Source organism: Neomonachus schauinslandi, chromosome 4 (assembly GCF_002201575.2).
Source record: "Neomonachus schauinslandi chromosome 4, ASM220157v2, whole genome shotgun sequence".
Lineage (NCBI taxonomy): Eukaryota > Metazoa > Chordata > Mammalia > Carnivora > Phocidae > Neomonachus > Neomonachus schauinslandi.
In genome coordinates, this window is record NC_058406.1 from 29,241,055 (window position 1) to 29,298,781 (window position 57,727).

The window sequence follows — 57,727 nt, forward strand, 5'->3', positions numbered from 1 at the left end:
TCCACTTGGGGGGGGGGGGTTTTTTTACGAAAAAAACCCCAAAAAAATACATGCAAATTACAGTGAATGCCTTAAAAAAAAAAAAAATACAGATTTTTTTTTTTTTTTTTTTTTTTTACTGCCAGTATGGAGACCATGAAAGTTCTAAGAGCTTCCATCGGCCCTAAGGATGGCAGGGGAATGATCCTGCAATCAGCCTTTAGTGTCCTAAATATTTTACGACATATATGTAAATAATGAGCTTTTAAAGACTTAATAATTCAAGCAATATGCATCTGCAGCTGTCCATAGTAGCTGTCCTGATGTCTGATCTGGCTGGGGAAGGGGAAGGTCACTGAGTCCCAGCAGGTGGAGGTGCAGATCGCAGAGACCCTCCATCCAGCCCAACCCACTGAAGCAGCAGAGATGGCCTCACTTTCAGCTTCCTCCCCGGACTAAGCAGGAGGTGCACAAGAACCTCCTAGAGCCTCAGAGGCACCTAGAGAAGCTTCACAGTGACCTACAAATCTTACACCTCCCAGCAGGAGACCTGGAGTAGCCCCACCCAGCCCTCTAGCAGCTACCTGCAAATGCTCCTTGCATACTTTGTTTTTAATGAGTGTCCGTCCCACACTTCCTTTTACATGATTTCCTGAGAAATGGTGACTCTCTGGTCAACGCTGACCTTTCTCAGGTCCTTTTGAATGTAAATCACAAATGTACTAAGGATGATCAAGGTTCCTGCCTCCACCATTAAGCTGGCTTTTTTGCATTTGGGGGAATCTCCATGAGACTCTCATGAAATTGTTCCTTCATCACTGGTCACTTAAGTCCATATTGAGGAAATCCAGACTTCCTGCAGAGGGCTGTTCTGAATGACCTTCATTCTTTCGTTCACTGGACAAATGTTTATTGATCTCCTGCTAGGGACTGACTCTTTACTGGGCCTTGGGGAAATAAGACCCATAAAATAGCTCCTACCCCCAGGGGGCTCACAGTCTAGGTTAAGCACCTCCTTTGCAAAGCAAGGAATTCTGGGGTTCCCTCCCCTGCCCAGCAGTGTGGAAATCTGGACCCCCAGCACAATCCTGTGTCCCTTACAGTAGTTGATGTTTTGAGGGAATTCATGAAACAAGTCCCTAAAGCTATAAAAAGAGATTGGTATTTGGTCAGGGCAACCAGAACCAAAATTAAAAAATAAAATAAAGAACAACCTCTTTGGGGCACCCTTGTCCCAAAACCCACCCCCTGGACTGAACTATATCAAAAATCACCCTTTATTTCACAGGGCGGAGCTCCAGTGGTTTCTTTAAAATAATTGTCATGGGAAAAAAATTACTAGTCATAAAAATGAATAAAATTCAGCTACAGGCAACAACACGGTGAATCTCTAATGTCGAATCAAAGAAACAAGACACAAAGAGCATATGCATAAAGGATGATTCCATTGGTACAAAGTTTAAAAGGAGGCAGCAAGAAGCTATTTCGGTAGAAAATTTATGAAGGAAAGCTAGTAAGTGGTCATCCCAATAGTCGGGATAGGGATGACTTCTAGGAGGGAGGGGCACACAGTGGGCTTTTGGGGGGCTGGCAATACTCTATTTCTTGACCCCCGTGGTGTTTGCAAAGATATTTCCTTTATAAATTATTTGTCAGATTGTATCTGTGTTTCATGAACTTTTCTATATATGTGTGATAGCTTCCACTAAAAATATGCTCAAGAAAAAGGAAGAAAAGTATTATCCAGCCTATTTTTTAAATATAATTTTTTCAAACTGAGTTCTTCAGTTTGGGGATCTACATCCTGCCTGAATTCTCTAGAACCACGTGTATCAACCCCTCGAGTCTTTCATGCAGCTGCAACAGATTCCTGACTCAGTGTTACAGAAACAGGGAAGGCAAAGAGCTTGGCCCAGGAGACTTGAATTCTGGTTCTACAGCATTTCCAATTCACTGTGCGACCTTGGGCCAGTCTTTTCCCTCCCTGGGCCCGTTTCTTCTACTGCACATTGAGGGGCTTAGGGAGATTCCCCAGGCCTGTCGTTATGTGGGAGGTGTGTGGTATGTTGGGTGAGGTTTTCTTTGTTCGAGAAACCCCTTCCCATCTCTTGCAGAACCCACCCCTGGAGTCCAGCAAATCCTGCAGTGAGGTCAAACTGCAGAGCAAACAAACATCCCCAAAGCAAGGCCAACAAACACCCAAGGTTGTCTAAAACTACAGCAAAGGTTGTTCCTGGGCGGTGAGCACCCCACCTCTCACCACCTCCCAGAACCCGCACACAGAATCAGCTCCATCCGTTCTCAGATTCCTCCCCTCTGCAGAGGCAAGAGCTGTCTTTGGGCCTGATGTCCCTTGGGGACGTGAGCACTGCTAAAATCCCATTGATTAATCTGGTCCCACCCTTGGATCAATGGCTGGCATTAGGCGAGCTTAGCGCAGTTTTATTAGTCTGGCTGCCCTCTTGCAGATGTTATAGATGAAGAAATAAAACGAGGAGGAGAGGGAAAAAGGACAAAATCATTAGTCTGAAAGGAGCAAAAGAGCATCTTCTCTATTTTGTATTCAGATTCAGAGCTGCGCTGAGAGCACACACAACAATCCATTTTTATGCTGTTTCCAGAAGTTCAGCTCAGCCTCCTGATTTCCCATTTTGCCTGATATCTTAGATCCCAGGAGCATTTGGTCACAAGCATCCGCCAGCCAGGCCTCTGAAGCCATTTTCCAGGACCCCGAAAACACCTGAGGTCCCACTCGTTCGTTCATCCATTTCTCACCAGAGCAGGAGGCTTCTGCCTGATGCAGGGAAACAGGCTGGACTATCCCCCAGATAATCCATCTTGCAAGTGTCATATTTGCTCTAAGGAGACTGGCCCTTCACAGGGCCTGCAGAGCAGCCTGCCCCGCGGTCCCCACCTTGCCAAAGCTTTGGTTCCAACCGAGGAAACCCACAGCCTCTTCTCCCTGAAGCCCTCCAGAGAGGAGCTTTGAATTAAGACCAGAAATGCTTTTAAAAGACTTCAGTCCCTGGCCTTCTAATGATGACCTCTTCCTTAATTTTGTGATGGCTTCATCTGCCTCCTTCGATCATCGAGGTAGCTATAAAAAGCTAAACACCTCCTACTAACCCCATTAGGATGAAAGCGGAGGATTTTATTATTCATTTTTAATAGGAAGAAGCTCAAACTCCCCCAGGAAGTGTAAAAGGTAGGGTTTTGATGTATCTGGTATGGAGAGGTGGCAACAAAGCAGACCCCCCGAGAATGGCAAAGCCAAATGGGAAAAACTTAGGGTGATGGGCCTCTGCAGAAAGGAAATGATCTCAGGCAGCCCTGACCCGCTCCTCCAAGGTGCCTGAGCTCTGCAGCGCACACTGATTTCAGGCCCTTCCCCGGGAATCCAGGAATAACCCAAATCCCCTGGAACACCGTCTCCTGATAATTGTCTGTTAAACATTTGCAACTCACACACAAAGGTAACTAAATGGAATGGTTCCCTCCAGGACCACACCGTTCATAACAGTAATAAAGCCCCTGCCACAGACAGCGTCATTATCCAAACGCCATTAACATCAATATTCGTATCAAATGCCATCTGGCAAACCGAAGCCCCTCCTACTCCGGGACTTCGCAGCCTGGTGGGGAGGGGATGGCTGTGGCCCACTCAGCTCCTGCTTGGGGCGTGCGGGGCCGGGCCTGCCTGGGAGCGCAGGGCCAGGCCCGTGGGCTGGTCCCCAGAGCGTACCAAGGTATACCCGGAAGGGAAGGACAGGGAGGGCGACAACCCTCCAAGTCTAATTTATTCCCTGTCATTGACTTCTTTTCTCCAAGTCTTAATTATGAAGACGCAACCACCCACTCCTTCACATTGTCATAATAAGAAACTGATGGAGTATTTATATACATCCTCCGAGGGATCATTGTTTTGAAGAGAAACAGAACTTAACCTCCCGCCAGTCCTCAGGGCCGCCTTGCAGACAGCGTCACATGCACAACCCTATACTTAAGTTGAAAGAGATTTCTGCGGGGAGTAATTACCTGACCCCAGAACACTGGTTCTTCCTTGCAGAGAGAGGCTGGGTGTGTGCGGCACAGCCCCGCTCCTCCTCTGGGCTGGATCCCGCTGCCCCAGCCATGCCTCCATGCCACCCAGGCAGCCCCTGAAGACCAGAGGCCACCCAGGCGTGGAGCCCCGTGTCCCTGCGTCTGGGCACGTGAAAGGAAGAAAGAAGACAGGAGCCTTATGGGGTTGGGGTTTGACAAAGTGATGCTGGGCCCAGGCAGAGAAATACAGGAGACAGGAGCAGGCTCCCGGGAGATTCTAACAAACCATGTCCAACCTCGGCTTCCCCTCTGTCAGTTTCAGCTGTTATGATTATGAATATCCATAAATAAATACCTGCCACATGGGCTTATGGTGAGGTTCAAATGAAGTCACAGTAATGATAGTAATAATAATAATGGCCACCACTTACTGAGTTCGGTGTGTGCCAGGTATGAGCCTGAGGGTTTCACATTTTATCTCATGCCGTGCTCACCAGGACCATGTGAAGTTAAAAAGCATTTATCCCCATTTCATACAAGATGAAACAGAGGTTCAGAGAAGTTAGGTAACCTACCCGGGCCAAATAAACTCATACGTGGGCGCTGGAGTTTGAACCCAAATCTACCCCACCCCCGGCTGCCCAAGCTCTTGGCCATCTTGTAAGCTCTGATAGGCTGAGTGCGGGGTCTGGAGGCAGAAGGCCAGGGTTCTGGTCCTGGCTCCACCGCCTCCCAGCTGTGTGGCCGTGGGTTAGTCACTTGGCCTCTCTGGGGCTCAGTGTATCTGGCTGCCTCACCAAGAGGCAGTGGTGCTCTTAAGAGAAGGCTGAGCCTGACTGCCCTTCCTAGTGGGCTAGTGGGTAAAGCCCTGCTCGGCTGCAACGAGCTTCCCTCTGAGGAGCAGGTGACTCAGCCATAAACAGCAGGAGGCGGCTGCAGCAAAGAAGAGTGGCTTTGGAGAAACCCCAGGGCAGGAGGTTCTGTGTGAGCTCAGGGCCCAGGGCAGCCGGAGAGCAGAGGGACCATTTCCAGAGAGTAACCAAGGACCAGAGAAGGTGCTGCTTGGGCCACAGGCTAAGGACAGGTCCCTGGCCCCACACAAGCCTACCTCGGGGACAATCACACCGACAGAACCAGGGACCTGGGCAGCAGTAAGAGGATCATCATTACCCTTCACAGCAGCTGCAGCATCCTGCATCCTGAGACGTGACCGTGACCGGCTGCCGTGGGCGGTGCTCAGAACGGCTCCGACGTGCGCTGTCCCGGTGAACGTGAGGGTGGGATGAGGCAGGAAGCTCTTCTCCCCCCCCCCCCGCCCCCACCACTGTAAATCCTTTCGGGAAAGAGACAGGACTCAGTACATTAAAATAATTTTTTTCAAAGTGAGCTGCCCAACATCGGAAGCATCCACACATAGCTGGTCAAGGATGTCCCAGGAGGAATTCCCACACAGAGAGAGAGGCCTTTCAGTGCTAGAACTTTGGATCTATGGCAGCCCTTTGTACTCACCCAGCACAAAGCCTCCTCACAGGAGACGGTGACGTGCTTGGAGAGGGGACAATGCTATTCTCCGGGAGAATGGAAGCCTTTGACTCCAGGGCAGCACCATCCACACTCTCTGTGTCCCCTGTGATAAGTCCAATGGTTCCCGCCCTGCCTCTCACTCCCTGTATGCCCCCAGGAGCTGATGTGGTGGACCCTCACCACGGGGCTAGAACAGGGAAGGGTCAGAAGCCAAGACAGAGCTGGGGTTCCCTGGTGTGGGAAAGCAGAAGGGGGCAAAGTCAGAATGTAGCTCAAAGAGTCCAGAGTGAAGAGATGAGGTCCAGCATGGCCGGCCAGGATCTAATGGGAAATCTACATAATTGCATTAAATGGCAGCCAGCATTTTGAGCTCGCCTCTACGGCCAGTGAGGACGTGACTCAAGGCTTGGTCCGCCCTGTTCAAAAATGGCCTGGGGAGGGTGGGTGCTTGGAGTGACTAAGAGGAGCTCCAGCCACCCAGTACCCTAGACTGCCCACAGAACCCTCTGAAAACCTCTGGCACATCTCTGACTCCAGTCTACTAATATCACAACCCTGACAGAGGGAACTTTTCCCTTTTCTACTTTTCCCTAATGCATTCAGGCAGAAGGGCCATTAATACTTAACAAAGAATGAAAAATCAAAGGAGGAAGACAATTTCTTACTGTATTTTTTAAACATTTGGGTAAGAAAAGTCAGATGTCAAAAAAAAAAATCCCCATTTACATCTTTTAAAATGTGAGCAATTAATATTTTCCGTGGAGGTTCACGCTCCCTCTCTTCATTCTGTTTGCAGGGTATTGTTAAGCCATGCTTTGTAATTTGTTGCATGTTTAAATATTCAGTCTGTATTTCATTTGGGCTACACATTTAATTCAGCCAACATGTTCATTTTAAGATCAATACTGTCATAACTATGTTGAAAAATTAAATTATTGTAACTTTATTTACATTTCTTAAAAGTACTGTGAAAATTATTCTTAACCAGGACCTAATCAATGTTAGAGTCTAAAAATATGCCACTCTGCATGAAGCTATAAAAAGATTAATGTACATTTTTTTACAAGAAATTAGTAGCTTAATGAAGTGGATAAAAACGCTGTCACAATTTTTATTGGATCTAAATTGCATAGTAGTAGAGGTACAGTAAGTGCCTTCCACATAATGACATAATGAGTCATGACTGGTGCTGGAAGGCTAATTTGCCCTTAACTGACACAAAACCAGGGAATTAACATCCCAGTCGCTCTACGCCAATAGCAGATGCATTATTTCATTGCACAGCAGGGTTTTTAACTAAACTCTTAACTGTAGAAATATTGATCTATTCTTCTGTGAAATGATGAAATTGAAATTTTTTTAAAAGGACGTCTTAAATTATGGCTGCTGCAGTGACATTTGCTTTCCCAGTACCATGCCTGTCGACAGAGCAGCTGCTACGGGAGGAATTTGGGGAGGCTCATACCTGGCTTTTAGAGTCTTTCATCAGAGCAGCAAGGAAGGGGGAATTTTGTAGGAGAGCAAATGCTGGTGTTTGAGAAACTGATAGACCGTCTACAGGTGCCCAGGTTCTGAAGTGAATGCTCTGGAACATTGTCCTAGCCCCTAAGTTGGTTCGCTTTGAAGATGATCTAGGGCTCGCAAGTTGTTTTGAGCAACACACTTACCAAAACAGTGATATTCACCTTAAGTTCCAAAGACAAATTTAGTGGTGAAAAGTAGGATAGGGGAGGAGCTAGAAACCCTTCGAAGGGACAAGTATGAAGAGACACTGTACTGCCCTGGCTTCAGTTTTGTCACTCATTCATTCAGCCATTCACTCATTCATTCATTCATCTTAAATTTATTGGGCACCTACCAAGTGCCAGAGATGGATAAATACAATAACCACCCTTTGGTGGCTAATGGTTGCTTCTGTCAATAATGCAATGCAACATACTTCTTTGTTTAACCAAATGAATCAAAATTCATCTTGCTTTGAAATTTTCACAATATACCTGGAACTAGAGGCGCCTGGGTGGCTCAGTCAGTTAAGCATCTGCCTTCGGCTCAGGTCACGATCCCAGGGTCCTGGGACCGAGCCCCGCATCAGGCTCCCTGCTCCGCAGGGAGTCTGCTTCTCCCTCTACCTCTGCCGCTCCCCCTGCTTGCGATCTCTCTCTCTGCCAAATAAATAAATAAAATCTTAAAAAAAAAAACCCACATACACAATAATTTATTAAAAAAAAAAAAAACCTGGAACTAACTGCGGGTGTTTTGAGCTATTACAACCCAGGAATTTAGATTTAAAAAGAACGGTGTGCTGGGGCACCTGGGTGGCTCAGTTGGTTAAGCATCTGTCTTCGGCTCAGGTCATGATCCTGGAGTCCCGGGATTGAGTCCTGCATGGGGCTCCCTGCTCGGCAGGGAGTCTGCTTCTCCCTCTGCCCCTCCCCCCCTCATGTGCTCTCTTTCTCTCTCTCTCTCAAGTAAATAAATAAAATCTTAAAAAAAAAACAACAACAGTATGCTGACTCACATAGAGATCTGACACCTCTTATGCGACTCTATTTGATACCTTGGTTACTATCCAAAAAAAAAAAACACAGAAGCAGCAAAATCAGAATTCTTTATGCTGGAAGGCCTGGGAAACCAAACTTATTTAACTCAATTCAACAAGCCTATATTCTATCACATGACCTAGACCCAGGCACACAAAATAACTAGATGTACGCCTATAGGCGCCTGGTTCTCAACAACACTAACATTAAGTCACAGACAGCCTTAGTTAAGTGGTTTGGGATGGACCTGGTATCACTATTTTTCAAATCACTCCAAGTGGTTCTGGAGTGCAGCTGGGGTTGCAAATCACCTCTATAAAGGCACTCAACACAGCAACCCTAGAAACTGCACAGACCACGCTCAGGGAATTGCAGGACTTGGTGACCAGCCTCTGCCCAGGAGCTGCAAGGCAGGGAGCCACAGACGGGCCACATGAGGACACACAAAAGAAGGGCAATCGGATACATTGGAAACTGCAGGCGATGAATTTGCTCCCCTACTCTGAGGCTAGGACCATGCTCTGCTGCATGTAAAAAACCAATAAAATCTCCTCCTCATCTTCTCTTCAATATTTATAGAATTTTTTAAAATGCATATATGTATATTGTTAATTATAGAAAAGGATACATATTCATTGTGGAAAAAAATTGGAAAACACTGTTAGAAAGGTAGAAAAAAAAAGAGGCTTTTCAAATCCCTGTTATTTTAAAGAGGTAGAGGAATCCATCAGTTTGGAAACATCCTCAAATTGATTGCTAAAGCAGGAATGAAAGATCCTGTTCTTGTATCCCCATCAACACTGAGTATCATCCCTTAAAGAAATGCCCATTTGATAAAGAGAAAGGGAAGCCCACTGCTATTTTAACATGCATTTCTTCTCTTCCTTGCGAGGTTTTATCGTTTTTCATGTTTCTGGCTTCTTTGTGTGTACGTGTCACATACTAATATCTTCTCCTCACTTTCTTTTGGACTGTGTTTCTTACTGATTTATAAAACCGTATTAAGAATGTTAACTTTGGGGGCACCTGGCTGGCTCAGGACTCTTGATCTCAGGGTCGTGAATTCGAGCCCCACGTTGGGTGTAGAGATTATTTAAATAAATGCATAAATAAATAAACTGGAAAAAAAAAGAATGTTAACTTTGTGTATTACGTGTTAACAAACATTTTTTCCTACTTTCTCCTGTTTTGTGTATAGTAGTATGTTTTGACATAAAGAAGTTTCTCATTCCTATGTAAAAAAGAAAAAGAACAATAAACAGAACTCTTTTGTAAATTGCCTCTGATATCTTTCATTTCTCTCTTCCCTTACCCCCTGCTATGTTGACAAGCCCCTGGGACTTGGAGTCCGAAGATCAACACTCTCCCCCCAGCTGTGTGATTTAGGGCACGCCCTTCACTTCTCTGAGCCTCTACTTTCCTCCCCCGTCTGCATCCTAACTTTTGTCAGGATGAAATTCAGTCAGCCCTCTCATGCGGAGAACTTTGCCATCTTATTCACTGATACATCCCCAGAACCTAGGACGGAGCCTCGTACCCCACAGGCATTCAATAAATATTTGTCGATTGAATGAATAAGTATCTGGCTTGGACCCTCGCCCAGAGCAGGCAATCAGTAAATGTCGGCCCCCAACAACAATCCCAGGCTGCACTGTTCCTAAGAGGTCTTTAAGGGTCAGAAGTTGTATCTCCCAGTCCTGCTGTTTGTGTTTTTCCTCTTACGCCCCACCACAGTAAAGTACGGACGGAGTGTGTCGTGTGAGGCCAGGCCTCTCCTGAGCACCCCTGGTGGATACAAAAGAGGCCTAATGCACAGACCGGGCCCTTCAGCCTGGTGATGGCCCTTGCGGGAGTTCATTGTACATAGAGAATAATTAAACGAGATGATGAGATGGGCCAGGAGATCAAGAAGGGAAAAGCAGGATCAGGGAAGGTGTGTTAGAGAAGGAGGGGCCCACAATGGATTTGAAGGGCAAAGACACTTCCGACACACAGCAGCCCCCCTTTTATCCTCGGTTTTTCTTTCCGAGGGTTCAGCTGCCCAGGGTCAGCATGGTCGGTAGGGAAGCAGATGATCCTCCTTTTGCTGTATCCTCAGGTCAATAGTAGCCTAACGCTAAGTCACAGTGGCTGTCATTCCCCTCACTTCATCTCATCATGTAGGCATTTTATCATCATCATCACAAGAAGAGTGAGTGCAGAACAGTAAGATATATCTTTTTTAAAGATTTACTTATTGGGCGCCTGGGTGGCTCAATCGGAAAAGCATGAGACTCTTGATCTTGCGATACTGAGTCCGAGCCCCACATTGGGTGTAGATTACTTAAAAATAAACTCAAGGAGGGGCGCCTGGGTGGCTCAGTCGCTGAGCGTCTGCCTTCGGCTCAGGTCATGATCCCAGGGTCCTGGGATCGAGTCCCATGTCGGGCTCCCTGCTCTGCGGGAAGCCTGCTTCTCCCTCTCCCGCTCCCCCTGCTTGTTGTTCCCTCTCTCGCTGTGTCTCTCTGTCAAATAAATAAATAAAATCTTAAAAAAAAAAAAAAGATTTACTTATTTATTTGAGAGAGAGAGAGAGCATGTGAGCGGGGGGAGGGGCAGAGGGAGAGGGAGAGAAGCAGACTCCCCGCTGAGCTCGGAACCCACTGCAGGGCTTGAGCTCAGGACCCCAAGATCATGACCTGAGCCGAAATCAAGAGTCAGAGGCTTAACCCACTGAACCACCCAGGAGCCCCAGGACAGTAACATATTTTGAGATAGAGACCACATTCACATTATTTTTATTACATTGTATTGTTACAGTTGTTCTATTTTATTATTAATCTCCCGCTGTGCCTAACTGTAAATTAAACTTTATCATAGGTATGTATGTATAGGGAAAAACGCAGTATGTGTAGGGTTGGGTATTATCTGCTGTTTCAGGCATCCACTGGGAGTCTTAGAGTGTATCTCCTGTGGATAAGGGGGACTACTGGTATAGAGGAGAGGAAGCTGGCAGGCCAGATGGTAAACCATGATCTAGGCTCACTTTTAGCCCTATGACTATTGGCCTAATGTGCTTTTTGGCCGCAGGACAATTATGTGTTATATTTATGATTTCCCTCACCCGGACTAGTTCACTTGCTCATTGACACTTGTACCATATGCTAATGTATTGGGTTTAAGAAAAGCTCTCCTTTTATAGTTTTACATATACAAGTGGGGGGGAATGGAAATCCCAAGAAAAAAATGTGAAATCCAGAACATTCAGCCAAGTCGGGTTTTTCACTTCTGTTCTAAATAAGCCTCCTATGTGATTTGTGTTGAGCTTCACAACTGGGGTTCTTCACTTTTTTGAGGGCAGACCCCTTGGGGAGTGTGGGGAAAGGCCAGGTTCCCTTTGTCCAGTTGGTCTGTGCGATTTTGCGCACAAATTCAGGAGTCTCCAAACCTTTCCACTGATTCCTAGTGTCACAGAGTGAGCTTCTTGCATTAGAAGTTTGCGTCAGAAGAAGAATATCCAGCAAATCCCAGACTTGAAATTCTGTAATCATTATCATTTCCTTGGCCTGAAAATCATTATTTCTTGGCATTTGGCAACTGGCCACAAAACCCAGATCTTTCTCGTTCACTTCTTTCCAGAGATTATTTGCCTTCTCACTCACTACCTGACTGAGCTCTGAGCCAAGAATCATGACCTACGTAGTGTGTGGGTGTATTAAGTTAGGACAACACCAACTGCTGTAGCAAATAAAGCTCAGAATCTCAAAGACGTCACAGCAGAGATGTTTACTCACTGTTATGGAGGGGTCCAATGCAAGTGCTTTCATTCATCAGATGATCCTTCCCACAAGGTGATCCAGCATCCGGGTTCCTTCCATGTCAAGGCTCTGTATTTCTGACAGTGTTGATGTGTTCATTGGAAGCTACCTTGTGGAAAGAGAAAGGACCAAGCCTAGAGGATCACACATGAGATTTTATGGGCTAGGCCCGGAAGTGGCATGCATTGCTTCCAACTTGCATTCCAGAACTCAATCACATAACCATCCCGAAATGAATGCAAGCGATGCTGGAAATACTAACCCTGGGGCCAGGAAGAGAAAGCTCCTTTGTCGAACACACCCTGCCTCTGCCACCGTGGGTGTCTACAGCTACTCTCCAAGAGCTCTGGGGCAAGCTGCTTAGAATCCCCACATAGCCATTTTCCTTCCTCCTTTTGTAGACTCAGCCTCTAAGGCACTGTCTTACTACCAAGAAGGCAGACCTGGGCTCTGGCATCAGACAGATGGGACTTCAAGTCCAAGCTCTGCCAATAACTAGCAATAGGTTCCTGCAAGTTCCTTTGCCTGTCTGTGCCTCAGTTTACTCATCTGCAAAATGGACCACAACAACAGCTCTAACCTCATGACATTAGGTAGATTATAGGAGAAGACATAAGTAAAGCTCTCAGTACAATGTCCGGGGAGTTGTAAGCACTCAAATATTATAGTACCAATGCTTCTGCTAATAATTACAACAAAGACATACTACTGGGGCACCTGGGTGGCTCAGTTGGTTAAGCAACGGACTTCGGCTCATGTCATGATCCCAGGGTCCTGGGATCGGGCCCCACATTGAGCTCCCTGCTCCATGGGGAGGCCTGTTTCTCCCTCTGCCACTCCCCCTGCTTCTGCTCTCTCTCTCTCTGTCAAATAAATAAAATCTAAAAAACAAACGAACAAAATAGTACTACTATTGTTATAGGCTAGTCCATACTCTGAAAATGAAGAAAAAAGTCCAAGAGACAAACTGAGATTCCTGTAAGAACTGAGATAGAATGTGGCAAGGGTCTGGCCTAGAGTAAAATTAAAAAGAATACCAGTTGGGGGCGCCTGGGTGGCTCAGTCGTTAAGTGTCTGCCTTCGGCTCAGGTCATGATCCCAGGGTCCTGGGATCGAGCCCCACATCAGGCTCCCTGCTCCACGGGAAGCCTGCTTCTCCCTCTCCCACTCCCACTGCTTGTGTTCCCTCTCTCACTGTGTCTCTCTCTGTCAAATAAATAAAATCTTTAAAAAAAAAAAAAAAGAATACCAGTTGAACAAGCATTTTTATAACCACTCTCTTGAATCTGAAAGAAATCAAGAATAAATAAGTTAAGGATCTAATAAATATATTGGGAGAGGAGAGTCGAGGACCTATAGAAGCATAAAGTGGCCCAGATCTCCAGTTTGGAGGTTTTTCAAAGTCACCAATCCCCCTCAGCAAAATGAAGGACTCTTCTTCGTTCTCATCCTTCTGTCTCTGGGCTGCATTTCGCACCACGCAGTCTACCTGGTGTTCTTCTTGCTGCGAGATCGTTCTGACTTCTTCCCCAGCCATCCTCCTCCTGCTGATTGACCGTGGCCTTCTCCAAGTTCTCCCCCGGCCCTCTCACTCGGCGTGCCGGCTTGGTCTTCATTCAGCTCAGCTTTCTTCCCCTCCATCCTGCTCCAGAGAACACTTCCCCTGACACCTAAATGAGCTCTTTTTTGCCAACTAGCCTGCCTTTCTCAATTATCCCATTTCCATCAGGAGACAGCCACTGGGGGTCACAGAGTGAGGAAACAGAGCCCTTCCGTCTTAGACATCTAACCAGGAGGAGCTACAGTGCAACACAAAAGCATCCTTCAAGCATGGAAATGGCAAACAGTTTCATTTCCCAAGTCAGGACAGGTGTTAGGGAAATGGCCAGTAGTGCTATAAGCTTCCTTCTCGGCTCATCTTCCAAAACTGCAATGCCGATGCCTTTTCTGGGACTGAGCCTCCATCCAGAGAGTTCCAGCACTGCCTTTTCAGAATAAGATAGGCCCAGTCTGCTCAAATAAATGACCACTCCCTTCTCAGATGCCCATTACCTGGAACACAAAGTTCACGTACCTATTCAGATAGACCTGTGGGAGGGAGGACATGGAACTAAAGGAGGAATATTTATCATTTACCAAAATGTTACCCAGCACCTCTCTTTAAGAAAGAAAGAAAGAGAGAGAGAGAGAGAGAGAGAAAGAAAGAAAGAAAGAAAGAAAGAAAGAAAGAAAGAAAGAAAGAAAGAAAGAAAGAAAGAAGAAAGAAAGAAAGAAAGAAAGAAAGAAAAAGAAAGTTGTCTAAGATTAATATTCCATTTTTGTGGCCCAGACTTTCGTTCTGCAGCTTATGTTGTATTACACCAAATTAATCGTCCTCCACGTGCTTTCTGATGTTTGATCACTTTAGCTCAAAAGATGCTTTTTACAGTGTAAGGGTCTTAATGTGGAAGTTGTAACACTTTCACAACACATTGGGAGTAACAGGCGCTTTGAAGCAGGGGCTGGGGGGCACCAACTAGTTTCCTTCCACTCAGTTCCTCATTATAACTGTCCTTCTGCAATGTTCTCAATTATATTTTAAACAGCTCTGAAGATGCATTGATGTAGCTAGTTCTTTTTACATTAAAATCTGTCTTTGCAGAACAGAGTCACAGCTGGGGATTGTGGAGAGTTGCTATGGCCCCAGAAGAAAGAAAAGCAAGTGCCCATGGAAGGATAATGTATCCCAGCCTTTTCCTTGAAAGCTTTAGCTCTCAAGAGTGAAATAATTACAACAGACCTCATTTGAAGCAGAGGAAACTGATGAAAGCAGATATTTTAATTCAAAGATGTGGCTTTTCCTTCCATGGGAGTCTTTAAGAGCACACACATCCACAACAGATGGCTCAGGGAGCAAGTAGTCCTGTCTGTTATAGGATTATGGATAGAGCCGTCTTCTTAAGGCCCCTTTGTAACCCATAATCCATGAGGCAAAGGATGTTATGACCTTTGTCCTATCCCACCCCTTGTTAAAAAGCTGATAAGATATAAAAAGTGAAAATCACAAACTGCTCCCCTTCTAAAATGTCTCTGATCACTCTTGAATATTATTTCAGGGGAAATAACTTCAACAATTCTTTGGATCTCTAAGTTGGGTGTACACTTGGGTGATTAACAGACAATTTAAACTTTCAGAGCAGAGCAAATACGCAGGAGCCAGAAAGCGAAACGCTGTGTTTAAACAGCACAACACTGCCACCTAGAGGTCAAACACCAAGGCATCGGACACGACAGTCAAACCAGGTGAAAAAGCTAGGCAAGTTGCTGCCCAGACCAGAAGGGCATCCCCTCTATCGCATCAAAGCTGCAATGAAAGGCAATTTAAATGAGCTCGCGTTTTCCTCAACGTGTGGGATATTGAGGAAGTAGCTACTGCGGAGTAGCAGAATATCCCTCCCCCATCACTCCCAGCAAGGACAGGTGGTGAGCAAGTCACCAAGAAAGAAGCAGGGAATGGACCCACCTCAAGGTGCAGGGGGAGAGTAGATGAAGGAAAAGGGAGTGGGTGGAGGGCTATTAGGGAGGATATGGCATTTAAGCTGAGCTTAGCAGGATGAATAGAATTTCTACAGGGCAGGGGAAGCCGATTCCATGTTGAAAGAACAGCAGGAGCTAACTAGGCTCAATTGTGAAAATACACAGGCTTTACTCTATTACACAACCAGGTCACTGAGGGTTGAATTAAGACACTTGGAAAATGGGGGTGCCTGGGTGGCTCAGTTGGTTAAACCGCTGGTGCTGGATTTCAGCTCAGGTCATGATCTCAGGGTCCTGGGATTGAGCCCTGGGTCTTGGGATTGAGCCCTGAGTCAAGCCCTGCGTGGGCTCCGTGTTCAGCGGGAAGTCTGCTTGAGGATTCTCTCTTCCTCTCCTTCTTCCCCTCCCCCTGCTCATGCACTCTCTAATAAATAAATCTTTAAAATAATTTTTAAAAAGACACTTGGAAGATGGAATCCTACTTCCAATCCCACAGAAAACGTTTCAGTGAAGTGTCCTTCAGTGTATTCATTATACATGGCTTGAATAGGCATTTCTTAGTGTTGCACTGACTTAAGAACATGGGGTAAAAACCAAGGCAAAAAGGCTTCTCTATTGTAGTCTTCTCAGAACCTTTAATATTTGACTGAAAGCAGTAAATCTCCAAGAGACTACAGAATGTGATTTCCAAAATTTGACTATAGAATTCTTTTTCTACAAAACATCCCACAAGCAAACCTTCTTCCTTCCTACTTAGGGAAGCAAGGTCAAGTGGTGGTTTAAGGATGCAAGTTCTAGAATCAAGCTGCATGGATTCCAGTTCTAACTCCACCACTCACAACTGAGTCTCTATGCCTCGGTTTTCCCATCCTCAAAATAGGAATATAGTCCCTACTTCACAAGGTACTGCGAAGATTATGTGAGGTAATACATATAAACCACCTAAAATAATTGCAAGTAGCTGCTGCCGCTTCATGTCTCTCCTGGCTGCTCTTTAGATCCACAGGCTCCCAACTCTGTGGGAGCAGTTCAGGAAAAATGCTGTTAATGGAAACACTCCAGCCATGCCGAACTGCTGCCCACATTCCCTTTAGAGACTATGTTCCTTCAGGGTCTCTGGGGGAAACAGGACACTGTTTTAAGTTACTTTACTAGCTTAGATGGAAAATAGTAACGATATTCACTAATAATCTCTTTTGGATATAACTAGAAAAGCTTTCAACATTTGCAAACCAAAACAGGACAAATCCACAAATCACACACGTTGCTTTGCCCAACTACAAAGCTTGTAACTATCTTAATTTTATCTTTAAAATCATTTCTCTGTAAAAGCACAGAACTCAAAATGTAGAAGGTAAATTAACTCACAAACACCTGCAGCATTCTATATTGGGACTTCATTGTATATATATGTGTGTGTGTGCATGTGTCTAGAGACTGTGTCAGTGAATGAGAGAGGAAGTGGTATGTGCAACAGCTAAACTCCTTGCTGCAGAAGACTGTAAAGGTTTTATTTAGCCATCTGTAGCAGTGCTCTCCGAGGTTGCCTGAACTGATAAAACAGGCAAACCCCTTAATAGTTTTGTAAGATTCTTCCATTTCCTTTATTTTTTTTTAAAGATTTTATTTATTTATTTGACAGAGACACAGCGAGAGAGGAAACACAAGCAGGGGGAGTGGGAGAGGGAGAAGCAGGCTTCCCGCTGAGCAGGGAGCCCGATGCGGGGCTCGATCCCAGGATCCTGGGATCATGACCTGAGGCGAAGGCAGACGCTTTAAGCCACCCAGGCGCCCCTTCCATTTCCTTTAATCCTGAGTTGTCTCCCTCATTCACTCTCTATTTCACCACTTTTCAAGTTTTCTCCTAAATCACCCCCTAAATTTATAATTTTCCATATGTAGTAGGGGGAAAAAAGTAATTCTTGGGCACTTATGTGCCACGGTATACTCATCTTGGGGTTTTATCTCCATTGAACCAACGGGAGTGTGAGGCTGAAGATACAGGCAGGCCGCACTGGGCTGCCACATCCAGCGAGCAGGCCCCACCGTGCACGAACTATACCCAGGACTAGGCTGGCCAACCTCGGTTTACCAGGACAGCACCAGGGCACACCTGTCGCTCTAGCATCATTATGAATGGCATCCCTTCCACTCTCAACAGTATCCTGGCTTGGAGTTAATTTATATGGTTATCCTATCTGTAACTCTAGACAAGCTTCTCTACTCCTCTGGACTTCAGTTTCCCTAATTTGGAAACGGATACAGGATTAGATTGTATTTTAAGAGGTTTTATTTTTTTTAATGTTTCTGTGATTTCCATTTCAAAGTTTTAAAATCGAATTCTAAAGTAATCCGATCATGAAAATTAAAAGATCTTTCAACCTCTATCTACCTTTCTCCCTTCTATAAACTACTGTATACCTTACCCCAACCAATTCAGATCCCACCTAACTGACATTTAAGGGTCAATAATGAGTATCCCAGGAACTGGAAGAAACGAACAAGCTGGAATTGGTACACATTTTTTATATGGTGTCCTACCTAATTTATCTCCTTACCCCTTCCTGGCTTGGCTATAATGCACCAGTTATGCCAGGCCCTGCATATTCCTCACCATGAGAGAGATTTGTTGGTATGCCAACACCACAACCAAAAAACCCTTTCACCTGGGCCTGGACTGCCTACCCTAAGCAGAAATGGGCCAGGAGAGATGTCTGGACCCAAGGCATGAAATTCCTGCATCAGGACAGAGCTTGATGTCCTAAGACATACAGCCTGTTAACCATATGAAGCCGTGAAAGGAATGGACAATAGAATGATCAAGTGAGACAACCCAATGTCCCATCATCCCACCCTCCTATCAGAGGCAAATAAAAAACTGATTTTGGAGTAAATACATTTATTGATACCCATTTTATATAGTTCAGTGAAATAATCTATAAATATAAAAGCATTTTCTTTTGGATATCACCATGGTCCATGTAAATACTCAACAGTCAGAATCATCTGCAGGAAGCACTCCAAGTCACACTGTTAGGTTAACAGACCTGAATATACATATTTCATTAAACAGTGGCACTTATGTACTCAAGTGGTCCAGTGGCTTTGGAATATAGGACTACTGGGCATGTCGAGTAAAAATAATGTCACTTTAAATCAATGGACAGGGTATCAACCATCAACAAAAAGAAACAATTATGAATTAATATCCTAGGTGAAGAAAGTACCACAGTTGACACTCGGTGTCAGAATACTGGAGACACAGTCTGTTTAATGACACGTTGTGGCGCCATGTGCTCTCTCCAACTCCCAGTGGACAGCCCACCAGTGCCTTAGGGTCATTCATGGCCAACAAAACAGCAGTTCGTAAAGAATACAGATAGCTTAGAATAAAAGGTATGTAGCGGCTGGGACCAAGTCTACAGAAAAGTGAGCTAAATATTTCAATGACATAATGAATTTCTCCCCTAGGAGGAGGAGATTGTGGGGAAAACAAACTTCTTAAATTCCCATCATTACACTGATCATGATCACTTATCTAATGGAGGAGAAAGAACCCAGATAGCTGGTACCCAAAACACAGGTGCAAACTTTTTCTTCTGTTTCAGTTTCTTCAACACTTCCAAGAGAATTAATGCAGCAGCCACTGTTGAGCCTTGCTCTCGACCTGATGCAGCATAAAACGTTCTCGTTTCTTCAGTAACAAACACAGGAATGTCCTTTGCTGCGGTCAGACCATGTGTCTTCTGAGTTAGCAAGCAAATGCATTTAAAACGACTTAGGTGTGCAATGTCCAAAACTGCAATCTGAGAGGCAGTGTTAGAACTTAAGCAAGGCAGGATTTTTAGAGACTACTCAAATGAAAACCTAAGTGAAGCATATAAAAATTCAGTTCTTTCTATTATTTCCAACTGGCAATTGACAGCAACATTCTCTGGTAAGGATGGGTAAGTGGTGTTATCTCCAGGTCCAAAATATCCCAACTACTTAAAATAGGACCCCAAAGAGGAGAAAGACACACTGTGTTCTGTGGTCTTTAGAATTCTTTTTTGCCATTTAAAAAAAAAAGAAATAGTAGCTTCAGTTGCACACCACTGGTTGAAGGGGTTTTCATCCAAACGAGAAACTCTACCCCTTGTCTCTAGTGGGACCGGCACCAGGATTCCCACAAGCGGCAGCTCCCCTGTCCTGTAGCACGTGGCATCTGACCCTGGAGTGAAGAGTGAGCTGGCACAGAGCCCCGACAGCTGGACTTCAGGCTAGATGGCATTTCGCGGCGTGCCATTGTGTGTCAGTGCTTTCAGGCTGGGGGCACTGGGCTGGTGACCACAGCTCCTGTGAGAAGTCACACCCACCTCAAAAACCTCATGAATAGCTTTCCGGAAACAGTGGAAGTTGTAGTCTATTAAACCTGCAAGAGAGAAAGAAGATGAGGCCCCCTGAATGTCAATTGTGAAATTATCTGTTAGGAAATATTTGGTGACAGAAGGAAATAATTGGTTATGTATTAAAAAACACACACACCCAACTGAGGAGTTTTCTATGTTAGAAACGTGATAAAGCAGATACCCAAACCGTTAACACTGGTTACCTCTGGGGCCTGGGAATGAGCTGAGTCAATAAATAAAACAATCAGGAAGGTAAATTTGCCAAGAAAACCTACAATAAAATCTAAAGTGAAAATAAAATACTTTTCAAATTACCAAGCTTTTCCTTTCACAAGTGTTTCAGGCAGCCAGTGAAGAGCAGGAGGGAACAGCTGGAGCAGCAGTTTGGCACACTGCCCGGTAGAGCCCTGGGGTCTGGGAGGTACCAGAGAGGCCCACCAGCCAGAGCCTCAGTAGCCTACACCTGCTCTCCAGGCAATGCAGCTCCTTCTTCATCTGTTTCATGAACTGGTTTCCAAATAAGATTTTGGTCAAACAGTTCTGTTTTGTGATAGAAATGGCTAGTTGCCTACCAAAAATCCACTTTTCCCCCTTCTTCCTTAGTAACGGAAACCCAATTTCAGATGAGCACAATGATGCTCAGCTAAAACATTACACTTCCCAGACTTCCTTGCAGTTATGTGTGGCCACATGACCAATTCCGGCCACTGAGATAGGTGGAAGCATGTGGGACCTCTGTGAAATCTCCTTAAAAGGAAAAGGAAGTATTCTTTCCCCAGTCTTGTTCCTCCTTATCGTCTGGAATACGGAGCTCCAGGAGCCATTCTGAACCATGAGGTGACCTTAAGAATAGAAGCCAGTGAGAAGAATGGCAGATCAGAGAAGCATCAATGCCCTCGAGGATACTGGGACATGAAGACGACCACACAAGAAACAAATCAAAACAATACGGCGTTAAAATGACTACAAATGTCAAAGAAGTCTGCAGGAGGGAGAGCCCAGTGCAGGGCAAAAGCAGCCAATGAAAACCTCAGGGATGAGGCAGAACTTTGGGGATACAGGCAAGGTTTAGTTAGGCAGGAAAGAGGAACAATATTACAAAAAAACAGCAGGGAGCTGGCAATGAGAACACAGCACAGGTCAAAGACAGGAAAGAAACTGGTGTGGCTGGAGATAGGGGCAGAGAATTCTCACTGGGAAGTACTGGGAATCAAGTCTGACTAAGGAGATTAGAGCCAAATCCAGGAGGTCCTTCAGACTCAGGAAGGAAAAAAAAAAAAAAACTATAAAAGTTTGGTAAGTTCAACTACATTAAAAATTACTTCTGTGAAAATGGTAAAATAAAATTGACAATCAGGGAAACTTGAACACTAGCCAGAGATCTGACGAAATCACTGTTCTTTTTTTATGTTTATTAATGGCACCATTACGTTTTAAAAAGAATGCTATCTCTTAGAGATACCTGCTGAAATCTGTAGAGACAAAATTACTTGATCAAGTCAGAGATTTGTTTTAGAATAATCCAGTAAGGGGGCGCCTGGGTGGCTCAGATGGTTAAGCATCTGCCTTCGGCTCAGGTCATGATCCCAGGGTCCTGGGATCGAGCCCCACATCAGGCTCCTGGCTCAGCAGGAAGCCTGCTTCTCCCTCTTCCTGCTCATGCTCTCTCTCTATCTCTGTGTCTCAAATGAATAAATAAAATCTTTAAAAAAAAAAAAAAAGAATAATCCAGTAGGGAAAGAGGTATAGAAAAAGATTGGCTATGATTTTGATAATTATCCAATCTGGGTGATAGATAAAAGGGGTTCATTCTGTTCTCTACTTTTTCATGTCTGACAGTTTCCACAACAAAAGGGTAAAAAATAATAATTTAGCTGGTACGATAAACAGAAAACAAGACTGACCATACACTGGTGACTCTTAAAGCGGGAGGATGGGTATGTGGACACTCCTTGTGTTGCTCTACTTTTGTATACATTTGAAAATTTCTGTAACCAAAAACGGTTTTGTTTTTAACTTTTATTTTTTTTTAAAGATTTTTATTTATTTACCTGAGAGTGAGTGAGAGAGAGAGAGCACAGAAGGAACGCGAGGAGCAGACTCCCTGCTGAGCAGAGAGCCCAACGTGGGGCTCGATCCCAGGAACCTGAGATCATGACCTGAGCCGAAGGCAGACGCTTAACTGACTGAGCCACCCAGGCACCCCTGTTTTTAACTTTTAAGATTAGAATGGAGGAAAATAAAGAACTCCTAAGAAGTACAAAAAGGATAAAGGTCTATGAACAGGTAAATTGCCAAAGAACAACCTTGAACTGGCATAAAAGGTACCTGCCATAAGGAAAATGCCTGCCCTAACTAGTAATTAAGTAAAAATTAGAACCAAATGAGATACCATTTTACACCTACCAGATTGACAAGCATTATCAAGGACACGAAGTGACAAGAACTCCTACACAGTGCTGCCAGAGGCGAAAATGGGAAAGCCACTTTGGAGAGCAATGTTTAATAAAGCTGAAGATGTATGAATACATCTCTATAAATTCCACTACTAAATATATTCTAAGAGAAACTCTCCACATGTGCAATGGCAAACATGTTCTTCTGCTGCATCTGAGTATTTGTTGCAAAGCTATTTGTGATTTTAAAAGTAACCTAAATGTCCAGCAGAAAGAAAATAAATTGTGGTATATTCAGTCAATATGGTGTGCAGTGAAAATGACTGAATGAACTAAAGCTACATGTTATCAACACAAATCTCAAAAAGGATCTTAAGTGAAGAGAGTGAGCAAGTTGCAGAAGACTACATTTTTACATCATTTACACAGAGATACACAATACAAAACTCTATATTGGTTAAGGAAGATACAAAGTAAAATAATACATCATGGGAAAATTAACTACTACATTCAACATAGCACCAAAAAGACTTCCAAGGAGACATACATCAAAGTCAACTATGTCTCTGCCATGTTTTAAATTCTGAAGCTCAAACGTGAATACACACATTTTTGTTTATCCAAAAATGTTGTGTATCTGATATAGTTCATTAATATTAACATTAGTGAAATGTAATTAATTTGTTCAATATTAAATATTAAAAACACAGACCATAGAGCAGGCACCTGTTGCAGTGAACAAGAGAGCGATGATAGATCCTTGAGGACTTAAATAACATGATGAAAGTAACTTTCTGAAAGCTAGTCTGTCTTTGGAATAAAAGACAATACATACTAGCCCCTCAAAACACATGCAGAGCGCATCACCTCAAGTAGGACATGACTGCACCACCACGGGCCTGCAGGGAGGAGGACCCGGACTGACAGTGGGACTGGAAAGGAAACCCAAGAAACAAATGAGATTTGGTGAAAATTCAATGTAAACAATACAGGAAAAGAAGGGAAAAAGGAGAACACAGAATGCCCTTGTGAAATGACCTGCAAGGGCCCCTTCGCAATGCCTCCACACAATCACCTGACTATAAGACATCTGAGCTTGGACACCAGGCAATGTCATAACTGGTAACAACACTACAGTAGCCAAGAGGGTCAGGAAACTGAGGGGAAATAGTCATCAGTTTTGACAACATGTACAAGATGATAATCAAATATTTAAGTGAAAATGTCTTACTAAGAGCTCCAAACATGGGACTGGAATATGGGCCCAAGTCAGAGCTAGAGAGGTGAATTTTTCAACCACATAGAGAACATTAACTGACCATGGCTTGGATGAGCTGACCAGGAGAATAAGGGAAGAAGCAAGCAAAAAGACGTGGCTCTGAAAAACGCTCAGAACCGAGAAAAACAAAAGAAACAGAAGAGGAGAGCAGAGAAACAAATACATAAAATAACTTGGAGAGCTCAGCTTTAGGGAAGCAAAGAGAGAGGGAAACAACAAGCAAGGAGGGACTGGCAGGGTCACATGCTTGAGAAGGCTGAAGAGGCAAGAGAATGAGGAAAGGCCACTGCATGTAGCAAGAAGGTAAGCTGGTAACCTGCCCAAGAATCATCTCCAGAAACAGGTTTGGGTGGAAGCCCAAGTGCAAGCATTTAGACATGTATTAAAAGGACCCAAAATAAGAAAGGCTGGAATTAAATACCTGATTTAACATAAAAGACCAAAAGAAGTCTGGACTATATATGGAAAGGAAGGGACAAAAGTAGTTTGAGCTGATACTTGTCTAACACTGCAGTATTATTTTCTCTGATTTTCAAGAACCTAATAAATTTTTACAAAGAACTTAACATAAAATCAGCCTTTTAAAATGCCATTACCTTTTCGTTCAAAACTTTCTTCCCTAAGAATGCAGACCAGTGCCAAAAATTTAGTCACTTCCTTTAAATAAAGGACAGTCGTATTATTCAGCTTGATAATTGCCATAGATTCTTTGTCATAAGCACTTCCACTTCCATCTTCCTTTAACCTGTTTTAAAAGAAAGTATTCATTACAGGTTTCCCAGCGAGGTATTCTGTCACATTTAATTTGCACAATGACAAGTCCTTCCACCCAGTTTCCCAAGGCTCTTTTAAGAAAAAATACTGGCTTAAATATATGGCAACAGAAGTTCCCATTTAAGAAATAGGGCTCCCAGGGGTGCCTGGGTGGCTCAGTTGGCTCTTGATCTCAGCTCAGGTCTTGATCTCAGAGTCATGAGTTCAAGCCCCACGTTGGGCTCCACACAGGGCACAGAGCCTACTTAAAAAAAAAAAGAAGAAGAAGAAAAAAGAAAAGAAAAAAAAAGAAATAGGGTTCCCAGACAAGGATGCAGTATTCCATGCGTGCACACCTTCATCATGTTTACCCAGGATACAGGGAATATAGGTTTTAAATCTTCCCTCATCCTAATCTGTACTGACACAGTATACAAAAAAGGACCTAACGTAAGAAAACTGCCACTAGTGAAAAAGGAGTAAGTATAAAAACTAAAATGAATACAGTCTATCAAGATACTGTGGTATCCTGATGCTTACAAAGTGAGCCTTCAGGGTCTGAAAGCTATTGTCTTTACTAGAATTGTCAGAATTATACCTAGTCCTCCTTCAAAAGATGTAAACCAAGAATCAAGTAAGAAATAAATATAATAAAGTACAACAAACTGCATGCATGGATTGTGTTAAGAATGAGATAATGGATATTTTTCTTCTCTTTTATAATGTGCCACATAATGTATAATGTATTTTACAATGTACCTTATGCTGAAAAAAACTGCAACTAAATTTGGTTTTTAAATTATGAAAAAAGCAGTTATGAAATTGTGATTTCTTTTAAAGAAAAAAATAAGTGTTCTATTCATCCATTTTTAAAATTAGGAATGGGAACATGAAGCTTTACCGAATAATATAACAAACAGAAACATCACATTTTCATTATGGAAAAAGTTAGAGCAAAGGAGAGCATGTAACCACAAAAGTGAAAAACAAATAGAAGACAGGAACAGACAGGTAAAGAACATGTGAGAGAAATGCATTCTCCTACTCAGTCAGCTGGAGAAAGACACCAACAAATTAGGCTGAGAGACCAAGGTGAAGGGCAGGGACAGCGAGATGAAAGAAGAGTTCAGACCAGGTGGAAAAGGGAACAGATAAAGGACACAGAAAGCAAAGGTTATGTTAGAGCATCAGAAAAGTGCCTTGGGAGTGCTGATGTTAATGCATGGGGGAGTGGGGGGTCAGGGCTATTAGAAGCAACAGAGGTTGTTGGCTTTTGAAATACCAGTAATTCTCCAAAGTTTTCACTCGTCCTCTGGACTATTCCACAAAATCACACCTTTGCTGGCATTTATAAATCTCTGTATGGAGTTTGGTGAATTTACATAAAGAAATAGTTTACATTTTAGAAATTTATTTTGGAAACTCAGATGTATGGGTCAAATTTTTCTGTGTAAGTCCTTCTGACACCCAAAATTCTGATTTCCTTGTTTCTTAGCTCTCTGAAAGATTAGGATCTCTCATTTCCATAAAGCCTGAAGATAAATTAGGAACCAGTATTTACTGTTATTCAAAATAAATTAATCTACTTTTTTGATCTAGCAGAATCCCTAAGGAAGAAGACACAGTGCAAGCCCCCCAAATCATGGCAGGAGAAACTTTCACTGACAATTAAATCTGGCACTAGCACATTTTTTCAACTGCTCTTACCCATCCTCTGAAGCAGTAAGACCTAGCAGTCCCTCTACAGGGAAATCAAGCTCCAAGCGGAAGCACTATAGTCAGAACAAGTCCACTCCAAACAGTACCAGCCAGAGGCCTCAAAAATTAACCCCTCTGACAAACCAAACTGGTAGTCTTCCACCTGTCTGAGATCTTGCAAATATATATATATATATATATATAACTTACCCATATATACAAGACACATCAATTACAACATCAATCATGTCACAGCAAAGTTCATAAGATTGCATATCCACAGGAGAACTGTCTGTTGCAATGTAGATTTTGCTGACAACATCGAAGAGAAAAGCTTTTTCAATACCTGAATTCTTGGAAAAACAAAATTGGGGACGTATTCAGTTTTAAGAATCAAAATTTGTAATTTACCTAAGATCTTGAAATTATGGATTAACACACAAGGACATTTTTAATTGTATAGCCCAATACCAAAGAAGCAAATAGTATTTGGTTGAGAGACACTTCTGTTATCCAAAGAATAAAAGTGGAATCATTTCTCTGATTTACTGACTTAACTGCAGTAAATTTGTTTTTCTTCCTCCTCTACTTAAATGATTTATTTGCTAAGACACCACCAAAAAAATTAACAAAAAAAATCCTCCAAAAATCAAGCCATGCTACATTTTCAATAATCCTTTCTTGTTACAATAATCAACCTCTGATTTGAATGACCTTGCTACCAGAAAAGCTTTCTGTGGCAATCAGCAAAACATAAAAGAATTAGTTTGATGTCAACATCTAACATAACCCAAAAGCCCAAAAGAACTGGGGATCACTACACCCTGAGTGCTTCAAAGTAATGTCTAGAAAATATAAAAGTTGAATGTTATATTTATTGAAGGAATATCCTTTTTTATTAAGCTGAATCTTCAAAATAAGGAAGGTGAAATATGATACTAAGATTACGTTAGCAAGGAAAAGAAAACATCAATTTTTCAATGTGACCTCCTATAAAGCAGAGATTAAGCAGAAGTCAAATTCCCAAAACCCAGACTTTTCCAGTTACTACTCTTCGTTCAGCAAACAGATGTCATGAAGATTTTTTTTTTATCATGAAGGTTTTTATTAAGAAAGCATGAAGAAATTTTTCACTTCATTTTAAGATCAAAAGGGTGAGCACTAAGAAAAGAACTCAGAAAATAACTCAAGCCATTTTTTTTTAATGTTATGATTTATTTTACATGTTAAGTGTGTCATTAGTCTTTCAGCCTGATTCAGACTAATACAAGCCATTTTTCTGGAGAATTTGATAACACAAATATATTCAAGAAAATGGAATCAGAAACTGTAGTGAATTAGCTCACTTACTGATATAAAGATATTTAATAGGTTTTCCAAGGTCGGCAGTTGTGGGATGAGTTTCTGCACCACCTTACTAAATGCTTCAAATATTGAATGGTCATAGATACTAGTCAAATAAAAGCTGAAAAACACAACACAGTTTGATTAATTTGAAAAATATCTTAAGTTCAGTGACAATTATAAAATATAAAATTTTAAGTTTCTTAACATTTGATTTCACTAAGTTCAAATAAAGCCTTTTTATCTTGCCTGTCATTCCCTACTGTTCAAGAAGACAAACGTAGTTTCCCCACCTGGCTTGTAACCATCCATCTCTTTACAGCATTTACAAAAGAGGGCAATTTCCTAGTACCCAGGAAAGCATTTTCAGATGCAGAAACCTGAATATTCACCTAAGTCTTTGCAACCTGATCCAAAAAACCTGGTTTCTTAAGCCCATAACTGACAAAGACCAAGATAAAAACCAAGAGGGAGCACAGAGAGGGGTGACATTTATTCAATAAGAATATAATTCAGGTTTCTTCAAAAATGTCATTTCCTCAGAAAGCTCTTTCCTGACCCTACCTAAAACAGCAGCCCTTTCCCCTAATTTTTCTTCATAGTACTGATAAGTACCTAAAATTACACTATACATTTATTTGTAAGGGCTTCTGAGCTGTCTCATTCATCAGAATGTAAGCTCCGTGAGGACAGAGACATGACGGTCTTGCTCATAGCTACAACCCCACTGCCTTGAACAGTGCTCATAAATATTTGTTCAATAAACGAATGAACAAAACTGATGCTCAGAATTTATGTAAATGACATAATTAGAAGGACAGGAGCTGGGGCCCTATAAAAAATAGGAATGGAACAGGAATCTGCCTAAAAGGACATACAGTGGAGAAGTAACATCCACAGATTTAACAAAACACATATGAAAAAGAGAGACCTTTCACATTTTAAACAATACAATTTTACCTGTTATTTTTAGCTCAGGGAGTATACTCCTCATTATGTAGTTGTTCTATTTATTTATTTATAAGTATACATTACAAAGTCGGAAACACAGAACTGTGGCTATCACACTTTACAGGCAATTTAAAAATACTTTCAAGAAGCTGATCTAGGAACCTAACTCTATACAAGATGGGGCTCGACTCTAGATGTTTGAGCAACGAAACAAGTGAGGCCAAGATGACCCCCTCCTAAAGGCACTAGGGACAAAGGAATATTTTACTGTTTCCTTTAGGCAAAAAGGTTAGCAATATGGGAAGGTCCTTCAGGGACTCTGAGGCTTGGAAGTAGATGGGGACATGGAGAACCTGCAACGTACGGGGCATTTTAGTAAGCTGGGTTTCTGGAAACCGGAAATTGAATACAGCCTAACCCACAGCCGTGCTAGTTATTAATAAAAGCTTGATGCAAAGATTCTACAGAGGTTAACAAGGCCTAGGGCCCTATAAGGAACTAGAGAAAGGGATGGCATGTACCACTGGGGGTGGGACGCCCCAAAAAGGGACAAGGAAGTGGTGTAAAGAGATTAGGAGAATTCCCATGTGCACTAGGGAACACAGGACAATCATGGCCTAAAATCCATTGTTAAGAGTAGAGTCCTAAAAGTAAGACTGAGGAAATTCATAGGGAGGCACTTTCACTTTCGCTTACAAATAATTTTTTTAAAGCATGAATTACTGATAAATATTTTAAAATTTCAATCCAGACAAACTATAGATCAATAAGACTTTTTCTACATGACTTCCTAGAAGAATAACTGAAAGACCTTGGAGCCTGAGGCCCTAGGGAATATTTGGGGCAGGGATGGGGGGTGGCTTGAGCCTATAAGGAAGTCACTCTAACAGACCAGGGACAGGGAAATAGCTCTACCATGGGTCTCTCCCCTGCTTCCCCTTTAAGCTGTTTATATCATCAAGAGAACATTTTCTTGGGTACTTTTTATTACTCATATCTACCTATACCACCAAAAAAATACAAAATACAGAAAATATTCCTCATACACTTTCAGAACACAAGCACATAAATCATCAATCCTATCTAGTAGTTGTTCTTTAATCATTTCTTAACGGTATTTAATTATGAATCAGCAGTTCTTTAAACCTAACAGGAACCCTAAACAGATTTATAGAATAAACTCACCTAACCCAAACTTTAGAGATTCATAAAAGCATAAACTGTTTTTAAAACATACATAAGATACATTAGAGACCAGACTTGAAAATGTACCTCTTTAAAAGGCTCTTCCTACTGAAAAAAATACTGTGAAGACTCAAGCTACATAGTTCTACAACAAATATGACAGAGTCCTTGAACTGAGGCAAAATGAATATAAATAAATAAATAAATGATGAAATCAAGAGAGGGGAGTCCCAAAGCAGATTTATGCCATGAGGAAACAGGCTGATTCCAGTCTCTTGAGATGAATTTCTAAAAGCACCAATGAAAACACTTCACATGACTTCAATCGCCAGGAAAATGCAAAAAAATTGGGAAAGTAACTTCTCAAATACCATCAGGTTCCCAAAATTGAATTCAACAAAGAGATCAAGAACATCACAGATTTGGGAAGGGTATACCAGGAACAGAAAGCTACGTGTTTGTAATGACAGAGATGGGAATACATTTACACATTTTTCAGGGCTCTCATATCAAACACACATGTTGTTACCTAAGGTGGAGTTTTTCTAGCCCAGCATCTGCAAGGTCATCATTGGCCCTTTGATGAATGTCCCTCTGTGTTTCTATTTTGTGATCATCAGACAGACCATCAACTTTGTGAATAAAAACCTCAAAATTCATGTCTGGGTTAACTTTGTAGGCTTTAGAAACAGTAATGTGAAGTCTTGTTAAAGCCTCCATGTAGTCATCCTGTAAGTCAGAACAAAATATTTTTTAAAAAGAAATCTTGTAAAAGTCAGTAACGAGTTAAGAAAGCCTCAAACCACCTCTTTCCCCAACCACAGAAAATATATTATCCTAATTATTCACAAATACTCCAAACATTCAAATACATTAACTTAATCTCTCTAAATCTTTCACCTCTCCAGATAAAAAATTCAATTACCAAGTTAATGTTTGTAATTTTTAATATTGGTAAGAAAAGGGAAAAGGAAATGGACATTTCTTCCCAATAGAATTTTTTTAAAAGTAATCCCAGCTCTGCCATTTACTAGATGTGTGACTTTAAGCAGGTTCCTTAAACTTGTGATCTCAGTTTACTCATCCATAAAATTGGAATTATTATACCTACCTCACAGTATTATAAAGAAAAAATTAAACTGGATCATGTATGTGAAAGCATCCATTACAGAGCCTCTCACTCAGAAAGCATGCCTAACTAACGTTTAAGCTTCTTAAGGTCAGGGACATGTCCCATTCATCTCAGGGCTTGTCACATGCTAGGCCCTCAATAAATGCTTGTTGAGCCAAACTCAATTTGGACAACCAAGAAAACTATTCACTTTAATATTTACTAACTCAGTTCTCCTATTCCTCATTAGATTATGGGCACCGAGAAGATCTTTCCAGTGAGTGACATCACTATTGTAATAGTTAGTGAAATACGGCAATATCCACTATTAACAAATAAAAGTGGAAAACTGCTCATTAACTGGAACTCAAAGATAATAAGCCACTATCTCCTAATCATCTCATATTCTGTACTCGCACAATGGCATGCCTGCTCCCAACACACCTCTGCAGTTCCATCTCCCATACTGCTAGGAAATCTATCGGCAAAGAAATAATCTGCAAGAAGCACATGATAAAGAAGATAAACACCTTTCCTTTGTGTCTACATCTTTTGACATGAGAAAAAAGAAATAAACATCATTATTCCTACTACCTGTGCATCGATGACATATATCAATGCTCCTGTTCCCCTGAAGATCATCTCGTAGTCAAAAGTTGGGTCAAAAAAGTCCATTTGCCCAGGAAAATCCCATATCTGGAAATTCACAAAGGAGCTATTGGAAATGTCATCTTTATAAATCTTGTTGGTACTTTCCAAAAAGAGAGTCTCGTTGGGTGACATTTTATGAAACACCACCTGTTAAAAGAAAGAAGATAATTTTATAACTATTCAACTTTGTATTTAAAGTTCAAAACTCCACCCTGAATTAACATATAAAAAATTTGATCCTATAGCAAAAATTTTTAAAAAGATAAAAAGTGAATGGTGTATCAGCAATACTCACTATCCTTTTACTTCTGAGAGATGAGAAGGCACCAAATTACTTTCTATCAAGCCTACTTTGAAGCTGAAACTTTTCTATTTTCTCTGCACATAGTCAATCTTAGTAGTAGCAATGTCTCTCATGTCAATTGATTTTGTTTTCTGTTAAACTGTATTAATTCTGCCAAAATCTGCTTTAAGATTATAAAAGCTTATAGCTAAAGTTTAAGATTTTTTGTTCATTGTAAACTTACTGGGATGCCTATATCAGGCTCTGAGAATTAGAAAGGTAACTGACTAGCCTCTGCCTTCTCTGAGTTTGCAGTCTTGTGGAAGAAATAAAACAGACAGTAATTATACCAAGTAAAAAATGATATGGGGGGGGACAGGAGAGGAGTTGACAGGGAAATGACTGCTCCCATGAGAAAAGAAATGGTAAAAGTAACTTAAGAGGTACAGATCTGTGATTCAACAGTCTTGCACAATTCACAGCGCTCACCATAGCATCACAGATCTGTACCTCTGAAACAAATAATACATTATATGTTAAAAAAAAGAAGAAGAAGAAAATAGCAGGAGGGGAAGAATGAAGGGGGGGAATCGGAGGGGGAGATGAACCATGAGAGACGATGGACTCTGAAAAACAAACTGAGGGTTCTAGAGGGGAGGGGGGTGGGAGGATGGGTTAGCCTGGTGGTGGGTACTGAGGAGGGCACATTCTGCATGGAGCACTGGGTGTTATACGCAAACAATGAATCATGGAACATTACATCAAAAACTAATGATGTACGGTGGTTAACATAACATAATAATAAATAAATAAAATAAAAATTTTTTAAAAAGTAACTTAAGAATCAGGATAATTACAATCCATACAATTCTAACATAAAGCTAATTTGTCTCTCACTGTTACTTTCTAGAAAAGGAAAATGGGTAGTTACTACCAAAGTTTAGTCAATGAGTAACAAGCGAGAAGAATTAAATTCAGTTTGCTAAAACCCTACCATGAATTTACTCCAAATTTGCTGTAGAGGTGAGAAGACAAAACCCAGCAATCCAGTAAATTCGGAAGTAAATAAAACACAGTAATCCAGCAATTTCAGAAGAAGGCCACTTTTTAAAACCATCATGTTTACAAAATATCACAGACTTATTCTGGACAGACCTTTGCAACGGAGTGGAAAGGGCAACAGACCAGGTATCTGGCGTTTTATTACCACTTGCGTGTGAGGGGGATGGCTACTGGAGAAGGCCAACCCTGCCTCAGTTTCCCCCTTACTAAAAAGGGTCTAGCCCTCCATTTGTTCCTGACAGACCCGAAGTGAAAGCAAATGGACTGACAAAGGTCTGCAAATATTCTCGAGGTCTCAGAAGATTTTTGTATCGCACACATACCAGGAGAGACTATCACCAGCAATTATACTCGTCTGGCCCCAAGTACCAAAACTGGTGGAATAACAGCTCCCCAGTCCCCAGTAATGTTAAATTCTCCTTCGTAGTAGTAAACATTAAAACGGCCAGTGACTTAGTCACAGCTCTTCCTGACGCAGGTCCCTGGGGCTCACCTGGGAAGCCCTGCAAACTCAAGTCACCTGAAGTGAGAGGAATACACAAAAACCGGGCAGGGGAAGGAGTCGGACAAGTTCTCCAAGTTGGAACTGCAGAGTACGTCTCAGTTTCGGAAAGGACTCTGGGGATGGGTCCCAGGGGGCGGAGGTCCCGGGCGGTGCCACGGGCACCTGCCTACCTCTAGCCAGTCTCGCCTTCGGGGACCCACTCGGCCTCGGCTGACTTGGGCGTGGACTCAGAGTCCGGGTCCTCCGCGGGCCGCACCTCTGGCCCCGCTCCCCAGAAGACTAGAAAAAGCGCGGTGGGACAACCCGGCCGGCCAGCCCCGGCCGCGCCCTCCTCCGCAACCCCCCCCCCCCAACGCGCCCGGCGGCCACCCGAGCCCCCGGGAGGGGGAGGGGGAGGAAGGGGACCCGGCGCGGCCCCACTCACCTTCTGGATGGAGGACTTGCCGCTGCGCCGGAGCCCCATGAGCAGAATCCTCGGCTTGGAGCTGTCAGCGCCCCCCGGGCCACAGCCTCCGCCGGCCCCCGCCCCAACCCCGCCGCCCGCGGCTGCCGCCTCCTCTTCCTCCTCCTCCACGCCGTAGCCGAAGTCCTTCGGAAACGAATCCGCCGCGCCGTAACTGCCGGCCAGGGGCGTCTCCTCCGCCCCGTACTGCAGGGACATGGTGCTGAAGCTGCCGCCGCCCGCGCCCTGACAGGCCAGGCCAGGCCAAGCCAGGCCGCCGCCTCCCCAGTCCGCCGCCGCCGCCGCCGCCCCCGGCAGCCTCCACCGCCGCGGGGCCCGCCCCCTAGAGCCCGGCCCTCATAGGCTCCGCGCCGAGGCCCAGCCCTTCATTGGCCGCCCGAGCTGCCACTCGGGAGCAGCAGGGTAGGTGGTGCCCGTCACGTGCCCGGAATCACCTGACTTGGAGCCGTGGAGGGGGGAGGAGGAGTCACGAGGAGGGTGGCCAGGCCGGCCGAGCCCTCTGCCCTCCGCCCTAGCGAGCACCTCGGTCCTGCCCAGCCACGCGCCTTGCTCCTCGCCGCTCCCCTGCCTTCTTGGGAGCTCTGGAGGCCATCGCAACGGGAGATGCTCTCTGGTCATTTGGGGGAAGAACTGATTGTGCTCCTACAATGGCACTCGCCCAACCAGTATTTACTGATGCCCGCGATGCCCTGGGGGGACAAGGGACACAAAACTGGACCGGACTCGGACCCTGCCCGCCCTCAAGTTGCTGGGAGATTTAAGAGAGATCGGATCTCTGCGTAAGTAGCTTCGGTACGAGATATGAAGTGGAAAGGTCAAAGGTACAGATAAAAATGCTCGAGAGTTGGGAGGGTGAGAAAGTCTGTAAGGAGGTGGCGTCTGAGCAGGTCTAAATGGATGGATGTGGTTGGGATATGCAGGGGTAGGGAGGAGGAGCCAGCCTGAGTGAGGGTAAAGCCTCAACCCAAGGCAGAGTAATGGGTGTGATACAGGTCGATCTAGCAAGTAACAGGAAAGCAAATGCAGCCAAGCTAGAACAGCTTATCCTCCCCTCTTCAGCAAATCAGACGGTGGTTACTACTACCACTTCAAACTCAAAAGAACTCAATTTCCCCTCCTTCCCACCCAGTCTACTTTTAATGTAACTTGTCCCCTCCCCGTAGAACATTACATCTTCTGTGACCTTCAGATCACGATCACAGACCAAAGGAATGAATAATGAAAGCAAACTAAAACGCTTTCACCAAATACATTTGAGAAAGCTAGAGGAATTTTCACTCTTGACAGTCAGGCTTTAGAATTGGAAATTTGATGAAACAAGATCCTCTTAAAATGGAGGTGATGGAGGTGATGGCGGTGGCACTGATTTTCGAAAGGAACTAGCTTCTAGATTATGAAAGGAAAGCCTGTTCTTGCAGGTCTGGGACTTAGTTATGTCTGAATATGTAAGTTAAAGGTAGGACACATCCTTAGAGGTCATCTAGTCCAATCTCTCTCCTAAACAGAGTCCACTCTATAGCACCTCTAGCTGATCGATAATGCAGCATACACTTCAGTGTTCCAAGGGAAGAGAGCTCACTGTCTCAAAAGGCAGCTACGTCCACTGAGGTAAAACTGTTGGAAAGTCTTCTATTTCGACCAAAAATCACACTCACTGGAGCTTAAAATGGAACAACACAGGAGTAGTCTTCATCTTTTTCATGACAGCCCTTCAAATACTAGGTTGCAGTCTTCATTACCTCCTGAGTCTTCTCTGTTCACATTAAACATACTCTGTTCCTTTGACCATCCCTTCTATGCTGATGCCCAACAGAACTTTCTGTGATAGAAATATTCTACAACCATACTGTTCAATAGAGTAGCCAGTGTGGATGGAGCATTTGAAATGTTGCTACTGTGACTGAGGAACTGAATTTTTTTAACTGTAGTTGCCAGATGTGGCTACTGGCTACCATATTGGACAGCACAACCTTTTATTATCAAGTATTATCAATATTCTCCCTGTTGATCATTCACTTTTTTACATGCATTTGGGCTTGTCAACATCCACCAAATGTCTGGCACCTACAATGCAATACTGACCAATACAGCCTTCGGGGTGACTGTTTAGCACCTGGACAATATTTATATTAATGCTTTCCAGAATGGAATTTTTTTTTTTTAATATCCAGAGCATATGTGGTTCACACTGATAATCACTAGAACTAGTATTTTGTCGGCAGTCCTAGTGCCTAAACTTGTACCACTGCATTTTTTAACCTAAATATAAGACTTGACATTTCAGCTTTATGGTTTAGGCCCAGAAGTTGAGGTACTCCAAGTTAATCATTTTCAAGCTTGCTTCAATATGGTTTACCAGCCAGCCAACTTTGTGGCATTTACAGATTTGGCATTTCACCATGTAACCCATATGTAGTCCTTTACAATTTACAAGGCACTTTTCATCCATTATATTTAATTTGATCCTTACAACAACCTGTGAGGTAGGCAAGATATGAAATCTACATTTTATAGATAAGGCAGCTGAAGCGTAGTAGGAACTGAATGGATGACATCCTTTTTCTACTCCATTGAGCATCTTCTTGTACATTGTCTTCATCCATATCCTTGATAGAAATGATGAAGAGGACCTCCAGAGGCCAGGCTGACTCTGAATTCTTGAATAGTACTGACTGGTACAGCAGTTTAAACAGGTCAGTTCCCTCTTAAAAGTGTGATTATCCAACCCACTGGTTGCCATTCTGTCCAAAAGGATGGTACGAGAGACAGTAACCTGACTTACATAAACGCTAATAATAGTCCCATAGTAGAAAAGCAAATGAGGGTTGGCTGCCAGAAAAAAATTCTACTTGTCTGTATTCCACAAAGGGACTGTCATACCAACTGCTTAAAGAAGCCAAGTCTCCCTCTCTTTCAAAATCCCCATGGGGCCAAGTTTTATTGTTCTTATGGTTCTTAGCACTTATTACCCACATTGTTATTGCTTATGTACATGTCTTATAACTAACTTCAAGTCATTCATCTCTGTAACACCCAGCACTCAGCCTACTGCTGAGCATGTAGGAGGCACTCAAATTGGTAAAAGATAAACTGATTCAAGTGAATGTTCTTCCAACAGGATCTGGCCCCCCTCCAAAAACAAACTTGTGACTAGAAGAGACACAGACCATTGCCACATTCTTGCCAACATGACTGATTAAAATGCCCTTACAGTTAGCTTGGTCACAGTTTCCAGCAAGTGCTAAGGCTTTTGCTAGTTAAATCAGCTTTCACTGGAGCGTTCTGTTTTCTACGTGTGTTTTGACCGAAGAGTAAAGACAGGTTCTCTAACAATAGGGTTAGAATACACAAAATAGGATGACTCTTAATAATGTCAAGTCAGTCAGTAAGGAAAATAAGTGACCAACAAAATGGAACATCTGACTGTAGGTCTTCCAAAAGAAAGGAAAAGGACTAACAAACACGAATATAGTGCTTTACCATTTACAGTTCTTTCACATACATTCCATTTGACCCTCACAACAACCCTGTGAGGTAGGCAGCACTGATCTTATTCTTCTCATTTAACAGATGAGGAAAGTGAATCTCAGAGCAGTTAACTGAAGTGCCCAAGGTTCTACAGTTAGTAAATAATTTGTATTAATATCAGTCTTTGGCCTAAAAATTCAGCACCCGACCTCGGCTCATACTTGCCCTACCTACTTCACAGGGATAATGAAGATAAAATGAATTCAAGGCTAGAAAAATACTTTGAGGGAAAAAAGCACTATATAATTATACCCGCAGACTATAATTTTCCACGATATATGGCTCATTCCCCGTCTTATCCCAGCTTGTGCGTGAACCCAGAATTTTATATTGCCTCAGTTCTCTGCTCAACTAAGCAACTAAGTAAGGCAGGGGAACAGTGTGATCCTGTTTGAAGTTATATAAATTACAATCAGGGTAACTACTAGTATAGCAAATTGAAAAACAACACAGGCCAAGTGCAGCTAGGACCCACTGAAGCACAGAGCAAAGCAAGGCAACATCATCAGATAGGGCATGATTGCATAGAAGAAAACGTGGTGTCAGAGTTCAGACTGGCACACACATGGTTATCTAAGGCAAAGTGGTGGCAAAGAAGAGTTATTTGTTCCACATTATATAAACAAGAGCAGAAGATTCATGGGAACCCGTGCAAAAGCATCTTCTGTCACACAGCTGCCTACAGAGGATATAAACAACAGTGTCATCTTCATTTTAAAGAATGACTATACCTGTGTTCATATCCTGCACTAAACCAAGGAACAGCTCCATGCTGAACTTCCTTGGCTAAAATACAACCAGTACCATCATTCCTAGTCAGATTAATAAACAGAATGTCTTTTAATGTAATGAATTAGATGGCTGTGTTTAGATTTTTTTTTTTTTTCAGGATTCACTTTGGATTCTCCTGCTTTTAAGACCCAAAGAAAGTTATATTGAGTTTTTATTGGTGATTCTAAGTATATGTGTTTATAACAGTTAGAGTGTGATAGGTGAATTCAACATATTAAAAGAGTTCTAGAGCATCTGTTCAGAAAAGATTATATACTATACAAACTATTCAAGTCATACAAAACCATTTTTTCAGTGTCTTTTCAACTGAGAAGAATCCTATTCAGCACGCTTCTCCTCCTGAGGTGGTTCATACTGAGCAAGCTATAGGGCAAAGACAGAGGAGTTTAGGTGAATTTTATTCTAAATTGGGTAAAAAAACTCAATAGTAACAAAACGAGTAGTTAACTATTATATTCAAATTACTGAATCAGTAACTTTATATGAATATCCTATCCCTTTTTAAACCATTTAAGATTAATACAATTTAAGATTTAATACAATCAAATGTAATGAAAACTCTTTCATATAAACCTTTAAAATTACTGGGAAACCAAAGCTGAATTTCAATTCATAACTGCACTGCTCAAATACCTGATACGCAATAATCTATCTGTATCTTCCCAAAGATGTTGTGGCTTCTGGTAAGAGACTTCCTTTTTCTCTTTACCACAAGTTTACTGAACTCTCTCTTAAAAAGCAGAAAAAAATAATAATGTACCATATATTAATCTAGCCAGTTAATGAAGAGAAGTTCATGTCTTTGACTTAATGGATGCCAAAGAGTTAACTGGTATTTGTGTTGTGGAATCTTGGACAATTTAAGATGCTGCATTTTCTATTATGCTAAGCTGTGGTTCCCTGCCAGAACACTAGGCTAGGATTTACGTTGTTCCAATTAGCTGTCAGATTTGAGAAGATAATTAGACTTCACTGTGCTTTAGTTTCCTACCTATAAAATGGTCTGTGTACTTGTTTCGCTTATCTCGCAAGGTTGTTGAGCAGATAAATCACATTATGAGAAATGCCTAGAGTAATGTAAAATGCGTTATGTGATTCAGAATGTGGAAAAACCTAAAAGACTTAGAGTTCACTAATTTGAAGTTTATGAAAATTCTCACAGGAGTTTCAACAAAGAAAAAACTTGAGCAGTAGACAAAATTAAGTGCAAACAAATTTATAGAGATAAATAGATTCCAGGGCCAGCACATACAACTGTGCAGATTATGCACTGCACAACTCTAAGAGGTGCCATTCACAAAGCATTGACCCTACAATGACCTACTTAAATCAACTGCTTATAACTCCCAGAAATCTCCATTTACTCATAAGCAGCATTAACCAATGTTCTCATCTTTTTTTTTTTTTTAAGTAGGCACCATGCTCTGCGTGGAGCCCAATGCAGGACTTGAACTCATGACCCTAAGATCAAGACCTGAGCTGGGATCAAGAGTCGGCCACTTAACCGACTGAGCCACCCAGGTGCCCCACTCATCTTTTTCTTGATGCAAGTTCCCAAGAACCTCTTCTTGACCACACATTGCTTGTCCTATTTACAATTTGTGGTTTTCTAGATAGGGCATCAGTTCAGCCTTGCAGTTAATCGAGATTATTTATCCTCCTCCCTCCCCTAATATCCATTTTAGTGAGGTTTTGTTCTTATAATCATTAAGGGTGAAATTATTTTTAACATGAATTCTTTTAAAACATTTACCTTTGTTTTCAGTTTTTTATTTTCTTCTACAATAGCTTCATATTTCTCTTTCATTTCTGCCAATTCTAGGCGAAGCAGCTCTATTTCTGGATTTTCTGGGGTAGCAGCTCCTAAGTGATGCTTTAAAAAACTAATATCAAAGTTAAGAATTTACTTGAGCTGAATGAAACTAACGAAATAGCTCAGAGTAGTATCAATATCTCTGATCATGGTCACCCCACCTTACCACCAACATTTACCCAGAGATCATCATTGCAAAACATAAAGGAAAGTAACTTTTTCAATCGTCAAAAATATTTTAAATATTATCTATGTGAAAAAATAAGAGTTCCAAAGATAAGTCCTTTTTCTGACTTGAAAGATGAAAAGGATACTCCAAAGCACTATTAGGTTTCTCTGGTTCTTCATATAAGGCTACCAATACTGCAAATCAAAAAGCAGAAAAAAGCAACAATTAAAGTCTTAAATTTGAATGACTGAAATTATATAGCCCAGTAAATATTAAATGCCTATTATACAGCAAGCACATTGCTAGGACTGCCATACCATGGTAAACAAGGCAGATAAGGTCCCTGCTCTCAACAAATTTACAGTCTAGTGCAAAAGCAAAGAACTAGACCAAAAAAAAAAAAAAAAAAAAAAAAAAAAAAAAAAAAGCATCAAGCAGCAATACAGGATGATGGATTATGGGAGTACATTGGAAGAACACCTAACTCAGCCTAGAACACCAGGGAAGGCTCCCTAACGAAAGGAAATAAGACCTGAGACTTGGCTATGAGGGTTTCAGATAAAATGGGAAGGTGAGGGGGTGGGGAGGGCAAGAGAACGACACATTGAGGAACTGAAAATTCAAGTATGGCTAGATGGAGCTGTGAACAATGTGGCAGGGAAGGAAGCTGGCAAGGTGGTCAGGACGCAGACCAGGGAGGATCCTGCAAGTTTGGTTGGACTTTGATCCTCAGAACAGGCATATAATTAAACAGTTTTTAAGCAGGAGAGTGACAGGATCACTCTTGACTGCTGTGTGGAAGATCCAGAGTGGGACAAGGATGAAGGAAGGAAGAACAGTTAAGAGGCAGGTGTAGCAATCCAGCTGAAAAAGATAGTAACCTGCACTAGAGTGATGGGGGGTGAAAACAAAGTAGATAAATTTGAGAAAAATTTTGGAGAGAATCAACAGAGCTATGGTAATTACTGAAAGAAGCTTTGAATTCAAACTGTGCTTCAAGAATAGTTTCATATACAACATGCTAAGTAACCACCAACCAAAAACTTTACCAGTAATCAACATGCCCAAATCAATATTAAAATAGATGTTTTAGTTTATATCCAAAAGCTTATGTCAGCACTACCTTGCTCATCTTCTATTGAACAAATTCCTCCTGGGATTTACTACTCAGATAAAAATCTCTCTGAACCAGTGGTTAAATTTTTTGTGCATGGAACCCTTTGAAAGTGACAAAAGCCAAAAAATGTAACTATACACAAAAAATGTGCATCTCTAGACTCCAAGTTAAGATCTGTTGCAAAACTTACACGCTTCCTTTTTTTTAGTTTTAATTCATCAAAAAAATATAGACAGTATGAAAAAATCAAATGGCAATGATTTTTTAACAACCCGCACTGAGTTCTGATAGTTATTCTTCTAAGTATACTTACAACCCTGTTTTTTGAGAAATTGGTATATTTACATCACCACCACCCTCTCCTTTCAAAATGTTTTTCTTTAAATAACATACTCAAACCTGTTTCTTCTTCCATTAATATCCACTGATCTTTGCCAACTAACTTTATAAGACATGAATACTCTTATTACCCTTTTCTACCTCTTCTTCCCCACCCCATTTCTTTCAGCTTCTAAATTTCTGTCAGTGGTACTATGAGGTTGATAATTACAGAACATAATGTAAATATCAAGTTTCCTGTGCTTTTCTATAGATTAAATATACTTCCTTTTTATCAGACAAGAACTCGATAGCCGGTGTTTCCCTTTTTGCCTTAGCAGGCGGGATTTTTAGAGGTTGATACGGTACTCAAAATATCTCAAATGCTTCTTTTTCCAAATGACTTATCTTTATCTTTAGCCATCCTTATAGTGTTTTAATGTTAGAAGCAGTTTCAGATCCTCTTGGAAATATGCTGTATTAAAATTATAAATTAAATATGTGTAAAGTACCCATGTTTGAAGCTGAAAATCAAATTTTAAATAGCTCACATCAGTAGAGACATTATGTTAAGTTCTCTGATATTATTTAGGAGACTGGAAATCTGCAGAGATTGAGGAGTTAGATGCCAGTGTATGTGAGCAAAGGAAAAGAAGCCTTCAGGGATTTCCAGTCTCATGAAGGAGGAACCATGTATGGCCACAAGGCTGTTACCTCCCACCAAGGTCACTTCTCTGCCTTTTAACATTCTGTCTTTTACTCCGTCCAGCCACTCTGGGCTCCTTGCACTTCCTGGAACTCTTGACATCACATTTCATTCAGATCTGTGCTCAAATGTTACTTTTAAGAGAGACCTTCCCCCACCACCCCTTATAAATGGCACACCCGTTGCTCTTTATCCCCTTTGCCGTATTTTTATTCGTAACACTTCCCCTTGGCTGGCACTATGTATTTATTATCTGTCTCCTCCGACTAGAATATAAGCTCATTTAGAGCAGGGGCTTTTTTTTCTCCCCCACTGCTGTATCCCCAGTGCCTAGAACAGAGACCTGAATAAAATGGTGAAAGAAATGAAAGAAATGAACTCATGGAGTTTTTTAAAGGGGGGGGAACCCTTCAAGAGAGGGCAGAGAGGACACTTCAAGAGAGGACAGAGCACAGCACTTTCATAGAGTACTCCTGTCAAGTTTGCTGAAATTTAATTGCAAAGAGATAAGGAAACTATTATCTGAACCTAAGGTAGATAGCAATTCAAAATTACCAGCCCACGCATGGGAATTAAAAGTCCTGCTTTCTGCTAAGACCCAGAGTTATTCTCCCAGAATTTTCTCCTAACCTTTGCTTCTGGCCAAAGAGCAGTTACCAAATAATTTCCCAGACACTTCTCATATGGACCCAGTCATCATCCCTGACAGCTCTTCTGTTCTATATCCTTGAAAGTTCTAGCCAATGAGTTGAATGATACATAGCAGACATTCACATTATTGCTAAGCTAGTGAAATAAACAGTACCCCAACTATCTCTTGGAACTCTCCAGTTTCAAGCTCCTTACTCATCTTAGGTCTTGAACCCCCTTGGAGAAAGAGATACAGTGTAACAGCTTCCATCTTAAAAGGTGTAAACAATATAACCATTTTCATGTGCCCTCAAGCTCTTTAAACTGTAATTCTACTTATGAAATATGCACAAAGCAGGAATTGGTATAGCCTACGAAACGAGGGTTGAAAAACCACAACCAAATTGACTATGAATCGCCTACTTTGGGGATTGAGTTCACTTAGTTATTTTATAGGCAACTTTGAAATCTGGTAATTTTCCCACTTGCCCTTTGTTCGAGGGAAAATGCTTCTTTACATAATTTTGACTCCGCAAAAAGTAAGGAGGGAGGAGTTGGGATCTCAAGGTCTTTAGCAAATATGCTCGCTGAGACCGCTCGAGGCAAAGCAACGGAAGTTGGAGGGACTTTACAACAGCTGCAAGAGTTTCACTCCCCGCCCGGAGAGTGGTAGCATGAGCGAGGCTACCCCAACTCGGGCGGCGTCCGACAGCCAGACGTGCGCCAGTCCCTGCTGAACCCCGAGGCCCACCTTACCGGACCCCAGACAGTTCACACCTGTTCCCCCTCCTTCCCCACACCTTGGCCCGTCAGGGGCGCAGCGCCGAGGAGTACGGCGTGGACACGAGGAACCCTCTCCTAGCCCATGCTCACCCTTGGTCAGCGTGTCCAGCACCCCCGACTTCTCCAAGTACCTCCGGAACTGCTCGCGCTTCGAGTCGGCGGCCTGAGGAGACACGGCGGGTCAGTGGCCGAAGCCCAGGGACCGGAGCAGGAAGAAGGCGCTGGGAGTCCGGCAACCCCGCCTCCGCCTCGCTACCTCAGGCCCCCAAAACCTGCGCGCGCGCCCCCACTCCCACCCCGAGCCGACCAGCGGCTGGCTACCGCCCGCACGCCCCCAGCCACGCCGCGCCCCCCTCACTTTGTAATGGGCCATAGTGACAGCGGCAGCGGCGTAGCTGGCGCCCGAGACCGTGGCTGGCGGGCTCTGAGTAGCACTGCTCATGCGCGGAAGGGCGCGCGCGCATGCGCACTTGCGAACCACGGTCCGAGATCGCAGGGGTGTGGCCTGTTTTCATGACAACCAGGACGCTCTGGGTGCCCCATAGTGGGCTAAGTCGAAGGAGGCTGCGTACACCCGCCTCTCTGCTCCCGGAGCAGCACCTCTCCTTCCTCTTCCGGTCCTTGCAGCGATTCGGTTGCTGAGCGAGAGGCGAGGTTTTGGTAACTCCGGACTAGTGTCCAGGTGGGGCCAAAGATGGGCGTGGCGCCCGGGGGCAGGGCCTGCGGAGGCCGGTAGCACTAGGACTGTAGCAGGGTGTGATCTTCGGACACCGGTCTGGAGCCGACCTGTCTCAACTGGGACCTCGTTAGGTGCGGCAACCTATATGTGCTGGCTTCTTGGCTCTCATCCTGAAAAGGTGCGCACGACCGACGCATGGCGACCCTTGGGTATGCAGTGTCTTGAGAGGAGTGCTTAGAATCGTTATGTTTCAGCTCCAGCTTTTACTTTTGGAGTTTGTTTTGTGGCGGGCTTGATAGGGGCCTCTGGAGGGGTGAGCAGTAACGTGCTAAGCTTTTGCGCGCTTACCGTGTGCCAGGGACTGTACTAAACACGTTTCTTATTTTAATTCTCATGCTATCCCTGTAAGGTAGGAACTGTTAGTAAAGTGGCGAAGTTAGAGGACCAGGGAGGGTAGAGCTGCAATTCCAATCTGGGCACTGAAATCACGATGCTATAAAGCCATCAATCTTTTTAAGATTTTATTTACTAGACAACAACATTATCATACTCAAGAGACATCAGGTTGCGGTCAATAAGGAAACTAAATTAAGTCCCAGGGACAAACAATTTAAACATTGTGCAGAAATAAGAGATTAGCAACTAAGAGGGAGAATTATGTAGAACAAGGAGAATCTCCTAAAGCTGTACTCCCTTCAAGGAAAAACCTGTTTCCAATCCATTAAGCCTCGATTCTAAACAAGCGACTTTCCCAGAATCAGTTTTCATGAATTCTGAAGGGAGCCTGTGAAAAAATAATCCTGATACTTGGTAACTATGTCTTTGAATTTGAAACTGCCCCTTCACCACTCAGAATTAATCTGTTTTTCCTTTTTGAAATGGGTTTGCAATTTTCTGCCTGTAACACCTGCTCTTTAGAGCTGCCCTTGTCATGCCTGTGCTCCATCACCACTAGGCTACTTCTATAACAACAAAATATGCAGAATGTCTAGAAGCCAAAAGCAGTTCAGATCTGAAGGTCTGTGGGAGCCCGCCTACCAGTGAGGTTATTTGTCAGCAACACCAAATGATTTGGAGGACAAGCAGTAGGATTATTGCAGCTTCTGGCCAAATCAGATTCAAAGGACAACTGTCCCAAAGAATCAGGAGTGTCTGGAATGTCAGGCGGTTGGCAGTCTCCCAGTGAAGGAGGCAGGATGCTAAATGTGCCCTCTCTGAACTGACCCTTGAGGTTTCCTTTAGGAGGTGACACCTGATTTTCATCTTCCATAGAGGGACCACATGTAGACCTAAGCCACGACTGTTCCCAGGCACAGTTACCAGGCGGAGGGAAAGCTGTTTGGGATGACTACCCCATGTGGTTGTCCAGATCTATAGCAACACCTGGAATAGAACAGTGACATCTAGAGCAGTGGTTCCTTTTGCTGTCTTTGCCATCAATTTCTCTTTTTTCCCTTAATGGGTTACCCACTTCTTTTCTAAATATTTTATGAGTGTCTTCATTATTACATGAGCTGATGTGTTGAAGATGACTACAGGTAGCGCTAAGTGTGCACATCTCATCGGAAAGTACAGTTTCTTGTTCATCCAAAATGCATTTCTCATCATTTCCACTGTGATTGTCAGGATCTGCCTGAGATGCAGGTGAATTTAAAATAGGGCACACTGGGGCGCCTGGGTGGCTCAGTTGGTTAAGCGACTGCCTTCGGCTCAGGTCATGATCCTGGATTCCCGGGATCGAGTCCCGCATCGGGCTCCCTGCTCGGCGGGGAGTCTGCTTCTCCCTCTGACCCTCCTCCCTCTTATGCTCTCTGTCTCTCATTCTCTCTGTCTCAAATAAATAAATAAAATCTTAAAAAAAAAAAATAGGGCACACTGCTGTGTGTTTTTGCTTTTCCATTAACATAATAATCAGGTGCAGAAGAGAGTCTCTTCAGTGAATTTGCAGAGGTGCTCTGATATTTGGCATGATTTTTTGACTTGTTCGCAAAGAATTCATTATGCTCATCCTTCCATTTATATTGTCCCCAAAGCCCTTTTTTAATCTTTTAAAACCTAGGTGGAAAATTTCTAGAACATTTAAGAAAAGAGAAACAGTGGCTATAGATTGCATAAATAATAGGAATATTGTCTTTTCTGTTGGTCTTGAGACAAAAACAATTATATTTGGACATGGGTGGCCATAGCATTTAACTAAAGGCTCTAAATGAAATCCATATAAAAGATACTGTCCAATCATGAACCCAACCTCAACCACGGAGCAAGTGAAAATGTGTACCACGTAAGTGCAAAGCAGGGTTCCTCTGAGTGGAGCTTTATTTAGTTTCCTTTGTTCCAGCTGACAAAGTTCTTGCTCCAGTCTCCTCCGGTCCCCAGGCATTTCAAACTCCACGCCCTCCAGGGCCCCTCTCAGTTGAGCTTTCCTCCTCTGCCTCTCTTTCTCCAGAACCCTCAGTCAGTACAAAGCATGGCCCATATAGACCAGGGATGGTGAAGACACAAATATCACCTGCAAAACCCAGTATCTAACGAGGGAGATGGGAAAGGCCTGGTCATAGCACACATTTCTGCAGCCGGGTTGTTCTGTATTACAGATGAAACCGGACTGCTCATCATTCCAGACATCCTCAGCTGCTACACCCAGAACAAGCATTCGAAATATGAACAGGATAGTGAGCCAGATCTTTCCAATGATGGTGGAGTGGATGTGAACTTCCTCCAGGATGCCTCCAAGGAAATTCCAGTTCCCCATGTTTATTTAGTCAGCCAGCTTCACTCTGAACCCCATCAAATAGGAGACAGATAAATTCTTCCATTTTCAAGGGCATGCTATTTCATAAAGCAAACCTATGGCCAAAACATGAACAAAGCATCACTCTCTTCATGTGCTGTTGCTCTACTTTTTCCCTAGAGAACTGTGATAATCTCACCAAGGATATATTTAAGATATCAGGAATTTAGGGGCGCCTGGGTGGCTCAGTTGGTTAAGTGTCTGCCTTCGGCTCAGGTCATGGTCCTGGGGTCCTGAGATGGAGCCCCACATGGGGCTCCCCGCTCAGCAGGGAGTCTGCTTCTCCCTCTCCCTCTGCCCCCGTTTGTGTGTGCACTCTCTCTCTCTCAAATAAAATCTTAAAAAAAAAAAAGATATCAGGAATTTACAATCACTTATGTTTAGACCTCATAATGTAATGAAGAAAAAAAAAGAGGGGCGCCTGGGTGGCTCAGTCAGTTAAGTGTCTGCCTTCAGCTCAGGTCATGATCCCAGGGTCCTGGAATCAAGCCTCGTGGCAGGCTCCCTGCTCAGCAGGGAGACTGCTTCTCTCTCTCCCCTGCCCCAGCTCATGCTCTCTCTCTCTGCTCTGAAATCAATAAATAAAATCTTTAAAAAGAAAAAAAGATACCTGGAGGAAGGGCTGTATATATTCTCTATGAAGAATAGAATTGTAGATGGGGTGGCTTGGCTGGCTCAGTCAGAAGAGCATGTGACTCTTGAACTCGGGGTTGTGAGTTCAAGCTCCATGTTGGGTGTAGAGATTACTTAAAATAAGTAAATAAAAAAAAAACAACTATAGGATCTCCTATAAGAAAGGAGTCTTTTTTTTTTTTTTTAAAGATCGTATTTATTTATTTGACAGAGAGAGACATAGCGAGAGAGGGAACACAAGCAGGGGGAGTGGGAGAGGGAGAAGCAGGCTTCCTGCTGAGCAGGGAGCCCGATGCGGGGCTCGACCCCAGGATCCTGGGATCATGACCTGAGCCGAAGGCAGACGCTAAACAACTGAGCCACCCAGGCACCCTGAGAAAGGAGTCTTGTTATTGTTAGCTGAAGTTTATTACTGTTTTACTTTGTTTAACTGAGAACTTTTGGAGAGGTTCCTAAAACTACTGACATGATCTTACAAACCTCTTTATTAAGATTATATAAAAACTATAACCAAAGTCAGTGAGTGTCTCATTTGAGAATTCAGTAAGATACAGCATTTAATGAAATCAGAGGAAACAGATCTGGCTCTTGCTATAGGAATTTAGATTTGTTTTTTAATCCACATTTAAATGTCTAAATTCTGTTGGCTTTCTGGCAGTTGTTGAGCATTTTTAGAAATCAGAAATTCCCGTAATATTTATGAATATTCATAAAATTCTTAATTATCTATGAAAAATTGTGTACATTTTCATCATCTTAAAATGAACTCCAGTTAACTAAGTAAATCTTAAATTAAAAAAATAGAACTTCAAGATTAAAAAAAAAAAACTCCAAAAATTCTCAACTATTTTTGTACTAGCAGAATGTTTTTATATAGTTCTTGACATAAACAGATGGCTGTTGTGGTGGTGGTATTATAGATATTTTCGTTGTAACAATATTTGACCTATTTAAGACACATAGCTTGCTTTTTTGGAAGGAACAGTCAGGCTAGTTATAATTTAGGTGCTTGGATTATCAAGAAGTACATTCCATATTAAGGTAGATATCCTAATGTATCTAAGAGGAAATATATCCCACAGGAAAGATAAAAAGAGGAATGTTTTCATAACTTTCCTTCAAAATATCAATATGTGTTCTATATCCCTTATATAAAGGGAAATGTTACACAATTAAGTACAATACTGGGATACTATAGCTAAATGATATGTTCATCACAAAAGCCTTATGAGGTGGGTATGTTGTTTCCCCAGTTTACAGATGAGGAAACTGAGGCACACCTAAATTATCCAAGGTTGAGGCAGCTGGGTGGCTCAGTTGGCTAAACATCCAACTCTTGATTTTGGCTCAGGTCATGATCTCAGGGTTGTGGGTTCAAGCCTCACGTCTGCCTCTGCACTGAGCGCAGAGTCTGCTTGGGACTCTCTCTCTCCCTCTTCCTCTGCCCTTCCCCCACCAAATAAATAAATAAAATCTTTAAATTACCAAAGGTCACACAGTTGGAACTGACATTGAAAATCAGTGTGGCTCTAAAGTCAGGTCCTATTCTACTAAACTGTTATTTTTTTCCTCTTTGGGTGCACTTAAGATTTGCATGAAAGAAACATTAGGAAATCATCTGTTTTCTCTTAAATGTTTATTTAAATTAGGTATGTCAAATAGTGATAGTTTGGGCTTTTTAAATAACTGATTCTAAAGTCTTTAGTTCCTTTTCTAAAGCTTCATTCACTTGAAAAGATTTACAAAAGCATCAACCTTCTAAAATTTAGTTGTATTTCTGAGAGAAAATTTCTATTTAACTTTATTATGTTAATAATAATATATTCTTTGATCCAACAATCCAAAACACTTTAAAGTGTAAGCAATGGTATCATTCATGTTGTTTATAATAATCACAAATTGAAACTGTCCAAAATAATTATCAATACAAGAAAGACAGTATTGTACTTAATAAATAATAGTGCATCTATAGTATGGAACTATGCAACCAGTAAAAATGATAAATAAATACTAATATAAAAAGACATTTAATATATTGTTTCAGTTTATAAAATAGAACAGTATGACCCCATAATTATATATTTGTTTATATGTAGAGATGCATATAAAAAGCCTAGAAGGAAATTCATCAAGATATTAATATGATCACCTCTGGGTGGTGTGATTACAATTGACTTATTTTTTTATAATTATATGTATTTTAATTTGTTTTTACCATGAGCACTTCTATAATCACAAAAAAATAATAATTTTTTCCCCTTAAGGTACAAAAGCATAGTATTTCCTGAAAGAAGGAGCAGTAAATTATTTAGCTACAAATCTTCGGTTCTGAAGCTTTCATAAATGACATGAATACTAGTCTACCTAGACTCAATCCCATAGAATTCGAAAGCAAAAAATAAAAACATTTCAAACAACTCTTTCTTAATTTGCTAAAACAGAGATTAACACAAACCTGTTTAGATAAATCTGAGAAGCAAATCATGCTTGTTCTCTGAAGGTGTCCCTTTGCAGGTGCAGAGCAGTTCAATTCAGTGCAGTGAGTCAGCCATCGGCTAAAATCCATTTGTGCTCATGTTTGTGCTTCTAAAACCACTCTGTCCAATAGAACTTTTGCAACAGTGTTGAAAGACTCTCTCTGCACTGTCCAGTAAGGTAGCCACTAGCTACATAGAGCCATTGGGCACTTGCATCATGACTTGTGTAACACAGGAACTGAGTTTTTTTTTTTATCTTATTTAATTTTAATTAAAATTTAAGAGCTGCATGTGCCTTGTGGCTACTTTATTGGACGGGACAAATAAAGAATATTTCCAATATTTCTAATAACACAGCAGTTTAGAAGACTAAAGTTATGAGCCCCAAATTAAGCTGAATAGATGGTTCCTCTATAATTCAGAGACATCAAATTTAAAACACCAGATGTTTGTATGCTTTTTTTTTTTTTTTACAGTAATTTTGCCCCCTAGGGAACCCAATTATAATGTGAACCATGTTTCTAGTACCAAAAACTCTTTCTGACTAAAAACAGTTTCTTATTTATTTATTTATTTATTTATTTATTTATTTATTTATGAGAGAGAGAGAGAGAGAATGAGAGGCGGGAGGGTCAGAAGGAGAAGCAAACTCCCTGCTGAGCAGGGAGCCTGATGTGGCACTCGATCCTGGAACTCCAGGATCATGACCTGAGCTGAAGGCAGTCGCTCAACCAACTGAGCCACCCAGGCGCCCCTAAAAACAGTTTCATAATTCGATGAATTCTGTTTCTCTATCTAGTTTTCTGTTATGAACAATTACATTTCCGTTTAGGTCATTAAAGTTCTCTCTTCAGAGCTAGTGACCTGATGGGTTGGACATGACAGATTACTATTTCTTCTCTGGGCTTTTTTTTTTTCCTTTAAGATTTTTTATTTTTAAGTAATCTCTACTCCCCAACATGAGGCTCGAACTTACAACCCTGAGATCAAGAGTGGCATGCTCTACAGACTGAGCCAGCCAGACACCCCTTCTCTGGGCTCTTTGCCAATTAATAGATACTTTTCAGATTCAGTGCAACTATTTCACAGGGAAAAAGTTATACATATATATTCATATTTGTATATTATATAAATTACATACGTGTAATATATAAATTATTAATAAACTTGAAAAACACTAAGCCTCAGTAGTTAGACAAATAAAATTTAAATGAAGTATTATTTTTTAACTATCAAAATGCAGATTTTTCAAAGATTTACAATACCTGCTTTTGGCAAAAGTATAAGGAAACTTACTAACATCTGTCAGAATATAAATGGATGCACTACTTAAAAGGCAGTTTAAATCTATCAAAATTAGCATTTCTGCTTGTGGATGCCTAAAATATTCATTCAGCAAACATACTCAAAGGCATCCTACACGTACTAGGAAGTTCACATAGCACTGTCGATAATAGTACAAAATCAACAGTGTCCAGTAGAGCCGTGGTTAAATAACCACAGTACATCTTTATCATCCGGCAACTCAGAGAATGAAGGTCTCCAGCATCACATTGTAAAGCAAGGTACAGAGCAACACGTGTAGTATAATCTCATTTATCCTGTTAAAACCCACAGTCCCGAGACCCTGGATCATGACCTGAGCCAAAATCAAGAGTGAGCCACCCAGGTTCCCAGACATGGAGCCTACTTAAAAAAAAAAAAAAAAAAAAGCCAACAATCTAGGTTCTATAAGAAAGGAGACAGGCTTCTCAGCTTTCAGATTTGACATTTTACCCTATGTAAATAAATCCTACCCACTCCCAGGAGAGCCACTAGCCATGTAAAGGATGAGAATCCAGAGTCCAGGTACCCAGTATGCACCAGAAAGCTAGTTCTAGGTTCCTTGGGATCCTAGACACACTTCTAGAATCTTAAACTGGCAGTCCAGAAAATTTTCAGTCTTCTTTTATAAGATACTTCTACCATTTATGGCGTACTCACAGAAATGTTTGCTCCTATACTCCCACGATACTCTCAGCTTTCAGTATTTGGGGAACATAGCCTCATTAGACCAGTAGGGGAGGAGAATATGGACTTTCGAGTCATTACCAACCTTTAAATCCTGTGCCCTCTTAGACAAGTTACTTGATTTTTTTAATGAGTTTTCATGTTGTCCTCTCTAGATACAGAGTAATAGCTACATTTCTGGGTTGTTGAAAAGATTAACAATAATGTATATAAAGCACCCCAAACAGTGATCTATCCACCCCAACAGTGATAGAAAGTGATTATCAATAGTCTGGCACAGGTATGAAAAGTTTTTATTATCAGAACAGTACAGGTATTTGTAGATTCTATCAAGCAGTCTCTACAATATATCCTCCAAGGAGAGCAAGTCTCTTAGAGTATCCCTACAATGCACACCACATGTCTGGAAAGAGCCAATCCTGCTTTTTCCATCCCTCCCCTTTTCTCTCTTCCTTTTCCCTCCCTCTGCGTTCAGAAGCCCCTTACCTAAACCCTAACCCCTTTTGTAAACAGTCTTTGCAACTGAGGACTTCAGTCGTGTTCTGACCTCTTTAAAAAATTGTTAGCATTTGCAAGGACTTCTTTGTCTCTTCATAGACTTCAGTTTTTTCCCAGATGGCTCTTTGCATTACTTGGTTTATATTAGAGGCAGGTCAGTTTGCTGGGGAGAGGAAAATGTTGAAAAACACGGCAAATAAGGCACAAGCAAAATAAGCCGCAATTGCTATCCAAAATCTCGGATCCTTCAGCAATGCCTGATCAAAGCAGCTAAACACAGTGTAACCTATGGACATTCCAGCGAATCCACCTGCAATGTGGGCTGCAAAAGACACCTTGGGAGGAAAAGGGGAGAAATGAAAATAAGTGAAGAAAATGCTAATTGTATATTTCAGTTGCATCCCTCTTCCTAAAACACAAATGCCATCAGAGTCAAACAAGAGCCTTAAAAGCCTGAAGGACAAGGAGGTGAAGCAAAAGAGACACAAAACTCCCATGTGCAGAGAGGAGATGTTCTGAAAACATGCAGAGCTAAAAAATGTCATTTCATCAACTCTTCGAGTGCACAGGACCGAGCCATTGTTTCTCATTCTCTGTCACCATCACATTCTGGATGGTTCTATATGTCAAGAGAATGTGTTGCATTACCACAAGGGATCTCTGTAGGAGCCACGTCTGACCCCACATAAATGGAATGTCAGGATGAAAACACAGCTGACGTATACACACAAATATGCAAACAAACTACCCAATTCAAAGACTAATAACAACAAAACTGGAAATCTCGGTCAGTTTTTTTTTTAATCCTGCAAATTCATCTGGACCCAAATTTTCATTGCTGTTCTCCAATCTGCTTTTTATTCTCTGTGGACAGTGAAATCCCTTCTCTCCTATTTTGCTCCCAGGAGCCACCAGGAGGGCAAGTGCAAAGAAATAGAGCTGACGACAGTCAGGTCTCTGAGAGAGTTAAGTGAAAAGGACAATCCAAAAGTCTGATTTCCTCAGGAATTTGTTTATCTTCCAAATGGAAATCTGGCTGCCCTAAATCACAGACTTATTGCCCCTATTCAATGACCCTTTTTAGCTATTGGTATGATAGGTAAACAAGTTCTTGTTGAAAAAATAATAAACTGAACTCACCGGCGACCCGTTTGCAGGGACAAAGAACCTTCTGTAGAGAGCAAATCCCATATCCGACAAAACTAGAAAGAAAAACAAGCTGATGAAGCCCCAGGATTGCCACAACAATGCACCAGATGTTTTGGGTTCTCTTCTAGTCACGGTAGCAGCTAACATTTATGGGGACTCACTCTGTACCAGGTGCTACTGTAAGAGCTTTATGAGTATCAATTCACTAATCCTCACGAGGACCCTATGAAATGAGTATATCATCCCACTTGACAGATTTATTCATCCCACATGTATTGAGTGGTTATCTTCTGTGCGCCAGGCACCGTTCTAGGTGGTAGAGATACTACAGTGAACAGATGAGACAGCCCTGCCTCATGGAGCTGACGGTCTGTTGGGGGAAGCTCACAAACAAATTAGTAAAACATAAAACATACAGTACAGCAAATGGACAAAATGCAGAGAGAGGAAGGAGGATTAGGAATGCTGGGAGTAGGGTATGATTTTTAATAGAGTCAGGGACAATCTCACTGAGAATATGACATTTGGCGGAGATAAGAGAGCAAGCAATGCTGACATCTGAAGTAAGAGTCTTCCAGGCAGAGGGAAGAGCACGTGCAAAGTCCCTGAGGCAGGAATGTGCCCAATGTGCTGGAGGAAGACCAGAGCAGCTGCGCTGGCTGGATGGGTGGTTTTCAAAGTGTGACTCCCTGCCCCTCCAAGAGCAACAGTAACATTCACCTGGGAACTTACTAGAAATTAAACTTCTCAGGCCCACCCCAGACTTGTACCAGAAACTCTGAAGATAAGGTCAGAAGTCTGTGTTTTAACAAGAACTCCAGGTGATTCTGGACTACAATTAGGGATAAAATGATAGGCGAGGAGCAGGGGACAAATCACGTAGGGGCTTTATGGACCACGGTAAGGACTTTGACTCCAAGTGGTAGGAAACCTTTGAAAGCTTTTGAGCACAGGAGTGACATGATTCCACTTATGCTTTTAAAAGATCATTCTGGCTGCTATACAGGAAGGAATGTAAGGGAGCAAGGACAGGAGCAGAAGACCAGCTAGATCAACGATATGGCACCAATCCAAGTGAGGAATGATGGTGGCATCTTATCCATAAGGAAACCAAAACACAGAGGGTAAGTACTTGTCCAAGGCCACACAGCTCAGATGCAGGGGCAGGATTTGAACCTTAAGAAGTCTGGCTATGTTGGCACCCCTCTCACCTACCACACTAACTGCCTCTAAGTACCACCAGAGTACTGATGATGGGCCAAGTAAGGAGATGAGTCCACATTCTCCAACGGAACAGTGAGAGCCAGAACTCAGACCTTCTTCCAATAAGTCAGATCCATGGTGCAAAAGGAGCTTCCAGGGTTTCGTGGCCTAGAAGAATTCCGCCTCCATGTGCCCTGCACTTGGAAACATCTCCTGTAGCTGTCACATTCCACAGCCATCCCCCAAGTCCCTGTGCTCCACTTAGTGAGCCACTGTGTCCCCGGAGATGGGAAGACCTAGTCCTTGCCTTTGGGAAAATAGCATCAGGACCCTGTGTTGTGGCCAGTTTCCCTTTCAATACTGGATTGATTGATGTTCAAGTGACTAGACGGGAATTGAGGTCAAGGAAGTACTCAATATTAATTTAACTGTGAATGACTATTACACAACATGCTGGACAAATGTGGTTGTGTTGTATTTTCAGTCGTCATTTGTATTTCCTAATCCAGTGTAAATAAATAACACAGAGACAGAACTAGGAAAGTTCTTATTACTCTGGCCTAGTCATCCAGAGGAGGAGGCCTCCTTTCAAAAAGTTCTTGTAACCCTTAGCACGTCCGTTCCTCCAACCTCTTTCTCTCTGATCATGCCCTTTCTGCATATCTCTGCCCGGCTCCTTCTGCTTCTAAGGGGAGTTTGCTTCTACGTCTGCTGCAGTAGCTACACTGAGACATGTCTTCCCTCCCAATAAACCAAGTTACTGTCCTTGCTAAAAATTTGACACTGATTTTAAGAGAGTTGCCTTTATACGGATTTTTTTTGAAGGGTGAACATGTGAGATGTCCTCTTTCAAAAAGGAAGCTCAGTTGCCTTGTTAGTAGACACATCCAACAAGAATGCTTCATGAAGGAAGGTGCTTCAGGCCAATTGTCCTTCATAATTAAGAATAATAATTTACCTTTTTTTACCTATACACTTCCCCAAGGAAGTGTATTTAAACTAAAAATATACTTGTATTTTGTTAATCTGGCGTGTGTTGTAACTTGCCTCATCTTCAACAGTAGGTAAACCAGGCCAAAGAACGTTTAGAAGTGGCCCATGCCAGGGAGTGGGGAAGGTTAATGTTAACGGGTCTTAGCTACTCTGTAAAATAAAGTGACTTTATTACTTACCTCAGGAATGACATAATGTTACATAAACTATTTTTGGAGACTCCCTGTGCATAAGGAAAGGGTTTTTACTCCAACATTGAAGAGTATTAAAACCATTTCCCCATCAAGGGTTTGGGGTCATTTTACAAAGTCATTCATAATTGTCCTAAAGGAAACAGATCGAAAACCAGGTAACCTGTGTGTAGCAACATGTTTTGGTCACGGGACTTGTCCCTTGGTCCCGGTTGTGACGCTTAACAGCCCAGGTGGCAGCTCTGCGCCCCAGTGACTTTCCTCATTAACTCCAGACACTTGCTTTCCTTTCTGTGCTCACAACTTACCCTCACATTTTCAATTTCTTATGGACAAAAATATTACAGAGAGTATGTGTAACCTATAAATAAGTCACTTATCTCTCAGGATGAAATATTGTTTTTACTGCTAAACTGTCCATAAACTGGAAAGAGACTGATTTAATCTCTTTCTTCAGAGGTAGTTGGCCCTATTCTCAGCAATGCAGATAATTGAACTCTTGATACCAATTAGCAGGACCATTTCTTCTTACCATGTGGACAGCCGAAGTCTTGGGTTTTATCAAGTATCGCCTCCATCTTGGCCTTCAGATGCGACCCTACCGTCTGACCCCAGGGTCTGCCTTCTCCCCACCCTCCTCCGTGCGACTACAGCTTCCGCCGGAGCAGGTCCAGAAACACGAGTTACTAGTCCGGCCTTAGCTCCTTTTTCTTCTACCCAGTGTGTCCTGCCACCACCCAAAATCTCCCATGACGTTCAGACTCGGCTAAAGTTCCGCCTCCTCTTCAGATTGAGCACTCTTCCTAAATTCCTTCAGCATGTAATTCTCTGCTATAATTCTTGGAGATTTCAAAAGCCACATTCGCCATCCTGCTAGTTCCTTGACCTCTCCATTCCTTCACCCTCTGCTCCTGTCTTCAACCCTCAGCCATCACTCCATGCTTAGATCCTAGTTCAGTTTTTTTTTTAAATCTGAAAATGTAAAAATTGAGGAAGAAAATAGATCATGTCCATGGTTTTCAAGCTTTCCCCGTTTCAGACAAAATCATATACAGAGTCCATTGTATGAATGAGAACAACCCAGAATCCAATGTATGAATGAGGAAACATAAGTGAAGCTATTGTGGTTAAAGTAGACAGAGTACCTAAAGCTCTACTCTCTTGACTTCCCCCACTGCAGAAAGAAACAAAAAGCAAAAACTTATTCCTGAGGCACCTCTAAAAACCACCCACGGGGGTCTGTGAAAACCTTGCCATTTACCTTTCTGCTTAGGGCTGTGGAGCCACAGTTCTTTGTCACTCCATGCTAGTGTTTAGGGAAAGTGAGCCCCTCTGGAGGTCAAACCGATAAAATGATAGGTGCAAAGGGTTCACAAAACAAACTTACTTATAAGGATGATGATCAGTAGTCTGACAATTCCCAAGGCAGGAATCATTTCTCGAAAATTCTTGCAAAGAGATAAATAAAAATAATATAAGCTATCTATTGGCAAATGAACCCTCAACTGTACTCTCTTCATCTGAAGATGAAAGTTTGAGTGTCAGATATTTACAAAATAAAGCAATACTGTTGCAGCCCAGTTTTCAAATGTATTTGGGAAGTACAACGCTGTTGCACTTTAGAGAACAAAATCAATATTTAATTTCATGATGTGAACTAGACATAATTGTATTAGCAGGAAAAAATCTAAATATCAGTAATATGAAATCAATACTTAACATGTCATAGAGATAGATAGATAGATAGATAGATAGATAGATAGATAGATAGATAGATAGAT

The 57,727-nt window shown here is 42.2% G+C and overlaps 4 protein-coding genes and 1 long non-coding RNA gene across 7 annotated transcripts in view; 1 reads left to right on the forward strand and 4 right to left on the reverse strand.

Annotated features, from left to right (window-relative positions):
* Positions 1–18,285: 18,285 nt before the first annotated feature.
* RRAGC (Ras related GTP binding C) lies at positions 18,286–33,718 on the reverse strand. Of its 2 annotated transcripts, none has more exons than XM_044913980.1 (7): positions 33,428–33,718; positions 31,097–31,198; positions 29,921–30,120; positions 27,262–27,376; positions 26,122–26,264; positions 24,057–24,205; positions 18,286–19,808 (listed from the first exon to the last, which is right to left on the reverse strand). In XM_044913980.1, exons 1-7 carry the CDS (start codon positions 33,662–33,664, stop codon positions 19,657–19,659), a joined length of 1,098 nt encoding a protein of 365 aa, XP_044769915.1. In that variant the 5' UTR covers positions 33,665–33,718; the 3' UTR covers positions 18,286–19,656. The 2 variants fall into 2 exon arrangements, with proteins under 2 accessions (XP_044769915.1, XP_021539414.1); XM_021683739.2 differs by having other exon boundaries at positions 31,097–31,300.
* A 498-nt stretch (positions 33,719–34,216) lies between these two features.
* Positions 34,217–39,217, forward strand: LOC123324578. Its single transcript, XR_006539899.1, has 3 exons — positions 34,217–34,245; positions 36,081–36,159; positions 39,201–39,217. It is a non-coding gene; the product is annotated as an uncharacterized LOC123324578 (long non-coding RNA).
* Positions 36,932–43,750, reverse strand: LOC110575239 (MYC binding protein). The gene is made up of 5 exons (XM_021684221.1): positions 43,681–43,750; positions 43,413–43,485; positions 39,914–39,962; positions 39,540–39,669; positions 36,932–38,149 (listed from the first exon to the last, which is right to left on the reverse strand). Exons 1-5 carry the CDS (start codon positions 43,693–43,695, stop codon positions 38,105–38,107), a joined length of 312 nt encoding a protein of 103 aa, XP_021539896.1. The 5' UTR covers positions 43,696–43,750; the 3' UTR covers positions 36,932–38,104.
* A 1,257-nt stretch (positions 43,751–45,007) lies between these two features.
* GJA9 (gap junction protein alpha 9) lies at positions 45,008–46,771 on the reverse strand. The gene is given in 4 exon segments (XM_021684218.1): positions 45,008–45,683; positions 45,876–45,908; positions 45,910–46,051; positions 46,054–46,771. Coding segments are annotated over 4 exon segments (1,551 nt in total). The 5' UTR covers positions 46,754–46,771.
* Positions 46,772–52,200: 5,429 nt separating this feature from the next.
* Positions 52,201–57,727, reverse strand: part of RHBDL2 (rhomboid like 2) — a 49,235-nt gene continuing 43,708 nt past the window's right edge. The window contains exons 6-8 of one of the 2 annotated variants that reach the window (XM_021684220.2): positions 57,334–57,394; positions 53,551–53,612; positions 52,201–52,745 (exon numbers count right to left, since the gene is read on the reverse strand). In XM_021684220.2, coding sequence (XP_021539895.1) covers positions 52,566–52,745; positions 53,551–53,612; positions 57,334–57,394 — 303 coding nt within the window. In that variant the 3' untranslated portion in view covers positions 52,201–52,565. The remainder of the gene's footprint in view (positions 52,746–53,550; positions 53,613–57,333; positions 57,395–57,727) is intronic. The other variant, XM_044914484.1, reaches the window with a different exon arrangement.

Coding starts and splice junctions, on each gene's coding strand:
- RRAGC (XM_021683739.2), bottom strand. CDS start 33,664: ATGTCCCTGCAGTACGGGGCGGAGGAGACGCCCCTGGCCGGCAGTTAC. Junction 31,301..33,427: donor GCAAGTCCTCCATCCAGAAG/GTGAGTGGGGCC, acceptor TTCTTTTAACAG/GTGGTGTTTCATAAAATGTC. Junction 30,121..31,096: donor TATATGTCATCGATGCACAG/GTAGTAGGAATA, acceptor TCTGACTTACAG/GATGACTACATGGAGGCTTT.
- LOC110575239 (XM_021684221.1), bottom strand. Junction 39,963..43,412: donor GCTGGACACGCTGACCAAGG/GTGAGCATGGGC, acceptor TTTGATTTGCAG/TATTGGTAGCCTTATATGAA. Junction 38,150..39,539: donor ATAAAAAACTGAAAACAAAG/GTAAATGTTTTA, acceptor TTTGCCCTATAG/CTTGCTCAGTATGAACCACC.